At 34.2% G+C, this 72,089-nt stretch overlaps 3 protein-coding genes across 8 annotated transcripts; 2 read left to right on the top strand and 1 right to left on the bottom strand.

Annotated features, from left to right (window-relative positions):
* Positions 1–22,600: 22,600 nt before the first annotated feature.
* LOC145055635 (cellulose synthase A catalytic subunit 1 [UDP-forming]-like) lies at positions 22,601–25,770 on the top strand. 6 transcript variants are annotated; one of them, XR_013685262.1, is made up of 7 exons: positions 22,601–23,078; positions 23,182–23,322; positions 23,396–23,513; positions 23,617–23,688; positions 23,899–23,977; positions 24,180–24,236; positions 24,962–25,770. XR_013685262.1 is itself a non-coding variant. In XM_079004000.1 (6 exons), exons 1-5 carry the CDS (start codon positions 22,701–22,703, stop codon positions 23,955–23,957), a joined length of 768 nt encoding a protein of 255 aa, XP_078860126.1. In that variant the 5' UTR covers positions 22,603–22,700; the 3' UTR covers positions 23,958–23,977; positions 24,962–25,770. The 6 variants fall into 6 exon arrangements, 2 of the variants coding, with proteins under 2 accessions (XP_078860126.1, XP_078860127.1); XR_013685261.1 differs by lacking the exon at positions 24,180–24,236 and having other exon boundaries at positions 22,603–23,078; positions 24,962–25,519; positions 25,619–25,770; XR_013685264.1 differs by having other exon boundaries at positions 22,609–23,078; positions 23,589–23,688.
* Positions 24,086–25,690, top strand: LOC145051150 (putative cellulose synthase A catalytic subunit 1 [UDP-forming]). The gene is made up of 6 exons (XM_078999276.1): positions 24,086–24,100; positions 24,180–24,236; positions 24,395–24,402; positions 24,962–25,328; positions 25,385–25,519; positions 25,619–25,690. The coding sequence occupies exons 1-6, from the start codon at positions 24,086–24,088 to the stop codon at positions 25,688–25,690; spliced, it is 654 nt and encodes a 217-aa protein (XP_078855402.1).
* A 26,202-nt stretch (positions 25,771–51,972) lies between the features above and the next one.
* LOC145052199 (non-specific lipid transfer protein GPI-anchored 15-like) lies at positions 51,973–53,058 on the bottom strand. Its single transcript, XM_079000000.1, has 3 exons — positions 52,661–53,058; positions 52,394–52,507; positions 51,973–52,262 (listed from the first exon to the last, which is right to left on the bottom strand). The coding sequence occupies exons 1-3, from the start codon at positions 52,977–52,979 to the stop codon at positions 52,144–52,146; spliced, it is 552 nt and encodes a 183-aa protein (XP_078856126.1). The 5' UTR covers positions 52,980–53,058; the 3' UTR covers positions 51,973–52,143.
* Positions 53,059–72,089: the final 19,031 nt, after the last annotated feature.

Here is a 72,089-nt window from a genome sequence, read left to right as displayed (position 1 = left end):
ATCTTAGCACAATTGTATGTCTAAGAAGAGGAATCAAGGATTGAAGAAATGGTTAAAATCAAGAAGTCAATCATACTTCGTTCCAAAACAAGTCTTAGAGTTAAGATTGTGACATTGAGTGATAAGTATTAAGAAGGTTTATAACATTCATCAAATGTGGAGAGTTGTGATGTCTTGGATAAGACAAAGACCAACTAGGACCAATTTATGGAGTATTTTGATAAAAGCTACACTAACTCTTGAATATTTGTTTGTTAAGAAATGGTTATTAACAAGAGAATCTTATATGTCAAGGAGTCAGTGGGAGTCTTAATGATCTTGAAAGGTTTCGAGAACAAATCAAATAGACCTTATCGATCATCACTAGAACACGAGTTGAGGTTTACAACCTATCGTGTTGACATCATTTTGTTTCTATGCCGTTCCAATTGAGTTAATTATGCATATGAGTTCTATGAGTTCTCATTTGAATGCATAAAAGGCAAGGACCTTGATCAATGGAAAGTATATTGATAGGAAAAGGTGAGCTTCTTAACTACTTGGAAGACATGGTGGGCAGCTGTGCTACCATAAGGCAAGAAATCGAGATTAAGAAAGTTCGATCCATATGAGTTTGAATTTGTCATAAACTTTGGTTTTAACAAATTCACATGGATAGGAACACATACACCGTTTAAATCTAAGTGTAATAAGATTTCCTCCTTCATGAAAATGATTGTGAGGAAATGTTTTCACTAAGAAAGATTTTAGGAAGATAGTGATTGTAAAATTGCATTCTCGAATTCGATTATGGTTACGGTATCCCTTTCCATAATTTGAATTGTGAGGTTTGGCAATTGTTTACACACACATATGAACTATCTAAGGCAAAGATGTATAAGTTCAAGAAGCCTTGATAAAAGATTATCAAAGCACTAAGTATTAGAAACATGAACTTAAGAAATTCAATAAGCATTGTTTTTCTGAAAGTTAAGCTGTTTCTGAATACATGTCAAAGCTAGTGGGAGCATAAGTGTTATGTTTTATAGTAATCATCATGATAGTGGGAGCATAAAAGTTATGATTGTATGATTATTATGGAACGTATTGCAATTTGGCAATATTAATTATAGAAAACAAGAGTTATATCTTGCAAAGTCGTAAGGGTTATAAAGTTGTTTTGCTATAATTAAGGGAGAGAATATTATGCTTCATTTCAAATCTAAAGGCTTAGGTTGTGGAATGTTAATAAAATTTAGTCAAATGTACATAGTGTGTTCTTAAAATTTCGATTATGATTACGGCATTCCTCTTCACAATTCGAACTTTGAGAACATAGCAAATAAAACATTATGCATCGTGTCCCATACGCTTCGGGTATAGGATCGATTGCAAATGCTTTAATGTTTGACCATTCTAATTTTTTTTCAAATCTCTAGCGCATTTAGAGGGAAAAAGGACAAGAATCGGTTTGACTAAAATAATTAAACAACTATCAAAGGACAATCCAAAGTTTGACGAGGATTGGTCGCTTGTGAGTAGTTGGAAGCATGGTATTGGATGGACCATATCGACATTATTATGAATAGAAAAGATTCTATTAAGAATGACTTGTCATATGGAAATTATGGAAATGTTTCCATATTGGATGGACCATATCGACATCATTACGAATATATAAGATTCTATTAAGAATGAGTTGTCATATGAAAAATATGGAAACGTGTCCATATTGAGAATTGGATATTGAATATCTATGACTAGATTTGAAACTTTTATGCAAAAGGATGTTCAAAGAATGTACTTTGAGTGAGAGACATCACGTCTATGGAATTGTCTTGTAACAATCTCTGATAGAGGACTTTGTAATATCATTGGCAATAGTCTTTGTGACTTTGGTGCAGTGACATTACGAAAGGATCGTTGCATAGAATGTTAGAATCTAGCATATTCTATAAGTAGAAAGAATTTGATATTCTTTCACTTATGAAAAAGGATTTGGAGTTGTGAAATGAGAATGATTGGAAATGTGCTCAATTTGATCTATTTCACAAAGTAAGAACCATAGGTAAACATTGTGTGCATGCTAGGAGCATGGGACAAGTGTAATAATTCAAATAAGAAGTTGATTACCCGAAACGACAAATAATGAGTAATCGATATGGTGATAAATAAAAGGAGTTTTATTTATACTCAAAAGTTTGAGGCCATATGGGATTAGTATTATTCTTGTGTTTCACTTTGCATGTTTTGACTTCCAGAATAATTGAGTTTATTAAGAATAATCGAATTATTCGAACGGGCCACAGTCATTCATATGTTGGAAGTAGATATGAATGAAGACTGTCATGAATTGGTGTGTGGATTGTCTAAAAGAGTATTAGACATAAGCAAATGTTTGCTGCAACGTTCATGAGTGCTTATGAATATGAATTTGAGCATTGGATTAAACCCACGCTCACTTGGATCACTCCATGAATTGCATCACGAGTGATTGGTGAGATGATAACATCTTATATTCTTGAAACCGAGATGTGTGAGTTGTATCTTGCAAATCGGTTGCACATTGATAATATGTAAACGCACTAGTAACTTGGTGTTATAAAACATATTGTTGTGTGTGATTCGGTGAGTGAGTGCGAGCAAGCATTGTATCAAAGTTTATCCGTTCCTTTTATCCAAAGTAGGATAAAAGCGATATCTTTGGTCCCCTCGATGATTTAGTGATGACAAACGTAAATGCTCGGCCAGGCTAGGGCTAATTTGATTTGTTCAATTAGTCAGTCGTCATAAATCGGGAATCGAGATATAGTACAAAGAGAATGATTTGAAATCATATCTCATACGATATCTAGAATGGAGGAATATATGATCCCTTATCTAAAGGACACGCGTATCTGATATGATCATAGTTGACAGCGGCTTTGGAAAGCTACGATTTCAGATCGGGATCTAAAGTCATACGCATAATAGTTATTAGACTTATCCAAGTGGGAGACTGTTGGATTAGTGTCTAAGTCCATAACTATTTTGGTATGTACTTGACCCGATGGTGCATGGTCCTTTTGGGTTGCCTTCACCAAAGCAACTTGATAGGATGAATTATGGAGAGAAAGGATTAAATATGATTTATTAATATATTATGAGAATAATATATTAAAGGAGAAATCATATTGTTTAATTAATATTAGTCAATAATTAATTAGTAATTAGTTTTGTGACTAAAAGAGATTAATTAAACTTAGGGGACTTGAATTGTAATTATAAGATAATTGCAATTTGGGCCATGGATTGCCTTTTATTATAAGGTGGACGAATTCTATGGGGAAGCCCATAAGAAATCGTCCAAGGCCTTAAGGAAAGGGATCCATGGGTTACTTAGGACTTAAGCATCCAAATTAGGATTTCCTTATTAGATAACCCTAATTGCCTCACTATATATAGACCCCTTAAGGACTAAAAACGTGGACAACTAACCTTCTAGGGTTTCACACGTTTTTGGGCAGCCTCTAACCTCTCTCCTCTTCATCCTCTTGCTTATGGTGTTTGTGAGCCATTAGAGGAGTGACACTTGTGACTCTAGGCCTTCCAAAGTCAATTCAAGGAGGAATTGGGATTGTTATTACTACATAACAATCAAGGTAACATCTTAAACCTAATTATATGTTAATATCGATTTCCATATGCTAGAATTAGGGTTTATAGCCTTGGATAACTTGCATGTACAATAAAGAAACCTAGATCCAAGCATTAGGGTTTGTATGAGCACATAGGATGTTCTTAGGACTAAAACCCATCAGTCTCTCACTCAAAGTACATTCCTTTGAACATCCTTTTGCATAAAAGTTTCTAATCTAGACATAGATTTTCAATATTCAATTCCCAATATGGACACGTTTCCATATTTTCCATATGACAACTCATTCTTAATAGAATCTTATCTATTCATAATAATGTCGATATGGTCCATCCAATACTATACTTCCAACTACTCACAAGCGACCAATCCTCGGCGAACTTTGGATTGTCCTTTGATAGTTGTTTAATTATCTTAGTCAAAACCGATTCTTGTCCTTTTTCCTTCTAAATGCCCTAGACATTTGGAAAATTTTAGAATGGTCAAATATTATAGCATTTGCAATCGATCCTATACCCGAAGCGTATGGGTCACGATACATAATGTCTTACATAAAGATTTGATACTTTATCAATCTTCTGCCATAATATTTTATGTGCTACGTTCTCAAAATTCGAACTATGAAGAGGAATGTCGTAATCATAATCGAAATTTGAGAACACATTATGTATCCTTGACTAAATTTATTAACATTCCACAACCTAAGCCTTTAGATTTGAAATGAAGCATAATATTCTCTCCCTTAATTATAGCAAAACAACTATTCAACCCTTACAACTTTGCAAGGTATGACTCTTGTTTTCTATAATTAATATTGCTAACTTGCAATACTTGCCTTAATAACCATACAATCATAACATTTATGCTCCCACTATCAAGATGATTATTATAAACATAACACTTATGCTCCCACTAGCTTTGACATGTATTCAGAAACCAACTTAACTTCCAGAAAAACAATACTTATTGAATTTCTTAAGTTCATGTTTCTAATACCTAGTGTTTTGATAATCTCTTATCAAGGCTTCTTAAACTTATACACCTTTGTCTTAGATAGCTCATATGTGTGTCTAAACAATTCAGACTAATTGCCAAGTCTCACAATTTGAATCATGGAAAGGGATACCATAGCCATAATCGAATTCGAGAATACAATTTCACAATCACTATCTTCTTAAAATCTATCTTTGTGAATGCATTTCCTCACAATCATTTTCATGAAGGAGGGAATCTTATGACACTTAGATTTTAATGGTGTATGTTGTTCCTATCCATGTGAATTTGTCAAAACCAAAGTTTACGACAAATTCAAACTCATATGGACCGAACTTTCTTGTTCTTGATTTCTTACCTTATGGTAACACAGCTGCCCACCACGTCTTCCAAGTAGTTAAGCAGTACACCCTTTCCTATCAATGTACTTTTCATTGATCAAGGTCCTTGACTTTTATGCATTCAAATGAGAACTCATAAGGCTCACATGCATAATTAACTCAATTGGAACGGCACAGAAACAATATAGTGTCAAAACGATAGGTTGTAAACCTCAACTCGTGTGCTAGTGATGACCGATAAGGTCTATTTTGATTTGTTCTTGAAACCTTTCAAGACCATTAAGACTCCCACTGACTCCTTGACATATAATATTCTTTTGTCAATAAACATTTCTTGACAACCAAATATTCAAGAGTTAGTGTAGCTTTTATCAAGACAAAAAATTTCATAAATTGGTCCTAGTTGGTCTTTGTCTTATCCAAGACATCACAATTTTCCACATTTGATGAATGTTATAAACCTTCCTAATACTTGCCACTCAATATCACAATCTTAACTCTAAGACTTGTTTTGGAACGAAGTATGATCTACTTCTTGATTTAACCATTTCTTATATTCTTGAATCCTCTTCTTAGACATACAATTGTACTAAGACTCGCTTAGAGGATCAATTGAGATATGGTTCTTAATCATTAAGACATGTCATAAAGCATAAAGGTACTCTCCCATCTTCTTACAATTGAGAAACTTTTATCTTTCTGTCTACTTGATTCTTCTTATTCGTTCTGCTATCGATTTAAACTTTTTCAATCAATTCAGAATTACACTTAATCTTATAAGTATAATCATATTTACTAAACCTTTAGTAAATCATGACGAATATCTTGTTACTCTTATGGTGGACTTGATCAACACACAACTTTGTGTACTCGATCTCCTAGTCCTTCACTCGATACTTTGTCAATGAATTAGTCTAATTTCCAAATGTGAAATTCCTCATTCATCGTGCAACCAAGTAGCATGATTCCAAGTTTCTGTCCAATTGAAACTTGGGCGATGAGAAACCTTTCCTATTCGGTAAATTTCCGACATTTCCACAAATAACATAATTAAGAATCAAATCCATTATTGCTAATAATAGAAACATTTTAACACCAAATTTTCATACACGCCATTGCAAGGATAAATAAATAATATAAAATCAAAATTTATTTTATTGCGGAAAAATTTGTCCTTACAATGCAATTCTTTGAAAAACTATGCTAATACATCTTTCTTAGCAATCTTATTCTAACTCTAAGTAGTAGCTCAAGAATCTAATCTTCAAGTAATGTGATCGAAATCCATTCATTCACAGTTAGATTCTGCTCACTTCTTCCCTTAAGCTTCCTTTCTTTTCTTCGATCCTTCAAAACATCAATTGTAATCTTATCACATTATGTATTAAGAATCTAGAATAGAAGCTTAAAAGAGTTAGTCAATGGATTTTTTACCTAACGTAGTGCCATACGTTTTGACTCTCCCATCTCTTAGATCTCTTAAGTAAATAGGGCAGCTTCGTCTCCAATGCCCCTTCTCTTGGCAATAAAAGCAAGTTGACTCTTTTGGAACAGCACATGGAACTATTTCAGATATTGCCTTTCTCTTATGATCAAACTCTTCGATCATGGCATGTCTTTCGTTGCCATTGCCTATATCCATAGAGGTCTGGAAGGCAGATTCACCAATCAACTTTGCTTTTCCATTGCACCAAATCATTGTTGATTCAGCGGCAATAAGCATGTAGGTGAGATCTATAAGGTTCACGTCATGGTTCATCATATAGTACTCTCTTACGAACTCACTATACGAGTTAGGAAGTGACTGAAGAACCCAATCAACAGCTATCTCCTCACAGACAACGGATCCTGACATTCTTAACCTATCAATGTGTGACTTCATCCCTAGGACGTGTGCACACACCGACTTTCCTTCTTTATGTTTACTTGCCAAAAGGGCTTGAGTGAGCTTGAATTTTTCAAGTCTTCGAACTTGTGGGTTAGGGAGAATAATTGGAGGAGGTGGAGGAAGTGAAGCATGATCTCTTGTTCCTTGATCGAATCGTGGAATATCATCTTCATGTGGAATGCTTGTTCCACGGGATTTGGGAAGACCATAGTTGTCGTACTTTGACATCTATAAAATGGGAGAAAACGAATTCAAGTTAGTTGATTGATTGAGTCCTTATTAAATCACCCAAATGAGATACTAAGGCTAGGACCCAACACAATATGCTACAACTTAGAAAAGGGATGCCGTAATCTAGTTGCATAATATTTGAAGGTAAGTGAATGACGATTCACTAATTTCCACCATGAAAAACGAAAAAGAAATTTAAGTTTTAAATCTATGAAAACTCCTAGATCCTTTGAGATTCATTGAACATTTCAATGGCATGTTTAAATCTCGATATGCCCCTCTAGTTTGTGACTGGGATGCCGAGGATCACAAAGCGGGTGTGAATAACCATGCAAACTTACATGGTGCCCTCACATGTTACAGTCACCTATTCGATGTGCCGGTAAACCACACACGCTCCACCGAACTATGACAAACATTGAGTCACCCTTTGCTACCTTTGCTTAGAACCATTTAGTGTGCCGGTAAACCACACACGCTCCACTAACGTCCTTGCAAGGGCACAAAGTGTAATTTCATGGAATTGCATCATTTCACTTTTGCCTAAGTAACTAAGATTGGGAATTTGTAAAACATTTAGTTACTTTTGTACTTTATTATACTTATAATGGAAGGTTTCGTCCTATCCTACCCGTTCGGCTAACGACCCTCCACTAGTCAAGAGTGTAGTGGGTAAGAGTGGATACCCATTCAATCGTCATTTTATAGGCAATTTCCTTAAACACCTCTTATAGACCAGCTTCGTGAATGAGGCCTACTAACGGTAAGACTGACTTTTACTCATACATATATATAATGTTAGACTTTTAATGTTATATATAGTATAGGGTGTATTTTACACTTTTGAAATACTAGGTTGTCAAATTTAACAATTATACTTTTAATTCAATTAAATTGTAAACCAAAACTTTTATGGATTTATTAAACTTCTTTTAATTATACTCCTTAATTAATTAATAAAACCATAAGGGTGTGATTTGAACTTTTCAAAATAATACTAGGGTTTTAGAATTTAACATTCCTAATTAAACTTTTAATCAACTTTTAAATTCCAAAACTTGAGGGCAAGTTTTGAAACATTTCAAAACATTAGGTTTAGAATTTAAATATACATCAAAATTAAACTTTTAATCAAAATTAAACTTTTAATCAAAATTTAAATTCCAAAACTTGAGGGCAAGTTTTGAAACTTTTCAAAACATTAGGGTTTCAAATATTTAAATTTCAAAACTAAACTTTTGAGTTTAAATTTAAACTATAAAACCTAAAGGGGAAAATTGAAACTTTTCATAACACAAGGATCAAATAACAAATAATCTAAATTAACATTTAATCACATAATTATCCATATTTGATTTATTTAATGATTTCTTGCAAAACAATTTACCAATTTAATCAAAATAATTAATCAATTATCACATAAGGAAATAAATATTTTATTAATTGATAAATATCTTCAATTAGATCAAGAATATACTCATATATATCATAAAATCGGATTTATATTGATCTAATATGATAAAGGCAAGTATCTCAAAGATAAACAACAAGAAATCCCGAAAATAGCTCCATCTGACGCTCGAACTCGCCGGGTAGCCCCATGGACTCGTCGAGTAGGGGGCAACTCGCCGAGTCCACAGTGGGACTCGCCGAGTCCATCATGCAGAACCACAAAAATCGAATTTTTTCAACATACAAGGCATCAATACAATAGAAACCAATCTAGGCTCTGATACCACTGATGGGTTTTGGTCATAAGAACATCCTATGTGCTCATACAAACCCTAATGCTTGGATCTAGGTTTCTCTATTGTACATGCAATTTATCCAAGACTATAAACCCTAATTCTAGCATACAAGTAATCATATTAACATAAGAATGGGTTTAAGATATTACCTTGATTGTTATGTAGCAATAACAATCATAATTCTCCTTGTAATGACTTTAGAAAGCTTAGAGTCACAAATGTCACTCCTCTAATGGTTCACAAACACCAAGAACAAGAGGATGAAGAGGAGAGAGGATGGAGGCTGCCCAAAACGTGTACTAACCATAGAAAAGAAGTTCCCCACGTTTTTGAGCCTTAAGGGTTCTATATATAGTGAGGCTGTTAGGGTTATCTAACAAGGAAACCCTAATTTGGATGCTTCAACCCTAAGCAACCCATGGACTCCTTTCCTTAAAAGCCTTGGACGATTTCTAATGGGTTTCCCCATAGAATTCGTCCAACCTTAATATAAGACAATCCATAGCCCAAATTGCAATTATCTTATAATTACAATTCCAGTCCCTTAAGTTTAATTAATCTCTTTTAGTCACAAACTTAATTCTTATTAATTCTTGAGTAATATTAATTAAACAATATGATTTCTCCTTTAATATATTATTCTCATAATATATTAATAAATCATATTTAATCCTTTCTCTCCATAATTCATCCTATCAAGTTGATTTGGTGAAGGCAACCCAAAAGGACCATGCACCATCGGGTCAAGTACATACCAAAATAGTTATGGACTTAGACACTAATCCAACAGTATTAACTTGTAACAATAGCAGTTTTAGTGAGTATAATAGTAGTAGAGGCAACGAGCAGTAGTTTTAACTATACCTATTATAGTTAACTAGAGTGTATGATTTCATGCCTTTGAATAGCAAAGGTAGTGTATAAGATGAAGAATTTCATATCTAACACAAATATATATGATATATAACTAAGAAATCAACGACAGTCGGACGGACAACAGGTACCCTAAGACCACATCAAACAAGAACAGGAAATAAGGCGAGCTATCGGTCCTAAGTCCTTCAAGTCTTACTTATATAAATATATTAGTGTAGATATATTTTAAAAGAAAAGTAATTTAAACAAAATTTTGAAAATAGTTTAACAACAAATTAATCTTAAAAATGCATTTGATAATCAACTAAAACAACTTTATTGGTAAGCAGCTAAAAGTGTAGAAAAATCACTTTTTGATGATAATTTGTGAATCACATATGATTTAATAATAAAAACTTGTAGAATTATACTTGTATCCCCCCCCCCTAAAACATGTAAAAACATTTAAAAAGGTTCATTAAGGGGTATGAACTCACCTGAAATGAGTAGATCGAGTGGATGTGTCGGATGAGCGTTTGGTGTCAAGTAAAGACTTGTACACCCTTTATGACCCTAGTAACATATGAAGACATATGTTTACAAGTAATTAGTGATTTAGACTCTAATTATACACATATAGACATCCTAATGTGATTAAAGGTCTTATGGTTGAGTGCTAGAAGGCTAATGGGTTGCAAGGAAAGAGTATAAGACCTCACCATGGAGTTTACTCTTCTAAAACTCACCTTAAGTGAGTTTACGGTTGGGAGACCACATCCCCCATGAGTTTACGGCCGTAAACTCATGGGAGGAGTGTAAGTGAGTGATTTCAAGCCTTTTGTGGTTCTAGAAGTGGTTCTAAGGTAATATATAAGGCTATAGGGGTGTTTAAGGTCAAAGGAGGGTACTCCCTTGGAGTTTACGGTCCAAGGACCACTCCTTGGGAGTTTACGGCTGTAAACCCCATGGTTTACAGTAGTAAACTCTTGTGCACTCTCCAATCTTCGATTTTGAGCTCCTTGGCTCATTCCTAACAAGTTCTAGTGAGGGTGTAAGGCTTTTTAGGGGTTTAAAGGGTCATTTGGCATGGTTTAAGGGAGTTTATGGTCTAAGCATATGCTTGGGCCATAAACTCTAGTTTACCCTTCAAATATTGATGTTTAGGTGTTCCAAGTCCGAAATAGTAAGTCCCTAAGCCATATCTTAAGCCTAAATGTGGTTTGGAAGTGTTTTGGGCTTGATTTGCAAGCTTAGAGGGTGTTTATGGTCTAAGCATGTGATTGGACCGTAAACCCTCTTTCAATCCCTAAAAGTTGTTGATTTGAGGTTCAAACACTTCTAGGTTAAGTCCAAAACTAGTTTCTAAGCTTAAAGGGGAGAAACTTGGCACTTTTGGCATCATTTTAGGGATTTACGGCCTATGGAGGTTCTTAGGCCGTAAACTCCTCTTTTTCAGCCTTCTTGCATGATTTTTGAGTTAAAACACAAATCAAAGGTGTCTAGAACAAGTTAGGGTAAGAGTACTTACGTTTTGGAGGCGGAAACTTGCGGTTTTTGGATGAAATCGGACTTGAGGAGAGTGAGTAGAGAGAGAAAGTGGGTCTAGTGTGGTAAAAGGTTTCTAAGGAGTGTCCACCCTCCTATATATAAGGCTTGGGTGCTGTACCCGGTATACGACTATCCGATACTTATGTTTAACGAGGTTTCGACTTTTTACCCGATTAAATGGTCGTAATTAAAAATAAACTTTTTCCAATAAAATGGAAAGATAAATTACGTGTTTTTATTTATTTTATTACAACGATAATAATATAAAATACAAATAAATAAAAAAATTATTTATTTTTCGACCCCAATTTAACAGAACTTTTATAAGATAGAAGATTCTATTAACGGTAACGGGTTATAATGACAGAATAAATTTTGGGTTGTCACAATACGTGAAGAGAGTGTCTCATAACCTTGTACTAACCGGTTTACGTATAGTGTAATGAAATCCTTTTTTCTTGTAATTGTATGTATTACCCTTTTCATAGTGTAGATAATGTGAAAATGATTATTTCTATGTCTCCAACATGGTAAAATAGTGTGAATGTTCCATAAACTATACCTATTATAGTTTATATAAATGTTTCGTTGAGATAGTGAATCCGTTGTATGTTATTATCAATTTACCAAGATAATAAAATGAAGTGAAATAATTATATATGTATGTTTATATAATTATACCCCTTTTTGCACCACATATAATTATATATGTATGTTTATATATATATATATATATATATATATATATATATATACACACACACACACACACATATATATATATATATATATATATATATATATATATATATATATATATATAGTGAAAATATCAATGTAACGGTTTGTATTTTAACATAATTTTTCTTTTGTTTTACTTATATACCCCCCCCCCCCCCCCCATAAAAACATGAAAAAATCGTAAAATATGTAAGGGTATGAACTCACCTCGGGTGTGTTCTTGGCTAGATAACGAGATGATAGGGACGATCTTTGAGCTAAAACACGTGAATATAGTCGTATTCTAATTTGTTTTAAACACATAATACATGTGCAAATTAGATAAACTAACAATTAAAGTGTTAAATAATACTAGTTTGTGTAAGGATACTTACAATATTTCTAGGAATTAGCTTTGTGGAATTGGATTCCTGGGGATGTTTGAATGTGTTCTAGACAGTGCTTGAAGATATGAAGATGTTCTGGGCAATTCGTATGAGGATATGAAGATATCCTTATGAATTTTGAGAGCAAAAGTGAAGAGAATTGAAGATTGAAATGGAAATTATGAGGACGATTTCGGTTGAGCATATATATATATATATATATATATATATATATATATATATATATATATATATATAAGTAAAAGTGATGGGACGTTTGCATTGAAATGTGTAATTTATCATCTAGGAAAAAGTGATACCGGTTAAAATGAGAGAAATTTGCCTATCTTTATCGAAATCTCATGATTTCGGTCTAAAGCTCCAACCAAGAAATAAGGTGATTTCGGCCTAAAGGGGTTCTCAGTCCAAAGGGTTTTCGGTCTAGGTGGGACCTCGGCCTCGCACCATTTCGGTCCAAGAAGAGATTTCGGCCTACTTTGAGTCACAAATGGAGATTTCGGTTTTGGTGATTTTTGATTCCAAAACCGAAAACCTCAAAAGCAATATTAATATTTTTATTTAATTTAACTATTTGACTCTTGTTAGCACAATTGTCTTTTGTTTGAATTTCTTTGACTTTTATTGACCCAAAATAACCGGTTGTTACATTATCCCCCCGTTACAGGGAATTTCGTCCCGAAGTTATTTCTAAAGTGGGTATTCATGAACTAGTGAAAAGATGCGAGTATCTTTGTTTCATCTGATCTTCTCGTTCCTAAGTGAATTCAGTTCCTCGCTTGGCGTTCCAGCGGACCTTCACTATTAGTATACGACTTTGTTTCGTTTTCTTGATTTCCCTGTCCATGATTTCCAAAGGTTCCTCAACAAAGTGTAGATTCTCGTTTTATCTCGATTTCATCGAGTGGGATTACAAGAGTCTCGTCGGACAAACACTTCTTTAGATTAGACACATGGAAAGTGGGGTGTATGTTGTTATTAAGTTCCTGTGGTAGTTGAAGTTTGTAAGCCACCGGGCCGATTCTAGCAAGAATCTCGAATGGTCCGATGTACCTTGGATTTAGTTTTCCACGTTTTCCAAAACGTATCATTCCCTTCCTAGGTGAGACCTTTAATAGGATGTGGTCGCTAACCCAGAGCTCCAAGGGCTTTCTTCATTTATCCGCGTAACTCTTTTGTCGGTCCCTAGATGCTTTCAGCCGTTCCCAGATCTGAACAATCTTCTTCGTAGTTTCTCGTATGATCTCGGGGCCGGTGAGAGTGCTGTCAGGAACTTGTCTCTTTGCTAGTTGTGTGTCACCCACTTTAGCCCAACACAGAGGGGATCTGCACTTGCGGCCATAGAGGGCTTCAAACGGAGCAACTTTGATGCTAGTTTGATCATTGTTATTGTAAGAGAATTAGATGAGTGGTAAATGGGTATCCCAAGATTTACCAAAGTCTATCACACAAGCTCTCAACATGTCTTCCAGCGTACGAATGGTTCTATCGCTTTTCCCGTCAGTATGGGGAGGGTACGTTGTACTCATGTCGATTTTGGTTCCCAAGGACTTCTGTAATGATTGCCAAAACCGTGAGGAAATCGTGACATGGGGAGAGTCATTGAAGGAGGAGGAGGAAGAGTTGGAGAAGCATGATGTCCAGTTCCACCATTTCATGAAGAAGAGAAAACATTTTCACCTTGATCTGAAAGTGGAAGATCATCTTCTGGAGGAAGAGGAAAACTATTTCCAAAAGAATGAGGAAGACAATTATCGTCTCAACTTGAAATCTATAAAAGAAGAAAAGAGAATTCAAGTTACTTGATTTTAATCCTTAATTATTAACCCATAAATTCAAATTAAGGCTAGGATCCATAATTTTTTTTTCGAACTTTAAAGAGGGATGTCGTAATCAAATTCAAATATATTTTAGGTAGGTAAGGCTTATACTAGTTTTAATTTTATGAAACTCGTAGATCATTTGAGATTCATTGAATCTAATCAATAACATGTTTAATCTTAGATTATGCTCTCACTTTTTGTGACTAGGATGTCAATGATCACAAACGAGATGTGAATATCCATGCAAATTAGCTTGACACTCTCGATGTCATTTATCATCTCGTTTTAATGTGATGATTAGCCACATGCATTCCATTAATAAATGATAGTTTTCGAGACACCCATTACCACTATTTATTATTCCCCCAATAATGTGTCGGTTAACCATACATGCTCCACTAACGACTTATAAAGTGTAATGTGCAATTTCATGGATTAGCATACAGATTCACATTTTCCTAAAGTAACTAAGAGTGAGATTTTAAAAAATAGTTTAGTTACTTTTTAATCGCATTATACTTATTAATGAGAATAAATTGTCCTATCAAACCCGTTTGGCTAACGACCCTCCATTAATCAAGAAAGCGGTGGGTGAGAGTGGACACCCATTCGATTACCATTTTATATGCAGTTTTCTTATACCCCCTTATAAACTAGCTTCGTGAATGAGGCGTACTAGCGGTTTGACTGACTATTCTTATACATATATTTTATATATTAACCTTTCAATTATATATACATAGTATAAGGTGAATTTTAAAACATTTTAAAATTGCAAGGGTTTAATTCTTTAATAGATTAAACTTTCAATTTAATTAAATTTAAACCATATTATGGATTTATTAATTATCTTTTAATTAATCATTTAATTAAATTAATAATAACATCCATAAGGATAATTTTAATCATATAATTATCTCCTAACATTTAAGATTTTATTTAATTATCTAATATGACAAAAAATCAAATTATGGCAGATTTTATAAAAGATAATTACTAAATAACAACCATATAAATCAAATTAGGTAAGAAAATATGAAAATACAGAATTACTGTGCTCACGATATGAGCATTAAGTCTCTCCTCGTAAGATTAGTTTGATAGAAAACAAAATTCTGAATTACACTGTGCTCATGTCGTGAGCATTAAAACTTATGTTGTGAGTTCAGTCTGTTAGCAAACAAATTCCAGATTTTATCAGTACTCACGTCGTGAGCAGCTATAATCACGTCGTGCGATCGTTTTTTTTTCCAGAAAAATCGATTTTTGTTCATGTTCAAGCAATATACATTCAATTGTTAGACAACCATACACTCTGATACCAATGATGGGTTTTACATGTATTAACGCGGATAAATCCATAACAGTTAAGGGTACAAGCAACCTAAAGATCTATGTCATAACTCTATTGAAGTAATATTCTATTAAACAACAAAACTATAAACCCTATGCTAATTTTCAAATATAACAAAAAAAAAGTAGGGTTTACATACCTTTTAGTTATTATAGTAAATAACTAATCCAAAACCTTCTTGAAAACTCTTGGAAGCAAGCACCACAAGTGTCGTGTCTCTAATGATTCACACCCAAACCCTAGCAACCAAGGAGCTTGAAGAGAAAGAGGAGAATAGTAGAAATTTCGAACTAACCTTCTAAAGAATGTCATAGCCGAAATTCATGTCCCAAGGATCATAGGAAACCCTAGATAAACCTAAAAGGAATAAAATAATATTATTTCTTTTTGGTAATTATCTAGCTTCCTAATTATCATCCAAGGAAAATTCTAGATCTTCTAGATCCTCCATAAACTGTCCAAGGTAATAAGAAGGTTCTAGAATGCCTCTTGCTCAACTATTGAACACTAACCCCTGTACTTTTAATTAAATTCATTAATCCCAAAATTAATTCTAATTAATTTTTGATTAATTATTAATCAAATATTACTATTTTTAATTAACATATTATTCTCATAATATATTAAAAAATCATTTATTTGGATTCTAATTAATGTATTAACCATATAATAAATTAATAAATCAGTCTCTCTCTCTCACTAAAAGTTATCCTATTCAATTGCTAGGTTTGAGGGCAACCCAAAAGAAATGTGCTACTATCAACTCACGTTTATACCAATTATATTTATGGGCTTAGACACCCAATCCAACTCTAACATCTTACAAAATCCAATGGGTTGGCCTTGGCGCCTTTGACCCATAAGTACAAAGAGAAGACTCACCTATCAAACGATAAACAACTGTTACCGATCTCACTGCCGAGAAAACAGATGTTATACACCACCTATACAGCTACACACGGTAAACTCTTAGCTCTCCTTTTAAAATAAGGAGTTTGACCAAAAGTCAACTCAAGCCAAAAGTCAATGGTCAATAGTCAAATTTGACTTCAGTTGACTTGCCATGTCATTAACATCCTTGACCATGTCGTCACCTACAAACGACAAAACAGATGCCAAATCCCCAGCCGCCATGTCGTGGCAACCTAGGGCCACACTATGGGAACTGGGTTCAAACAACTTAATAGGTTAAATTGTTTCCTTCTATTCCAAGAGCTCTAAAGCTCAGATCTAGTCCTTTTTATGGTCTAGGTGGATAAACTTTCCAACTTTATCTCTTAAGACCATCCAAAAGATCAATATCTTAAACCATAGGTCCAAAAAAGCAAAAGATGACATGAACTTAATCATTAAGCACTTAATCTCAAAAATTACAAATCCATCAACTCCAAAAGAGTTTCCAACACCAAAACTAACCTAAAGTTGGTGCTTTGTATACATGCATGTCCAATGCATGTCTTGAGCTCATATTAGGTCAAAAATGAGGATTATGATGAAAATCCCATGCATGGTTCAACCAATCTACCATACTTCTAATCTAAATCATTAATCACTCCAAACAACCCAAAGATTTATAAAGTTGCAACCTTTATGGGATCTCACCATCCCAGCTAACTAGAATAAGAAGAAATTGGGACAAAACTCAAGATCTAGCAGCCTAGCAACATAAAATTTGAGTCTTGGACACTTACAAAGGTCCAGAAATGTGCTAGGAAGAGGAATGGGAACTTGCTTGATGATCCTTGTCTTACTCCTTTTTTCTTCCTTCAAAATCTCCCAACAACACCAAAGTAAGCTTTAATAATGGATGAAAAGGAATAAGGTTTGTTCAGAGCTAAGTAGGTTAGTGGAGGTTGAGGATAAGCAAACACTAGCCTCCTCACTCCTTTAAATAAGGTGAAAAACCTAGAAAAATAAGGGGTATAAGACATCAGCGACGGCCACATCGTGACTTATCCTGCAACGCAGTGGTGGGTCAAAAGAAACTCGCGACCAAAAATGCCTCGTCGCATCGTGGCGACTCTCACAAAGCCAAACTATGATAAAATAAAATGTACCTCTAGATTCGAATGTTACCAAGACGTTATAGATTCATTTCTAAAACTCTTGAGGTGTGTTTACCGAGACTATAAGTTTATATCTTACTTTTACACTTGATGTTCATTTTATATTAAAATTATTTTTTGTTGGGTTATGAGAGTCCTTTAGACAACGAAAGAGACAATGAAAACAATAAATAATCATAATTATTGAAGGACCTATGCTCACGAGATCTAGGCAACTAGTACATAAACAAAATTAAGATGAACAGAAAACTTACGCTTAAATTCTTGGACTTCTTTGATTTTGCTAGTTGATCGGGCTTGGAGGATCCTACGTAGAGTCATTCTCTTATGATAGTTGTAACATCCTAAAATTTAAGATAAGGTTCTTAAATTAATTAATTAATTACATAAAGGATGATTTACATAATTAAGTCATTTAAATGATAATTATATTATTCGTTGATATAAAGCTTAGAAAGTTAAAGGTTACAATGTTAACATTTCAGAGTTAAGGGACCAAAAGTGCTAATTTGGCAGAGTATGTTTGACCAAGGGTTGACTCAACTAATGTAAGTGGTTACAAAAGTTATGTAATAGATAGAGAAGGACTTAGGATGTCTGTTCTCAAAGAAAAGTCACACATATTGGAAGAATGGACTATTTTTGACAAAAATGTGAAATTAGAGGAAATAAATGTGAAAAAGAGGGAATAAGATGAACAATTCCCTCATTTCTCTTCTAGTTACGTATTGAGCATGCTATGGAGCCTCAAATGGTGATTTCTTATCCTTTCCATCTAAGTTTCGATCCAAGTGAAGAATGAAACAATCAAACAAAAGAGAGAAGGAATCAAGGCTTGGAAGGTAAAAATCTTCTCATCTTTTAGCTTAGAATACGAATTTATGAAGTGGGTCTAACCCCAATGTCGAAATTAGCTTCTTAAAATGATTAGGTTTTGATTTACTAACATCCCTTGAGTACTTTTGATGATCCCAATCTCAATCCAATCATCCCATTGATGGATTTGAGGATTTGGGTGAAAACCCTCATGAACCCTAGAAAACCTAAATCGGGGTAATTACTATTCATGATGAAATTGGATTAGATTCTATGACCTAGATGATATTTGATAGCAACAAACCCAATTAGAATGCTCAAATTCATCCATGATGGTAGAATCAAGTATAAGCATGAATTTGTATTGATTTGAGGGGAATTGAGATGAAAACAATGAAATCCTTTGTATGTAAGCCGTTGATAGGTATATGATACTCATAAGCATGAGTTGATACTAATAATATAATTTTAATAAGAGAAAATGAAGGCTTGAGTGATTCATGGTTGAATTTATGGAATAATTGGTCACAAGGGCATTTTGGGAAATCTAAGGATAACCAATGATGATTGACATCTAATAGGTGAAAGACATTCATGTATATAAATTGACACTTTATGAAACGTGCCAAACATTAAGACCAATTTTTTTTATTTTTATATTAATAAAACCATTATCCATAACGATATCATAAAGCCATAGTAATATCAGAGTATATCAAATAATATCCAAGTACAATCGGAGTCATATAAGATGCGAAACAACGTGGTGTGTGCACTACAATCATCGCAAGCTCTTCCGCTTCGAATCAGAAGTACCTGAAACATAGGTGTGTAAACGAGTCGGACCGAGCCCGAGCCTGAACAAACTCAAGATCGACTCGTTTAATTTGAGGAAGCTCGAGCTCGAGCTCGATTCGAACCTTAAAATGAAGCTCGAGCTCGGCTCATGAACAATTTAGTGGGCTCACGGGCCTAATCAAGCCTAAACGAGCCTCTTTCTCTCTCTCTCTCTCTCTCTATATATATATATATATATATATATATATATATGTGTGTGTGTGTGTGTGTGTGTATGTGTGTGTGAGAGTGAGTGAGTGTATGTATGTATGTATGTATGTATGTGTGTGTGTGTATATATATATATATATATATATATATATATATATATATATATATATAGGCTCGTTTAAGCTCGTTTAGGCTCGCGAGCCCATTAATTGAAGTTCGGCTCGAGCTCGTTTAATAAACGAGCCTCATATTTAGGCTCGAGCTCGGCTCAGGCTCGTTTAATTCGATCTCGAGTCGATCCCGAGTAGCTCACGAGTAGCTCGGCTCACTTACACCCTACTAAAACATAAACTGAAAACCGTAAGCACAAAGCTTAGTGAGTTCCCCAAAATATCACATACTATACATATCAAACATATAATGGCCCCCACCCGACATTGAGCCCCGCTCGGAACAGATCTATCAGTCATCAGGCCCCGCCTGGCATCATGCCTCGCCCAGTATACATACAAACACATAAACACATGCAAGAATCACAAAGATAAATAACATACAATATAATCATCAGGCCCCACTCGGTATATACATAAAGACATAACACATGAAAGGCTCACGCAAACAACTGGCATCCTAATCATAACAAACCATGGCCCGACATTGGTGCCTTCGACCCGCTAACACAATGAGGAATCTCACCTCATGCTGTTAAATCTCTCAGATAAAATATCGGTCTGCTAATCCGGAAAATCCTCGCGCTGGCATTATCAAATAATAGCCAATTAATAGGTGGATCTCAACCCATAATCAAGAATCTAATTACTTTTCCAACTTCCAGGGTGAAAGACCATTTTACCCTTTTCTTACTTGACCCAAAACCAAGGCCCAACCCTTTTGCCCAAAAGGCCTAAATTCCTAAATGGCATCCCAAGGCCCAATATGGCCCAACTTCCTAATTAGGCCGAAAAACCATCATGGACATAATTCCAAGAAACCCCATAGTCTATCCATGACCCAAAATGAGAAGTCCAAAGGCCCAACAAGGCCCAAACCCTAAAAGTCCAAAATATGGCCCAAACCCGTCAAAGTCAACCGATGGTCAAACTGCTGACTTACGCGTAGCATACTCCTTCATGCCAAACTCTCTTATCTGATCCTAAATTCTGACTTAACACATAAAGTTGGCAACTTTACTCTCATACATGTATTAATAAGACCGAAAACTCAAAGAGAACCATAACAAAGAACCTAACACATGCATGGACCAAAATAACTCATAAATGTTGCATTTTTATGAACAAGAGACCTCAAATGTGCAAAGATCTAACATCCATGGCTTTTGGAGTAGACCATAATCTCAACTATGGCTTAAAAGACCCAAAAATCCACAAATAACACCCTATGTTGGATCTAGCATAAAGAACCATCAAGATGAGAGCTTTTTACCTCAAATGACTTGTCTTACGTATCTCTTTTTAATGTCATGTATTCCAGGTTGCAATTAAGGAGAAAACTGATAGATTGAAGTTAGAAGATTAAGTGATAGATAATAGAGTGAAACTTGTTAAGTTCCTTATTTAATGTTATTGATATAATTTGTATTTGCTTGTTATGGTTGTATGATCCTTAATGATAACACCCAAGGTTTTAACTAAAATTGTTTTTGTGGGACCGGTTTTTTGTTAAACGGGAGTTAATACCCAAATGTTCTTAGTCTCGTCACAAATTTCGGAAAATATGACCGATCTCTGAAATTCCTAATCGATCCTTTATCTTTTATAACAATTTTTAATTTGTGAAATAAGCTTTATTTGGATAGTGTTTTACTCATTTTTTGTGTCTTATTAAATAATTAAAACGTGTTTTATATCTACAGAATAGTGAATCAATCCTATTTTAAATAAAGATCATAAATACGGAAAATATATAAATAAAAAGCAATTTAATAAATAAAAATTGAGATGTTTAAAAGTTAAAACGCATGTAAATAAAACTGGGCTTGAAGTTGAGCTAACAGATTATATAACCTAACCAAAACCTTGGGCGTAGCATAACAAGGATAAAGGATTTACTCACTCCTTGGGCCTAACCTAACTTGCAAGGACGTCGGTTCAGTGATATGTTTTTATTTCTTTTTCTACTATGAGACCCGTATGTTATAAAGGTTAGATAAAACAAAAAATTAAATATAAAAGTTTAAACAAAAATTTATTTAAATTTAAAATTTTAGATTTGAAATTTAAAATTAAAAATTTGAATTTAAAAGGAAACATATTAAATATTATATGAGTAGTAATATTATAATTTATTGGTTATTTTGAATTAAGGTAATTATTAATTGAGGTGTAAATATGATGTGTTAATTAAGAAAAGATAAAAAATAAGAAAATGAAAAATGAAAAAAACATTTAATCAAAAATACCAAAAAATGACATGTGTCCAAGTTAATGAGAGAATGACATGTGACAAAATTATTTTCATTTATTAGGTAGGATTTTTTTTTTTTTTTTTTTTTTTTTTTTTTTTTTTTAAACTTAATCTATCCTAATAAATGAAGGGTTTTTTCTTTCCACTTGTCAAACTCTCATTCAATTTGCCACATGTAATTTTATAGTAATTTTAAATTAATTTTTATTCCACTTGTCATTTTATGATTTTTCTATTTTATTAAATATCAAATATTATTTAAATCTAATAATAAATGCATATCAATTTCATTAATGGACTTTCCTTCTAATTTCAAAATTACTAAATTAAAGTTTCATTAATTTCCTTTATTTATTTATTTAAATTATTTGTTTAAATTTAAAAGAGAAAAAAACACTTTAATTTTTATAATTCAATATTTTTCTCACTTTTCTTATAAATTCAAACTTCTCAAATATTTTAAATTTTATATTAATTTTTTTAAATAAACCCATGTGATACATGGGTCTCACACCTAGTTATACTATATATATTAAAATTCTCCACCCTGAGCTACAGTAAAGTGGCTAAGGGATGACAAGAATGGTCCTTTAAGTATTGAAATTTGCATAATTGATCCTTTGTTTATGTCTATATTGTCAATTCTGTTTGTTTTCTGTGTTCTCTTTACAATGGGTCCTTTTATGTAATTATATTGGACCTCCTGATAAATGGGAGGTCAATGATGGATACGTGTCAAGTTTCACCTCTAATTTCGTCTTCATCATCAAAACACGTTTCAATTTTTTGTTTCACCGTTTTTCGGCCCAATGAAATCCTTCCAAAGCATCGACTCCACCACTTCTCTACCAACTTATACTCTAGGATGTTTAACAATCGACCCCCGTTTCTTCTTCCTCAAATATCATCATTGGTTTCATCGACTTCTCCAGCCCTAGAACACTTTATCGTTCCCTTCTCTTTACCGCTTCCTATTCCACCGCTACGTTTACCAATACTTTTTTATCCACCGCTCTGCATGTATACAAAATCGCCTTTGCTTGTCCGAAGCTACGGAATCGCTTGCCACCGTGGAACCGTCGAAGCTCCAGACCCCCTTCCGCCTGTCCACGCCCTTCCGTCGGTCTTCACAACCTTCGTTTTGCTAAAAATTGTCGGTTGTTCTTCGACTTCGTGTATACTCGACTATGTAAAATCGACCGGTGGTCGCATCCTTTCTCTAAAATCGAACCACGACGCCCAGGTAAGTGGTAATTTATTGTTATCCTGCCCTAATTTTTCATACTCTATCCAATTTTCTGCCATAATTCGTCATTTGTGATTTGCTAACGAAATAAAGCAATAAGGAGTCATCGTCTCACTACATGAACGAGTTTGATTGTGCTCAAGGGAGACGACAATGGCATGGAGAAGATCCGGGTCTTTGTTCATCTTCTAGAAGAAATGAATCACAACAACCAGTTCCCCTTCTCACTAATGGAAAACAAGTAAGAAAATTACTTATTTACCCTTTTGTTCTAAGCATTGCCTTCTTAACTAAACGCGGAGTGTTATTTTCAGTTTCAGGTACTTGGTGAAATCCCAATTACCACACCCGACAATCTATCTGTAAGAAGTAAATCGGGTCCATTAGACCCTGGTGACAAGCATGTCGGCTATTTGGATACAAGACAACCAGGTTAGGTTTGTTTCTTTCTTTTTAAAAGAATTATTAATGTAGTAATTATGCTAATGACGTATTTATAATAAATAGTTCCTGTAACAATTGTTGACCATCAAAGGATTTTACTTCATATGGGCTTGGGAATGTGGACCGGAAGGAAAGGGTAGAAGGGAGCACATACAAGATGGAGGTAAAATTAGACATGTCTGCTTTGGTGATTGGGAGTGCCTCAAGTAAAATTAGGCCTAAGTTTATGTTAACCAATTATCCTTATCCTTAATATATCTGCATCGTTACTTCATTACATATGTGGATCATAATAGTATGGTATTTTTTATGCAAATGAATTGTTGCACCTATGCGAGCATTAAGAAGATCCATGTGCTCTTTTGATTCACAGGAGAATATTACATTGCACCTATCCATTCTAAAGGCACCCATAAATATGTCAACAGGTGATCCTCGACAGGTCAACTAGGGTAAGTTTTTAAAACTTAGTATATGATATTCTAGATATTTATTGTTGCTCTTTATGGAAGAAAACATATTCCACGTTTGATGATATCTAATTTATGAAATTCAGATATATGGGTGATGCATATGTAAGATTTTTTTTAGTTTTATGTATGCATAGTTTTTATCTTTAATGAATATTGATAAACAATTTACTGAAATTTGAAGCTAAAATTCCTCAAGGTCAATCTTGAAAATCCTAGAAATTGCCACATTTACTATTGCGTAAGTCGTCTCTATCCACACCCATTTTTCCAATGTATCTTAAGCATACAATCTTTATTATTAATTTTTTTTACTATTTTAACAAGCATAATTCAATCTATTTAGCATATTTTGATCTTTATATAAGCATAACTTGTATTTGTGAGTGAATTATTTAGGCAATACGGTATGAATGGCTACCAAAATGACTAGAAGAAGTGAAGCTGCTCAAAAGTTTTGGCGATTAAAATACTGAAAAAAAAAATTAGTTATATGAATCAATCACATAGGTTATACCTCCAAGTCGCCATATTAAAAAAACGAAAACAAATTAATTAGACAGAAAAATGAGATTTTTTAGTAAATTGCTTCGGATTATATGATGAAAATACTCTTGATTATGTAATCAGACTAAAAAAAAGATTATGTGGGTTTGGTTAATATTCCAAGGAAGATGACTTTATAAAACGTTATCTTCATGAGTTGTGTTGCTTTTACAAATACCAACTAAAGCTCAATGAAGTGCCAGTTATATAAATCACATTGCACGGGTAACTTTTAGTTAAACCATTAATTTATCTCACAAAGGATAATTGGAGGTATAACCTTTTAGTGGATCCACTATACTCACAAAAACATTTCTTAGTCTAACTGCAACAAAAATAGCGATGTAATTTCATTTGTAGCCATCATCGTGGGCAATTAGGTAATTTTAGTTTCAACAATGAAAGTTTGTCCTTTTGTAGGTTTGATAGTGAAGGACAGCCTTCGCAATTGGCACCTATAGATGTTTTTGTCAGTATATTGGATCCACTAAAAGAGCCTCCTCTCATCACTGCAAACACAATGTTGGCGATTCTTTCTATGGAGTATCATGTTGACAAATTCTCCTGCTATGTATCTGATGATGGTTCTGCTATGCTTAAATTTGAGTCTCTTTCTGAGACAACAAGGTTTGCAAAAAAGTGGGTCCCATTCTGCAAGAAACATAGCATCGAGCCTAGAGCCCCTGAGTTTTATTTTGATCAAAAGATTGATTACTTGAAGGACAAGATTCAGCCTTATTTGGTCAAAGAACGTAGAGCAATGAAGGGGAGTTTTACAACTTTTATGGTTTTATGTTTTATTCCAAGGTGTTTCCAAATACCTAAAATACCCTTTTATGGCAGAGAGAATACGAAAAATTTAAAGTTGGAATCAATGTACTTGTAGCAAAAGCCCAAAAGATGACAGAAGAAGGTTGGTCTATGCAGGATGGAACTCCTTGGCATGGAAATAACCCCCTTGATCTTCTGACTAAAGAGGTTTGGAGCTTCAAAATAGTCTTTTTTAAAGGAGCCTTGCACTCAACTAAATTTTTTTTTGATGGTGGCTGATCAAAAGTATTATATTTCATCATGTAGAACCAAGTACATTTGTGCGAGACATTTCTGAAAGATTTCATATCTGCACAAATGATCAAGGGATTAAATTAAATATTAGTAGAGTGTTACTGTTTCATTTCTAATGATATGAACATTCAACTTAAAGTATAAACAACATCATGATTTTGCTAGATCCTCCTTGAACACTTTAGAGGCTCTTGATTTATGGCAGAAAGATTGTATACTTTGATGTGGAGCTAGAAAAGCTGATCATTGATCATTAATGGACTGAAGGTTAAATGCCTTTTATGTTTAATTAAAATTTTTTAAAAGTATGACGTCCTGATAAGATAAGAATGTGAAAGTAGGTTGTCATAGTCCATCATTATGCCTCTATACCAACATTCATTGTATGAACAAAAATATAAAATATCCATATAGATTCTTTACTTTTGAGATTCTGTCCAGGACCAACACCGTATCTTTTTCAACACATCCCTACTTTGGTTTGTCCACCCGTCCCCCACCCATGCGGAGCATGGGTTCCTTATTAGTTTTAATTTATAAAATGTATTAATTGATAGCATTTTTATTTATTATTTTTAGAATTCAAAAAATAACAAATTACCATTTACTTGATAACCATTTTTACATTAAAATTATATATTATCATATTAAAAAAATTAAAAAATTTTAAATCTTTTAAAAGTTGAATGATTAAAAACTTATAAACTAACATAAGTTTAAAGTAAATTCAAATAATAAAATTAAATCCAAATATTAATAGATTTTCACATTTATATTTTCTCAAATAATTTTGATTTAACAATTTTCATTCTTTATAATTTTAAAGCTAAAGGTATTTTATAAGTTATTATCTGGGTCATTTATTATATTTTAAATTTTCATTTTTGGTACCTTATATAAATTCTTTTTATAGTTTTCGGTTTTATTAACTTCTTTAAGATACACTTTCAAGTTTTATTTTTGTCTGTTTCCTTCAAACATAATTTTAGGACCAAAACTTTATTTTATTACTTTTGTAGTTCGCTTGATATGATATAATCATCACTGTTATATATATATATATATATATATATATATATATATATATATATATATATATATATATATATATATATATATATATAACAGTGATGATTATATCATATCAAGCGAACTACAAAAGTAATAAAATGAAGTTTTGGTCCTAAAATACAAAAGTAATAAAATGAAGTTTTGGTCCTAAAATTATGTTTGAAGGAAACAGACAAAAATAAAACTTGAAAGTGTATATATATATATATATATATATATATATATATATATATATATATATATAACAGTGATGATTATATCATATCAAGCGAACTACAAAAGTAATAAAATGAAGTTTTGGTCCTAAAATACAAAAGTAATAAAATGAAGTTTTGGTCCTAAAATTATGTTTGAAGGAAACAGACAAAAATAAAACTTGAAAGTGTATATATATATATATATATATATATATATATATATATATATATATATATATATATAACAGTGATGATTATATCATATCAAGCGAACTACATAAAATGAAGTTTTGGTCCTAAAATTATGTTTGAAGGAAACAGACAAAAATAAAACTTGAAAGTGTATATATATATATATATATATATATATATATATATATATATATATATATATATATATATATATATATATAATAGTGATGATTATATCATATCAAGCGAACTACAAAAGTAATAAAATGAAGTTTTGGTCCTAAAATTATGTTTGAAGGAAACAGACAAAAATAAAACTTGAAAGTGTATATATATATATATATATATATATATATATATATATATATATATATATATATATATATATATAACAGTGATGATTATATCATATCAAGCGAACTACAAAAGTAATAAAATGAAGTTTTGGTCCTAAAATTATGTTTGAAGGAAACAGACAAAAATAAAACTTGAAAGTGTATATATATATATATATATATATATATATATATATATATATATATATATATATATATATATATATATATATATAGGTGTAACCTCACGCATTGCGTAAGAATGCATTTAAGTGGTTAAAATAATTATGGGGAAAAATATAAATATGTTGAAATTTACGTTTTTAGTCATGTTTTGGGTATTAAACAAATTATCAAATAACATAAAATTTCATCGACTTATATTTTGATACTATCTAATATAGTCCGTACCTTATAAACTTTACTTTTACTTTTATAATATCCAATATATATTATAAGTTTCTGTATAACATTAATATAATCTACTTTTCTTATGTCTAAAAATATTTTTTGGATAAAATAAGAAATAAGTTGCTTTGAATGAACTATTAATAAATAATATTGAATTAATAAACTTTGTATTACATTATTTATATTACTCCAAAATATCCAAAGTTTCATATATGAATTTTCAAATATTAAACATGGAAATTGAGAATGCAGTCATACAAAATATATCGTTATACATAAATGTCATCAAGATTTTCAAAATAAGTTGATTAGTAAATATGATATTTAATTTTAATTACATATTTTGCAAGGCGTACGTTTAACTTTATATTGGTGCGTCGGGAATCCTCTTCCTTAAATTGTACCTAAAAAATTAAGGTTAATATGAATATAAAATAGATATTACTAAGCATTAATATAAATAATTAAAAATGATATGTGGATCTCCTACCACCGGTTAAAGACAACATACCTCTTTAGTGGTATTGATTCCTATGTGAAATTGAAGTAGTCATTCTATGTACACCTGATTTTCTAATTACATAAACAAATATGAGCAACCAAACATAAAAATGTTATCTTTATGTAGGAAAAATATTTTAGTTAAGTAACAAATTAAATAATATAAGTTTAAGAGTTAGGAGTTTCAAAACATTAATATTTTTATTAATCAGTCAATTAAGTAACACATGTTGAAATTTTTACAATCATTATTAAAAAACATTTGAGATATTAGATTTTAACTGAATTTTGGTTGAAGTGTTTTAACCTCTATTATATATATATATATATATATATATATATATATATATATATATATATATATATAGAGAGAGAGAGAGAGAGAGAGAGAGAGGGAGAGAGAGAGGGTGATAGAGAGAGATGGAAAATATACCGTATGTATGAGTTTTAATTAATCATTTTTTTGAAACGGTGCAATTACAAAACAAAAAAACATATTTAAAATATTTAATTAAGTATTTTCGACATCATCCTATATAACATATATATGATCAATATGTTAACGATTAAACCATAATATACAACTGTAATACAATAATCCAAAAACGAAGAAAATATAAAAACGAGTTATATAACAAACTTACAAATTAAAAACTCTAATATAATAGCATATCTCCAAAAAAGGTCATAAGACCACAAAACCCAACACAAAAACCTTTAAGTTTGTTTTCTTTCTGAAATTTGTATATGATTTGTATGCATGTCTTCCCAAAAGATTGACATTTTTATAGTAAATTTTTCACTAAATGCTAATTAAACATAATATAAGTTATAAAACTTTTGAGTGTTAAATCATAATTAAAAAAACTTTTGAGTTGCATTAGTTAAAAAATGGGGTTTCAAATGCATGAGATTCAAGAGATAATGCTAGCTTTATAAGTATGTATGATGTTGACATTTTTAAATCACATTCCCTATACGAATTGCAAAAAAGTTACCACCAAACATTAAAATTACGTTTTTGTATCTTACATCATTTTTTTATAGTATTCGTTTATATTAATTTTCTTAAGATATCCGTTGTATTCTACTAAGAAACTCCATCGCATTCGGCGCAAGGAAACAAAACGTATCAAATGCAAATGGTATGAACGCGTATTGATTTTCCATGCATGGTTTCTCATGTTTGGTGACCTTACATGTATCAATTTTTAATGTAGTATGTCCCGCCGTGAAAACCCCGACCCTCAAGCTTACGAGAGGGGATACCCCTGTAAGGTCCACACATGCGTGTTTTCCTCAAACCCATCCAAATATCAGAACGTCAGTTGTTTCTGTCGGGTCGGTTAAGAAATTCACACGAGCCTCTTTCTTGATGGAGACCCTGGTACGCTTACATATGTTGACCAAAACATCCCTAACCATATCATGTCTGTATTTGAACCATGTGAGTTCTTTGCAATGAACCGCATGCTCCCCGAAAGAGTCTAAACATACCTTACGACACACCAGACAAATCTCATCGGCTTGATATGATGTAATCGTCGTTGTGTTTTATGTGGATTGTTAACATTTATAAATCATGTTCTATATACGAAATACAAATAAGTTATCACATGCATCAAAGTTACTTTTAGGTCCCTTACAAAATTTATTTTTATAGCTGTTGTTTTTATTTCTTGCAAACAAGTTATCCACCGCAACATGCGGCGTGACTTAAATACTAGTTTATTATAAATTTGATTCAAAATAGAAATTTTGTTAACAATTAGATACATGTTTTTTGTTACAAGATCCTCCAATTTTTTCTCATAAATTTCCCTTTTTACATACACTTTAATAATTTGTTTACAATTTTTTTTAACTTTTAAAATATTTTACACTTACATACAAACTTTTTACAACTTTTTTTGTAAATTTTAATATATATATATATATATATATATATATATATATATATATATATATATATATATATATATATATATATATATTCTTCAAGTAACGTTAGATTAGAAAAAAAAGTAAAAGCGAAAAAAAACATCATTATTTCTATAATAAAAAGGTTAAAATATATAAAAGACCAAGTATCAACATATGAGTAATAGGCTTTTAACTCTTTTTTAAGGTCATGTTTACCTCAATTAGAACCTACAAGTATTTGACTGGGAGACTCACGGTCTTACAACCTAACATTTTATAAATACCACACATCTTTGACTTATGTAAATTTACCTTCAAACCTATTGACACATAAACATTGAATGATATATACAACGTTTTCAATGTTATTTTTATTCATTCATCTATAAAATTTACGTCGTCGACATAGAATATATATGATATGACTGTCGCACAATTAGGAATTTTGATGCTTTTAAAAATTATTGATTTGTTGCAAGTTGCTTTTATTGTCACGTTTAACCCCTCCATGACTATAGTTGATAAAAAAAATCTTTATATTAAGAGGTTGTTAAGTAACCTCCAAATAAGCTATTTAGAGAACATATATGAATTGATTGAAATTCACTCGACTTGGTAAGACTCTAAACGAACTAGAAACTTTTGAACTACTTCTAAACAATTAAACAACATTACTTATCTGAACCATTAAAAAGTTAGAACCATTTAATTTGCGATTTACCAAATAATCTTTAAATTGTTTTGTTATTCATGAATCACTTAACCTTTCTTTTATTAACAACCCCCCCCCCCCCCCCCCCCCCACCCCCCACCACACACACACACACATCCCCGCGCACGTGCGCGCACACAAACACACACACACATACATATATATATATATATATATATATATATATATATATGAAAAATTAACTTAAATGTTAAATATTACCAAATTAAATGTTTCACAATAATCAATAGGATAAATTTGAAGCTACCAAAAGAGAAACAATTTTGAAAAACAATGGCAGATTTATAGCGTTCCCATCGGATTTTGTTGGCATCGTCTTAGATCCATTTCCTGCAGAATCCATACATATTTCTATTATTTCAATAAATAATTCTCATTAGTTGTGGAATCCATGTACTATATGAGTTTATTTAAAAAAAAATTAAATATGATAATTTAAATATTTAGGAGTTTGAATTAATAAGAAAAATAAGAAAAAAAATATTGAATTATTGGAATAAAGTGTTCATATCTCTTTTAAACTTAAACAGACAAACAAAGGAAATAATTAGGATTTAATTTAAGAATTTCAAAATTATAAGGAAAGTTGCATTAATGAAATTGAATCCATTTATTATTAGATTTATTACATTTAAATACAATTTAGAAATTAATAAAATGGGAAAAAAAATATAAAATGGCATGTGCAAAAAATATTATTTAAAACAACCGACAAAAATGACATCTGAATAAGAGTATGACATGTTGAATAAAAGTATGCCATGTGACCAAAAATGATTTTTATTTATTAGAATAAATTTGTAAAATATTCTAACACTATCTGAATTACTTATTTACAACTATTTATCCAAACATTATTTGAATAACTTGTTTACAACTAATTATCTAGTTACAATTATTCCGTATCACATAATTATTTTCAAAACCTAAATCCATAATACATATCTGAAACAGTAAAAACTTGAAATGAGACTGGAGTAAAACATTGTTCACGATTTATAGAGACAAATTGATACAATTCGAGATATTTAGATATGGGATGAAATTAAAATGAGGCAAGTTATCTTTGTTAACATGAGTTTAAGTTTATGGATCTTGTATTAAAGTCATTTATTCCGTATTTATTAAGATCTGTCTAATCAATATTCAATTCAAAGTGAAAATGAGGAGATCAGATTTGGTATTTGTGATAATTAATAATCCAACCGTTATATATGTGTGGGTATGATGAATTTTAAAATTTAAGGTGTGGTAATCTTGACGAATGACACTTCAGGTTTTATACACATAACAAAAAGAAAGATACTGCATTCGTATTATTGTATGACATTAGTCTTAGGAGAGCCGAAATTTTAGTACATAATTGCTATTTATATTATTACTGTCCACAAAGTAGATAAGGATAACGAATTAGAAGTGACAACAATTTAAGACAATTTATTGGTATAAGATTTAAATCCATTTTAGCTTCAACATATTGATCAGCCCGAATTCAAATCTATTTTAGCTCGAGGGGTGTGGTCCTTTTTATTTTTTACCCAACACACTTCCTATATTATTTTTAAACTACTTATTTCGTTTACAACAAGACGTGAACCCTCAACGATTGGTGAGAGACACATTTTCACAATCACCTAATACCACTGGCTACAAACCTTTTGTTTTTTAACCCAATGATTGATACTGCTAGGCTACAAACCTTTTGTTTTTTAACCCAATGATTGATATTGCTAGGCTACAAACCATTTGTTTTTTAACCCAATTATTTGTCGCGTTTAAGATTGCCCTGTACATGTATGTATTTTATATTATTTAACTAGTATGTTTGTGTGTGTTTTCAATTGATAATTTTGAGATACTGCAACATTTGTTACATATCTTATATTAATGTATGAAATAAAGTTAATTTCTTGTCAATGTATGCATTATGTATCGATGAATTATAAATAAAATCAAAAGTTTTAAATTTCCCTTTTAAAAATTCATGGATCGAAATAACTTTTACAATAGCTTTTTATTTGCTTAAATACAATTTTCAAACTAACAACAAAAGAGCAAATTTACCTTTTTTTTTTTTTTTTTTTTTTTTTTTTTTTTTTTGTAATGTAACGATGTTACGTTTCATAACAACCATATTTTACAACCTTATTCTTTTTCTATCGTCATTTTTAAGCGCCTTCCAAGCAAATGAGACTATTCGATTAATGAGGGTGTTTGACTTATCTTATAAGAGACAAAAGTCATTTTAGGAAAAGTTACAAAAAGTTAGGTTTTATTGACTTTTCCAAAAAGTTGATTTTTCTTATATCCAAAATCCAAAAGTAGTTTTTAAAAATATTTTTACCAAACATCTTTTACCTTTTACTTTTTCCTAAAAGGACTTTTGGCCTCTCAAAATATAAACCAAACACCCCCTAAATATTATGCATATTATGTACTTGTAGATTATTCTTATGTTTTTTTATAGTGGGTATCCGAATGTAAAACGATTTTTTAGCTACATATCATGGTGAGCGGTATCATTGTTTTGAGAAGCAACATTTTAGTGGAGTTGAATGAAAGATATACATTCATCTGTATGTAATGTTACAGAACCGACATTTGGCGTTCTTAAAATCGATTTCATATTTTGAAAGATATACTAAATTATCCATTAAGACGCCATGTTGATTTTGCATGCATGTTGTGTATTGCACAATTGTAGCCAGATTGAAGATATGACAAACACTTTATTCACTATATATGGTGATGAAGATTTTTCAAGACCTGAAAGACGGTTTGAAATTTGGAAAGACCAATTTTTTTATTGAAATTTTCTTATTGATCTTTCAAATTTCTAACATTAGGCATGTTAATTTGTTTCACTGAACTATGTTTTCTTATGTAAGTTGTATAAATTTGGACTTTTTATTAGTCATGAATTCGAGTCTCTTCACATATCTTCTCATGATTTTTTCTAACATGGCTATTGTTTATTACATGTTGATGAAGTTAATTTTGGTTTGAAATTTGGCTAGCATGTTCGAAATCTATAAAGACTTTCGATAATAAATTGGTTTTGTAAAAATAAACAAATCAACAAGAGATGGTTTCTCAAAGAAGATGACGACGCCAAAGTGATTAAGGGATATGAGATGAAAGAACAAGGGGAAAGGAAAGTGGGTACAAAGGGGATAGGATAATAGTAATTAAGGGATAGGAGATGAAATAACAAGGAGAAAGGAGAGTGGGTACAAAGGGGGTAGGATAATTGAGACTTAATAAAGGAAATGATTTTTTTTTAAACGACAAATATACTAAACTACACCTAAATTATTCCACTTATGTTCACTGCGGGATTTGAACCCTCAATCTTAAGAAGGAAGGACAATACCGGATACCGCTGGACAACAGACTATTTAAGTTGTATTCAAGTTCCAAACAAATCCAAACTATTATATAAAAAAGAAAAAAATCAGAGACTTAGGATTTATGTGTTTTAATATTATATTACAAATTACAAGGTCTTTTAAATGATTATACTTTTGGCCTAAGTTTTAAACATTTTTTCAACCTAGAAATGTTGAAAAACTATAAGTAAAAAGTTTAAAAAGTGTGAAACATTATAAAAACCGTAAATCAAAATGTTTAAAAATCTAAGTTGTAAAAATCTTTTGCTACTATTTAAACCCTTTTTAAAACTTTTAAAAGGAAAAAAAAAATCATTTTTAAATATTTATACATAGGCTTTAAACTTTTTAAACAATATTCTTATATTTTTCAACCATATCTTTATGTTGTAAAAAGAATTTTAAAATGACTTAAAAACATTTTAAAAAAGTTTGTCAAAAAGTTTTAAAATATTTGTCAAAAATTTCAAATATGTTGTAAAAAGTGAAAAAAAATACGAGAAAAGTTTTTAAAGTTGTGTAAAAATGTTTAAAATTTTATGAAAAAAGGTTTATATAGATTGTAAAAAAGTTGTAAAAAATAAATTATTTTTGGAACAAATTTGTAAAATGAAAAAAATCCAGACATAATTTATAACAAATTTTAAAACTTAGGCCAAAAGTTTAAATATATAAATGATCCTTTTAACTTGCATGTCAAAACACGTAAATCCTAATTTTGTTACCTTTTTTCACAATAAAGTGAACTTGTTGGCAACTTGAAAATAATTTGAGTAGTTTATTTAATAAAACCAATAATGACCTTAAAAGAAATAACTAATGAAATAAGTAAACAGATAATAAAAAATACAACACATATAATTAAGATAATATAGTTATTTTAAATCAGTTTGGAACTAAATATGAGATAAAATAACTATAGTTATAGTCTGAGTTGAAAAAATCAGGAGAGATCTAAATCATTTAATGCCTAGAATACCCCAAACTACAAGGACCAATCATATAACTTACTATTTTAAAATGTAAAATAAAAACTCAATCAGTTTTAATCAAACAAGCTTTTAAAAGATTCTACTTAAAGCTGAAAATAAAAACTCTAATACCTTTTTTAAAATTCTTTTTAAGAAAATATATAGTATTATTTTTTAAGGGAGAATTTCGTATATACTCTTATTAAACGTTAAAATATTATATTTTACCCAACGTAATATCTAAATATCACATTTGCCTTTCTTAATCTTTTAAAATATCATATTTATCCAAAAATATTTTTTTAATATTGATTTTTTTTAATATTTTAAGATCATTAAATTTGAAAAAATAAAAACTAAATAGACCATATTACCCCTAACTTTTAAATCAGTACATGAACTTCATCTTTCTATATACATGTTGTGAACTTCTCGCATCCTAATGTCAATTGCTAATTTGCTAGTCTGTTTCCTTTTTATTTTTTATTTTTGCTTCTTTCAAAATGAAAAGGGGACTAAACTATAAATTTTATTTTACTGTTGATTTTGTATTTTTGTAAAAGTGAAAAAAATTAAATAGCTATCATCGATTGTGCTTCCAATTGCAGTTTTTGTTATATGTAGTTTGGTGTTGCAACAATGGATATAAAAATTGAGTGTATTCTAATATATTTTGTGTATTTCTGGGCGGACGCAAGATTTTATAGTAGGGGTTGCACATGAAAGTTAGAGGTTGCACGGTAATAAAAAAAATAAAAATTTCGAAAAATTTTCCACTACGGCCGGAAAAGTTAGGGGTTGCCGGTGCCATCGTGGACCACCCCTAGGTCCACCCCTGATTTCACTGTGACACGAAGCTGTTTGGCAAACTTCAAGTTGGTTGCTGAAGAAGTTTATATGATTTGAAAGCTAAGGGTAATATGGTATATTTAGTTATTGATTTAATTTTAATGATTTTAAAATATTAAAAAAAAATAGATTTTGGCAAATATGATATTTTAAAAGAATAAGAAGATAAATGTAATATTTAGATATTAAATTGGGTAAATATGATAACGTTTAATTAGATGTATATATGAGATTCTCCTATTTTTTAACAACGAAAGTCCTTCTAAGGATTCAAAACATTGATGCCAAAATGCACTAATGAAACCAAGTGCCTTTTTAGAACACGAGCTTAATCTTTATTTTTTGTTATTTATAATTTCGATTTATAATAGTTTTCGGGTAAACTAGCTTCTTCTTTTTCTTTCTCCTTTTTTTAGGTTATTTATTATTTATTATTATTATTATTATTGAGTGTGATCGTACAATTGTTATCTATTCAAGTCTAGATGGCTAACTTGATTATTTTCCGTAATCTATATATAATACTTACTTTACGAAGACATTATATATAATTTATAATTATATCTATGTTTAGTATTTCATTAATATAATACTTAATGGAAGGTAAAAAAGACACGGTCACCAAATAGTCTCTTTCACCTAAAGGTGTAGGTGATGTAAATTTTTGGGGATAATAACTTAGGAGGATAATAATGTTTTCTGTTTGTTCATTTTAGGTTTTTAACGTATTTTTTGTGCATATTACACCATTAAGGTTATTATAACCGTTTACAAATAGTCATTTTAACAGAAGAACCAGTAAAATGGATTATTTCTAAACAATTATAACAACCTTAATGGTGTAATACACACAAAAAATACGTTAGGGGCCTAATATGGACAATCGTGATACGTTATTACCCTCCTAAGTCATTATCTCCGTATGAAACTATAAACCCCTATTGTAAATTTTTACTTTTTAAATAAGAAACTTATAAGTTTTGGGGTTAGTAGTTTGGATGCTTTTAACCTCGGCCTTATTTATAAATGGAAGTGGCGTTTTGTTAATAACAAGGGAGCTCTTTGGGTTTAAATTGTCAAATTTTGTCATGGGGAAGGTGGTGGTTTTTCGGACTATTCGAGAATAGGAACTGGAGGGGGTGTTTGACAAAAGATTGTAGGATCCATTAATCATCTCCATGAGAATGGTTGTATTCCTTTTAATTTCATGTATAGAGTGGTGGGGGATGGGACTCAAACGAGGTTCTAGAAGGATGTTTGGTGCTTAGATATTTCTCTTAGGGAGCGGTTCGGGAGGCTCTTTGTTTTGGCCTTTAATCAAGTTGCTCGAGTAAGTGAATAATGAGATTCGGGGCGATGAAATTTTCATTGGTGTCAGGGGATTATAGGAGGGGCTGAATCAACCCAATTTGGTTATCTTGTGGAGATATTAAATCCTATTCGCATAGGGGAAAATGTCGGATAAGTGGTCTTGGGAGCTTGAATCGTCGGGTATCTTTACTGTTAAATCAGCACGAAATTTGGTTAATGATATGACGCTTCCTATGGGTAGTATGCCTACTAGGTGGAACCATTTTGTCCCTATCCATGATGTGGTTACAAAATCCAATCCGACCTTAATTTGTTCTTCTCTTTAGCTCCTTGCTAGAGGTTTTGTTTTGCTAAAGGTTAACTAGATGATATGGTTACAAAATCCAATCCAATCCAAACTTTTCTACTTTTTATTCTTTTTAATTTCAACAACTTTATATGAAATACACATATAAAAATAAATAATAAAAATCTTAAAAATATATATTCAAAATAATAAATACTAAAAATCTTAGGAGGGTAATAACGTTTCCTGTTTGTCCATTTTAGGTCCCTACGTATTTTTTGTGCGTATTACACCATTAAGGTTATTCTAACCGTTTACAAATAATCCTTTTAACAGGAAGAAACCGGTAAAAGAGATTATTTCTAAACGGTTATAGCAACCTTAATGGTGTAATACACACAAAAAATACGTTAGGGACCTAATATGGACAAACATGAATCGTTATTACCCTACTAAGTCATTATCCCAAATTTTTGGCACGAAACTTTTACCATCCCGGCGGGCACCTGTCACATGCACTAGGATGAAAGTGGGTCTAAAATTGGATTGGTTTACCGGACCCAAAAAACCAGGAACAAGAAATAGACGAATTATAAGAATCGAGAACCAAACTGGCAGGTAACTGGTTCTGGTTCTGTTCCGGCTATTAAACCTGGTATAGGGGGTATGGAACCAATTGGAACCAAAAATTGATAATTGGAACCAGATTTATGTATTAGACCCGAAAATAACCGAAAACCCAAAAATGGAACCGGAAACCCGAAATTTTAAAGAAAAAAATATATGTTGTGACCCCGAATACTTGTAAATAACAAGAAAGAAGACCATTGCTCGACAAGTTATAAAATCTTCACTCATGGGGTTAGTACATCTCGTGCAAAAGAACGATCTATCAAAAAAATGTTATAGAAAAAAAGATTTGATATATCATTTTTGGAGGGTTGTAAGTAACTCAATACATATCCAAATAAGGTGTTTCTGGAGTCTATAACTATTGTTAAACATTGAACTACGATTTTTAAGAAAATCAACCCGAACGAACTTATAACAAAGTAGACATGACAGTTTAAAGCTAACTAAAAGTTCAGCAACAATGATTCCCGAAACCCAAAAGCCATGGCCAAACTATCAAAATCAGTTTCAATCACATCATTATCAACACCAATAATTCCAACCCCAACAAACCTATAACCATTTTTCAGGTTCTCAAGAATACAACCAAATATCCAGTTCTTACTAACTAGAGCCAAATTCACTTTAAATTCCTAACACTTCGCATTTTCATGAGTTTGTAAACGAAAATCTAGCGACTAAACCAACCATCATCTCAAAATCTAAATGATGAGTTTGAAGAGGAAATCGCAACCAATAATAGAAAACAACACAATCGATGAGAAATTTACGCCACGATTGAAACGATGACCATGAATTGAAATAGAGGAATTAGTGTTAGCCAAAGCATTTATCAACACTTTCGATGGACTATGAAAAAGCCAACCATCAACGATCTTATGCATTTTGGGAGTCGGTGGTGGAGGATATCAAGCTGCGAATATGTTGTAGTGATCTTAATATACACCAACTCAACTCCAAATGGAAGGATTTGCAGACAAAAGTTAACAAGTTCAATTGCATCTACAGCAACAAATGCAACATGCATGTAGCACCTGATTCCTGGTACGTGGAAATTTGTATAAGTGTTTGCATTCTTAGCCTTGTGCTCGGCGAGTTGTAGGCCCGACTCGCCGAGTAGAGTCGGGACCCGGGACACGTTTTAAGTGGGCGACTCGGCGAGTCCATATTAAGGACTCGGCGAGTCACCGCTGTTGGATGAAACCCTAAGTTTCAGGGGTTTGCACCCTATTTAAACCCTCATTCCGCCCCAATCTTGCCCCCATTCACCCTCATAGCCCTATATCTCGTTCAAGCTTTGTTTCCTTGTGAGTTTGAAGCATTTGGTGTGTCCTCTTGAATTTTTGGAGTGGGAAGAAGAGTAGATCAAGAAGAAGAGGAGGAGGTCGGGCATCTTTGAGCTATCTCAGTGTGTTTCCTAAGGTATAACTCGTTTTCCCCCATGTTTTCATTGTTATTGTCCCTTATAGCTCCATTAAAGTCCTCTTTGAACCATTTCCAAGCTTGTGTATGTTTCAGGGTTTGTAATAAGCTGATTGACCTTTAGATCTAGGCATGGTTGAGCTCCAGGAGCTCAGATCTACTGTCTTTTTGGAACCATATTGCATGAAAGCCCTAGATCTACCCCTTTTGGTGCATTTTGGACCTTAAAACCCTCATGGTTGTCTATTTACACGTAAAGTTGGAAACTTTACGTGTTAATCAAGCCCCATGATCATTGATCTATGTATGGCATGAGCTGGATTCAAGCAGAATCGACCATATAGTAATTGCATGGTAACGACTCGACGAGTCGTTCATCTGACTCGGCGACTCGGTTCGCGAGTCTCCGAGTTTGTCCCTTTTTCATTGTGTCGAGTGGAGTAGTGAGTCCTGAGTGGACTCGGTGAGTTGGAAGCCGAACCCACCCATGAAGGAACTCGGCGAGTCAAGGCCCTAACTCGGCGAGTTTAAGGCAATCTTCTTAGATCAAGAACAGACTCGACGAGTTGTTCATACAACTCGGCGAGTCACAGCATAAAGTGTTCATCGGATGAAGATGAACTTGGTGAGTTGTTCATACAACTCGGCGAGTAGGATGAAGCTTGGACATCAGTTTAGAAGGAGAACTCGTCGAGTCAACGCCTAACTCGACGAGTAGAGACGGGATACAGGTCAATTGATTGAATAGGAACTCGGCGAGTTGGGTCAACTGAAAGTTGACTCTGACCTTGGCTTATGACTTGGTCAGGGGTAAAATGGTCATTTTACCCCAAGGGACAGTTAGCAGTGATTGATTGAGTGTTTTGTGGGAATTATAGCCGGAGGATTTCCGGAGCAGCAGCAGCAGCAGGCAGTTAATTCCCATACAGATCAGCAGCTACGTCAAGGTGAGTTACCTTCCAGTAGCGGTGGGTCTTCGGCCACAATGCCGGCCCACCAGTAGGAGTTGTATGTAGATGATTGTCTCTGTGATATTCATCTAGGGATTACTACTACCTGTGTTATGTTTATGTACTAGTGACAGTAAGGGGAGATAATCCCCAAGATATCCGGTCGGTAGGGCCGAAGGGGTAGTTATACCCAACCATGCTAGATAGATTATGATATTGTGATACATGTTATGTGGTAGTAGTAGAGGGGAGAAATAGTTCCCCAGTATCCGGTCGAGAGGACCGAAGGGGAGGCCAGCACCCAGATATGCTAGGCAGTATCCGGTCGAGAGGACCGAAGGGGAGGCCAACACCTAGATATGCTAGGCAGTATCCGGTCGAGAGGACTGAAAGGGGAGGCCAGCACCCAGGTACGCTAGGCAGTATCCGGTCGAGAGGACCGAAGGGGTAGGTCGGGCACCCAGATATGTCTGACAATATATGTATGCTATGTGATTATATGGTATGTGGTACAGTGGGGGAACTCACTAAGCTTCGTGCTTACGGTTTTCAGTTTTGGTTTCAGGTATCTCTTCAACTAAGGGAAAGGAGTCGGCGCGGTAGCAGCATGTCACGCACACTCTTGTTTTCTGCACTAGGGATTTTCTGGGATGTACTCTGAAATATACTATGTTATTACCGGTTTTCAAACATGGAGTATTATTATGAAGGCTTTGTAATGATGTTTTTATGAATTAACCTAATTTAAAAATGAAATTTTTTGCTGGTATTTTTGGGATGTTACAAGTTGGTATCAGAACCCTGGTTTGAGGGATTCGGACGCACCTTCGGGGGTGTCTGAACTCAAATCGAGGGATTAAAAGATTTTGAAAAAGAAAATGTTTTCCAAAAGGATAAGTAAAGTGTTTTAAGATGGAACAAAGTGTGTGATGTGCGCGACCGGCCGAGCTCAAGTAAGTATTCCCCAAAGTACCCATACAAGGTTATATTGTGTTTATCAGTTTCAGTAGAACAACATGCTAGAATAGGACTAAGGATCTAAGAGTGATGCCTTATGTGCCTGCTTTATGTGCTCCAGTGTATGAAAATTGCATGCTAGAATTGAGTAGACAGCAGTAGGATAGCCTGTTAGGTTATGCCTGATAGTATGAGTTTAGCTCTGTATGCTAGATCAATTTCTCTCTATGAGAGCGGATTTGTTTGAGAGTGTTCCCTTAGTTCGAATGCTGCTTGCTTTGTGCCTTGTGGGACTCTGATTTTTGGGAGTTAGCCATTAGGTGAATACGTCACGTCACATGTGATCAGGGTTGAATAATCTTAGAGTGTTGGAATTGGCCCTATTGCGCATCTCTCGTTTGAGTCTAACCGTTGTAGAGATGAGCCTATTACTCGAAGGATTATCCGAGCCTCACCACATGTGATGGTATTCAGGTAATGGTTAATTGGCACTACTAAGAGGCCTTCAACAGCTGAGGACCTGGTAGGGTGGAGCCTGAGATTTCCCTAGGGCAAGCCTAGGATGAGTATAGCATTGATCAGCCGTAGTGGAAGGGATCTGGTGGAGTCGAGGCAGTCCTTGAAGAAGGTACGGATAGATGTGGAAGGTAGTATGGGCCTGTACTACTGAAAGCAGAGGATCCGTACCCGAACCAAGGGAGGCCAAGATAAGACCAGGGAACTTGAATTAGTTGTGATCCCTCAAGAGGTATCAGTATCACTAACGATTGTTATTGCAGAATGGTGGTACTACGATCGAGGCTGATAGATGGCGGTTCAGGAGAGGGGTCAGGTTCGGGATCAGGTTCCGAGCCAGTAGATGAGGGACTACGCGAGTTCATCGCGTCAGAGATCACCAGGGGCATCCTTGAGTCGACCCCCATTATCTTCGGGTCGATCAAGGAAGGGATCATCGAGTTGATGGAAGATCGCCTCCGGGCGTTCAGGAGCGACATGGCATCTAGCCAGTCGGGATCTCGCACACTGTCCTTTAAGGACTTTCGGGGCAGTGGTGCGCCGGATTTTCATGGGGCGAAAGACCCCATTGCCGCCAGACGATGGATTGCAGACATCGAGTCTGCACAGATGACTAGCTTCTACCCCGAGGGGTCGAAGGTGAGGTATGCAGCAGGGTGTTTACGAGACCGAGCTCGAGACTGGTGGGAGTCAGTGGGTGACTCGTTGGGAGCCTCAACGATCGAGGCTATGACTTGGTCGGATTTTGTGACCAGATTCAGGGTAGAGTTTGCACCGGCTGTCGAGCTTCAGCAGCTGGCCAGGGAGTTTTTGGACATGAGGCAGACGACGGAGACTGTGGCGGAGATCACCGCCAAGTTCCGGGAGAGGGCGTTGTTGGTGCCCCAATATGCGGGTGATGAGGACATGAGGAGGAACCGCTACCATGACATGCTCCGAGCTGATATTCGGGAGCACGTTTGTTTTTCAGTTTGCCCCACCTTGGACTCTATGATTGCCAGGGCGAGGGAGAGGGAGATAGATTTGGAGCACATCCGGGAACGGAAGGCAGAGGAGGGACAGTCAGGAGGGGCTTCGGGGAAGAAGCCCAAGGGATCAGATTTGGGGCCAAAGGGCCAACAGGGACGAGGCCGCTGCAGGAAATGCGGCAAGTCGCACGAGGGGGCGTGCAGGTTGGGATCATCAGGCTGCTATAAGTGTGGCAAGTCTGGGCACTATAGCAGGGATTGCACTGCTCCGGCAGCAGTTATTCAGACGTCTGAGTTTCTGTGTTTCCACTGCAACGAGAGGGGCCACAAGAAGGCCAATTACCCCAAGTTGACAGTTACAGCGCCAATGAAGGCGCCAGCTCCAACGACCCTGCGGATCACAGATGGCCGGCAGGGCAAGGCAGAGGCTCCAGTGGTGAGGAGTCGGGCATTTCAGCTGACCGTCGAGGAGGCACGCGCAACACCCGATGTGGTGACGGGTATGATTCTTTCCCTCTCATTTATTTATATGATGTTATGATATTGATATGTGCTCGGTATATGTATATATGTGTTAGGATCGTTCCATGTGAACGGTATCCCAGTTCAGGTGTTGTTCGACTCGGGTGCTACCCGATCATTTGTTTCCCTTGCGCTTAGCAAGAAGTTTCCTGAGTCTTCGGGCATGTTGGATTGCCCTTTGGAGGTGGAGATTGCCGATGATCGATCGGTGCGGGCGTCATCAGTATTCAGAGATTGTGTTCTAAGGTTATTCGAGGAGCGCTATTTGGTGGATCTGGTTCCCATTCCGTTGCGAGGGAACAAGGTGATTATAGGCATGGATTGGTTGAGCCCTAATGGGGCGGTGATAGATTGCGCACAACAGCTAGTGCGAGTCAGGACCCCAGGTGGGGGAGAGTTAGTGATTCATGGCGAGAGGCCGCAGTGTGGACCTGCAGTATGTTCAGCAGCGAGGCTAGACGCTACCTTCAGCAGGGATGCGCAGGATATGTCGCATACGTGATGGATACCCGGGAGGCGGGTAAGGCGATAGTGAGCGAGGTTCCGGTGGTGCGAGATTTTGCAGATGTCTTCCCAGAGGAGCTTCTTGGGATACCTCCGGAGCGATAGGTGGAGTTCAGGATTGACCTCATTCCTGGTGCGGCTCCGATAGCCAAGGCACCATATCGGTTGGCTCCTCCTGAGATGCAGGAGTTGTCTATGCAGCTGCAGGAGCTGCTAGACAAGGGATTCATTAGACCAAGTAGTTCACCCTGGGGAGCCCCGATTCTGTTTGTGAAGAAGAAGGACGGGTCGCATCGGATGTGTATAGATTATCGGGAGCTGAACAAGGTAACGGTAAAGAACCGTTACCCACTCCCGAGGATTGATGATCTCTTTGATCAGTTGCAGGGAGCATCTTGGTTCTCCAAGATCGATTTGCGTTCAGGCTATCATCAGATGAGGGTTAGAGAGGAGGACATACAGAAGACCGCGTTTCGGACGCTTTATGGCCATTATGAGTTCGTGGTGATGCCGTTTGGGCTCACCAATGCTCCTGCCACGTTCATGGACCTCATGAACCGCGTGTGCAGGCCGATGCTGGATCGGTCTGTGATAGTTTTCATTAACGACATCTTGGTTTATTCCAAGACACAGGAGGAGCACGAGGAGCATCTGAGAGAGGTTTTGGAGACCCTGAGGAGGGAGAGCTTGTACGCCAAGTTCTCCAAATGTGAGTTTTAGTTGCGCGAGGTGTAGTTCCTTGGACACCTCGTCAACTAGAATGGGATTTCAGTAGACCCGGCCAAGGTGGAGGCCGTGATGAGGTGGGAGGTTCCGAAGTCTCCATCCGAGATTCGGAGTTTCCTAGGATTGGCAGGATACTATTGGAGATTCATTCGGGATTTCTCCAAGATAGCCGTACCCCTGACACGATTGACTAGGAAAGCCGTGGTCTTTCGATGGGGGCCTGAGCAGTAGGCAGCGTTTGAGACTCTGAGGCAGAGATTGTGCGAGGCGCCAATCTTAGCCCTGCCCGAGGGCGTGGAGGATTTTGTGGTATATTGTGATGCGTCGATCTCAGGCCTAGGTGCAGTATTGATGCAGAGGGGGCATGTCATTGTTTATGCCTCGAGACAGCTGAAGCCTCACGAGGCGAACAACCCGACGCATGATTTGGAATTGGGGGCGGTGGTTTTCGCTCTCAAGATTTGGCGGCATTACCTCTACGGGGTTCGGTGTACCATTCACACGGACCACAAGAGCTTGAGGTACCTCATGGATCAACCGAATCTGAACATGAGGCAGCGTCGGTGGTTGGACGTGGTGAAGGATTATGATTGTGAGATCCTTTACCACCCAGGAAAGGCCAATGTGGTAGCCGATGCGCTTAGCCGCAAGGCGGCGCCGATCAGAGATATTTGCATGAGGATGACTGTGGTGACTCCCCTGTTGGAGCAGATTCGGGAGGCTCAACAGGAGGCTATGAAGGAGGAGCATTGGAAGAGTGAGCGAATAGTGGGTCAAGTCACCTCCTTCGATTATGATAGCCTGGGGTTATTGACACTACACCGTAGGGTGTGGGTGCCGTATCATGGAGGCGTGCGCCAGATCGTGATGGAGGAGGCGCACAAATCCCGATTCTCTATTCATCCAGGGGCGACGAAGATGTATCGGGATCTTCGCCTAGATTATTGGTGGCCCTGCATGAAGCGGGATGTGGCGTGGTATGTCAAGCGGTGCTTGACCTGCAGGAAGGTCAAGGCCGAACATCAGAGACCGCATGGTTAGATGCAGCCGTTGGATATTCCGCTCTGGAAATGGGAAGATATCACGATGGATTTTATCACGAAGCTTCCCAGGACTGCGCGTGGAGTAGATTCGATTTGGGTCATCGTGGATCGATTGACCAAGAACGCCCACTTTATTCCGATCCAGGAGAGCATCTCGGCCGAAAAGTTGGTTGATATCTACATCAAGGTGATAGTAGCGCGACACGGGGTGCCAGTGTTGGTGATATCAGATCGTGATGTGCGGTTCACTTCCAGGTTTTGGAATAGGTTTCATGAGGAGTTGGGCACTCGTTTGCATTTTAGCACCGCTTTCCACCCGCAGACGGATGGTCAGAGCGAGCGGACCATCCAGATTTTGGAGGATATGTTGCGGGCATGCGTGCTAGATTTCGGTGGTAGCTGAGATACCTATCTTCCCTTGGCTGAGTTCTCATACAACAACAGCTACCACACGAGTATTGACCGTCCTCCATTCGAGTTGTTGTACGGTCGGAGGTGAAGGACCCCGATATGTTGGGGTGAAGTTGGCCAGAGAGTCATGGGGAGCACCGAGGTGGTGCTCAAGACAACCGAGAGGATCCAGCAGGTTCGGAGCAGGCTTCAGACTGCTCAGAGTCGGCAGAAAAGTTACGCCGACAAGCGTCGATCCAACTTGGAGTTTCAGGTCGGGGATATGGTTCTCCTGAAGGTGTCGCCTTGGAAAGGCGTCATTCGATTCAGGAAGCGGGGCAAGTTGGTCCCGAGATTCATTGGACTGTTCAGGGTTGTAGCCCGGATGGGCAAGGTAGCATATAGGCTGGATCTGCCAGTCGAGCTCAGCCAGATCCACAACACCTTCCATGTCTCTCAGCTGTGGAAGTGTCTCGTGGATGATTCAGCGGTGGTGCCATTACAGGATATTCAGGTTGATGACAGCCTGAATTACATTGAGCGCCCAGTCGCGATCCTCGACCGGAAGTCGAAGGATCTGAGAAACAAAAAGGTGGAATTAGTGAAGGTGCAATGGCAGCACCGAAAGGGTTTAGAGTGGACTTGGGAGCTGGTGGAAGAAATGATGGAGCATTACCCCGAGCTGTTTCGGGATCGAGCAGCAGACTTCGAGGACGAAGTCTAAAATAAGTGGGGGAGATTTGTAGCACCTGATTCCTGGTACGTGGAAATTTGTATAAGTGTTTGCATTCTTAGCCTTGTGCTCGACGAGTTGTAGGCCTGAATCGCTGAGTAGAGTCGGGACCCGGGACACGTTTTAAGTTGGCGACTCGGCGAGTCACCGCTGTTGGATGAAACCCTAAGTTTCAGGAGTTTGCACCCTATTTAAACCCTCATTCCGCCCCAATCTCGCCCCCATTCACCCTCAGAGCCCTATATCTCGTTCAAGCTTTGTTTCCTTGTGAGTTTGAAGCTTTTGGTGTGTCCTCTTGAAGTTTTGGAGTGGGAAGAAGAGTAGATCAAGAAGAAGAGGAGGAGGTCGAGCATCTTTGAGCTATCTCAGTGTGTTTCCTAAGGTATAACTCGTTTTCCCCCTTGTTTTCATGGTTATTGTCCCTTATAGCTCCATTAAAGTCCTCATTGAACCATTTCCAAGCTTGTGTATGTTTAAGGGTTTGTAATAAGCTGATTGACCTTTAGATCTAGGCATGGTTGAGCTCCAGGAGCTCAAATCTACTGTGTTTTTGGAACCATATTGCATGAAAGCCTTAGATCTACCCCTTTTGGTGCATTTTGGACCTTAAAACCCTCATGGTTGTCTATTTACACGTAAAGTTGGAAACTTTACGTGTTAATCAAGCCCCAGGATCACGGATCTATGTATGGCATGAACTGGATTTAAGCAGAATCGACCATATAGTAATTGCATGGTAACGACTCGGTGAGTCGTTCATCTGACTCGGCGAGTCGGTTCGCGAGTCTCCGAGTTTGTCCCCTTTGCGTTGTATCGAGTGGAGTAGTGAGTCCTGAGTGGATTCGGTGAGTTGGAAGCCGAACCCACCCATGAAGGAACTCGGCGAGTCAATGCCCTGACTCAGCGAGTTCAAGGCAATCTTCTTAGATCAAGAACAGACTCGACGAGTTGTTCATACAACTCGGCGAGTCACAGCATAAAGTGTTCATCGGATGAAGATGAACTCGGTGAGTTGTTCATACAACTCAGCGAGTAGGATGAAGCTTGGACATCAGTTTAGAAGGAGAACTCGTCGAGTCAACGCCTAACTCGACGAGTAGAGACGGGATACAGGTCAATCGATTGAATAGGGACTCGGCGAGTTGGAGAACCAACTCGGCGAGTCGGGTCAACTGAAAGTTGACTCTGACCTTGGCTTATGACTTGGTCAAGGGTAAAATGGTCATTTTACCCCAAGGGACAGTTAGCAGTGATTGATTGAGTGTTTTGTGGGAATTATAGCCGGAGGATTTCCGGAGCAGCAGCAGCAGCAGACAGTTAATTCCCATATAGATCAGCAGCTACGTCGAGGTGAGTTACCTTCCAGTTGCAGTGGGTCTACGGCCACAATGCCGGCCCACCAGTAGGAGTTGTATGTAGATGATTGTCTCTGTGATATTCATCTAGGGATTACTACTACCTGTGTTATGTTTATGTGCTAGTGACAGTAGGGGGAGATATTCCCCAAGATATCCGGTCGGTAGGGCCGCAGGGGTAGTCATACCCAGCCATGCTAGATAGATTATGATATTGTGATACATGTTATGTGGTAGTAGTAGAGGGGAGAAATAGTTCCCCAGTATCCGGTCGAGAGGACTGAAGGGGAGGCCAACACTCGGATATGCTAGGCAGTATCCGGTCGAGAGGACCGAAAGGGGAGGCCAGCACCCATGTAGCTAGGCAGTATCCGGTCGAGAGGACCGAAAGGGTAGGTCATGCACCCAGATATGTCTGACAATATATGTATGCTATGTGATTATATGGTATGTGGTACAGTGGGGGAACTCACTAAGCTTCGTGCTTACGGTTTTTACTTTTGGTTTCAGGTATCTCTTCAGCTAAGGGAAAGGAGCCGACGCGGTAGCAGCATGTCACGGACACTCTTGTTTTCCACACTAGGGATTTTCTGGGATGTACTCTGAAATATACTATGTTATTACCGGTTTTCAAACATGGAGTATTATTATGAAGACTTTGTAATGTTGTTTTTACGAATTAACCTAATTTAAAAAGGAAATTTTTTGCCGATATTTTTGGGATGTTACAATGCATGCAAGCGGGAGGTCAAACGTTGATTTGTTAAAGACGACACATAGTGAGTACCATAAACTCTTTGCCAAAGCTTTTCTACATGTTGCTACATGGGATATTCTGAAACTCCATGTTAAATTGCTTATTATTGGCAAGCACTAATAGACACATCCTTACAACCGGTTAATATCAGAAACCTCATGGATGAAGTCGATCAGGTGACATTCTGACAAAAATAACCAAAAAAGTAGAGGAGACGACAAAGCGATATCAAAGAGATAAACTACACATTTTAGAAGAGGAGTCGGAAAAGAAAGTCGCAGTCTTGGAGGAAGAGTTATGAATGATGAAAGAGAAACGTTTTGATAAATATTTACAGTTTTTCTTGAAGCCACATGACATTTAACTTGAGTGCAACGAAATCCTCACTCACAATTAGGGGCAAACTCATATATAAGAGGCTTAAAAATATTTTATAGGTTTTAATTATCGTATTTAGGATTTTAATTTTCGCATTTAGGATTTTAACTTTCATATTTAGGATTTTAATTCTCGTACTATGGATTTTAATTTTTTTTTTTTTACATTTGTATGTTTTTTAATGATTTTTTTTTAGAATTAGTTTTATTTATTTATTTTATAGTTTATTAGATGTTTTTAAATATATTTTAATAAAAATTGAGAAAGTTAGGAAAGTCCAGAAAAACCAGTTACTTATATAATGAGTTGGGAATGATAGAAAAAAAATAAGAGTGACAGAAAAATTGATTTGACATTTATGTAGCAAAAGGGTTGAAAGAAAATATATTCTCTACTTGACGGTTTGTATAAATTTAAACAAAAATTCCAATCACCTAAAATATTGAAGTCACACAAGCAAACTAAAAACAATTTATGCAAGCTCCAAATCAAAATTGAATATATCTATTTATATCTATATATGTCATGTGAATAAGATATGTTGGATTGCTAGAACTTGTTAGAAAAATTCAAATTAAAATAAAAGACTTTGTTTAAGAGTAGGGATTTAAAGTTTTTATTTCAAACAAAAAGTTAATTTCAAAACCATTCCAAGTAGTTTTGGAGAACTTTTAGCTTTTTAATTTTTATGCCTTATGTCATTTTATATTTTTCAAAAACTTACAATTATTTTTTTAAATATTTCTAAAAAGTTAATTCTAAAACCATTTCAAGTAGTTTTAGAGAACTTTTAGCTTTTAAATTTTTATGCCTTATGTAATTTTATATTTTTCAAAACTTACAACTATTTTTTTTTAAATATTTCTAAAAAGTTAATTCCAAAACCACTTCAAGTAGTTTTAGAGAACTTTTAGCTTTTAATTTTTATGCTTTACCTCATTTTATATTTTTCAAAAACTTATAATTATTATCTTTTAAAAATATTTGTATACAAATAAAAACTAAAACTTTGTTTTTAGCTAGTAGTATATTTTCCTAAAGACTCTTTTACTTGTGGGTCCATTACGAACACATTCAAAGAATCAATATTTTATTAAAGGAGGTTAGGGAAAAATATTTTAATAGTGCAATGCGATTTTTTAGGAATATGGAAATGGAAGCCCCTCCAACCAATCGTATGCCCAACATATGGACTCTAAATCATAATGATCTTTGAGCAATGTGATGATGTTAAGCTTGAACTTTAAATTTCACTTACATGGGTTCTCACTTTGTTACCCATAAGTCCAAATATAAAGAAACTAAAATGTAAAAAAAAAAATAACATACCATCACAACGGCTAACCGGAGGTGTATGGACATCACAAGCTTTAGGTAGTCCCAAAGCGAGAGTTTCATTAATATTTAAACTTGCGGATGAGTGACCACCACTGACCAATACACAAAGACACCGTGGCTCTGACCTGACCACATTGGCTAGTTGCGAGCAACAAGGATGTGATGGGCTCGATGAGTTCCCACTCACATAGTTGAGGCATGGGCTCAAGCTCACTATTGCACTTCTGCACTTCGATGACTCAACCGTGGCTCCATCACATAGCACCACCATGAACATAACCATAATCACAACAAGACCAACTACATTAGCTCTATTTGAAGCCATTTTTGGAGATTTCAGGATGTTAGTGTGGTGGAATGTTTTATCTCTTTATATTTTGATGGAATGTCAAAATGATGATGAATTTATAGGCATTTTGGTGGCCTAATTTCTCCTAATGGGGGAGTTTGTTTTTAGATGTCTTTTATGGAATATGACAACCTTTTTTTTTGTTTTACTGTTACGTTTTAAACCTTGTTTTCATTTTCCTTTAAAACTATATATATATTTTTACCTTACGAAAAGCTATTATATTTTTTACTCCATGAAAAGACCGCAAGATCTTTTGCTTGAACCATAATATTGATAAAAAAAAAAATCCAAAGTAACTGGTCCATTTTCATTCAAATTAATCATTTTGATGTTAAATTAATTAGCAGATTCATACATACGTACATGTGGTATCGGGTGGTATTGTATAACGTTATAAACCATTTATGTATTGCTACAACAAACCCCGGTTTATGTGGTTCATGTAATGAACACTAGTTTTTTGGTTTGTTTTCCAAGTATAAGATTATAAAAATGATTATGTTAAATTAATAGTTATTTTCGTTTGTTTAATTTTAAAAAACCGTGTACTTAGGGTAATTTAGTAAAAGCAGAATATAACCATCATCCTTAAGTGTGACAATAGAAAAGTACTTATTATTTTATGGAATCATCTCTTACTGTAACCGACCAAGTTTATAAAATGTCTTTTTTTGATTTATTAAAGAAAACAAATACTACAATCACACAATCTCTTCTCATAAAAATAACAAATTGCTCGCTACTAATACACACAATCACCTACCAAGATAAAGAAGAAATAAAACTTCTTTAGCACTTGGAAGAACAAAGAATGTAAAATTAATTTAGAAACGTGAAGCTGAAGAAGCCCATGTCACCACAAACAGAACAAACACCAAGAGATGAACTGGTGTTCGTGATTCACTTCCATTTGGTGTCAATCCATCTGTCTTTGACCCTGATCCTACATCCATCAATTCATTTGCTAATTAGCATAGAGAGATAAACTTTAATCACAAATGATCAGTTAATTTAGATGATACTTTATTAATAGTCGGTCAAAAAAATATTGATAAAGGGTAAAAAAGTAAATACCCGATGGAGAATCCGACTCGGTCGGGCTTTCTGGCAATATATCTGGTTCGTTTGTAGATCCTTCAGGGGAAGTAGCCGGGCTAGGTGTAGAAGTTGTACCCGGCCCGTTTGCGGCTAAATAAACAAAATAAACCAAATCAAAATTTGTTGGAATTTTGAAAAGCCCAATAAAAAATATACCAAAAAAAATAAATAAACAAAAACATGCATGGACATTTCATTTTGAAGTGTTAAATTTCCAAACAATCAAAATTACAAAAGTATTACCGTTACACTGGCTGACTGGGGGAGTCTGGACATTACAAGCACCAGGAAGCGTTAGAGCCAGTGTTCGGTTGATACTGATACCGAGTGTGATCCCGTTCCCATTTAGCACTGCGCAAAGGCATTGCGGTTGAGCTTGAACGAGGTTTCCGAGTTGGGAGCAACAGGAAGACGATGGGGTGGATGTATTTCCAGTAATGAAGTTAAGACATGGTGACATACCCATGAGGGCATTGGTGCACCCTGATTGAGCCATGGTTCCACGGCAGATTGAGACAATAAGGACCATGGCTAGAGTCACACTAACCACTTTACAAGCCATTTTGTTTTACTTTCTTTTTCTTGATTCCTGATAAAGAGAAAGTATTTGTTGGGATTTCTTGGTGCAGAAAAAGTTAGAAATCTTTAGGATTATAAATAGTGTGACATATATGAAAAAGGACAAGCTTTAATTTATTGGTATATATAGTTGACCAACTATGGAAATAATTATTCTTTTAAATTAGATACTATATCTAAATAGTAAATTAAATTGGGTTTTATTTTATACATAAAATGTTAAACAATTTCCTTTTTAATTAGATACTACTAAAATTGTTTTATTAAAAACGTGAGTTGAGTTAAAAGTCATATTTAATTTACGCTCAAGTGTTCATTGTTTTATTCAATAAAATTAGACTAATTATTTTTAATAGTAATTGACGCAATTGTGTCGTACATAATAACTTTTATAAAAAAAATGGGGAGAAAAAGAGATCAATCTAGCATGTATTGTCCTGTTATAAAGTTTTATTCGGTTTAATAAACAACCATCTCGATCAATTTTCCATACGTGTAGATCAATCTTTAAATGTATTTCTTAATCCTTTAAACGTTTTTTTTTTTAAAAAAAAAGTTGTTTCTCAACTAAAAAATGACACAATTCGTTATTTTACTTATGGTACTTTGACAAGCAATATGGTCGAAGTTTAACCTAATCTAACTCCAATTCGTTAGCTTAGGTTGGTCACAAACCAACCAATATTCACCTAGCAAAGCCAAAGTAGTTGAAACCCTTATAAATAATCACCAAAAACGGACAACCAAAAAAATTCTTAATATATATTTGGTAACCTAACCTAAAAATTTCCAAAAACACCCTTCATAATCATTGTCATTCTCATGGACAATTGCTAAACGGGCTGTGCACCTCTACACAAAAAGGCAAAAAAAAACCCACCTTTTCAGTTATAAAAAACAATTGCTTATGTGGTTAAACCGGCTCGACAATTTGTGAATTAACGGGCCCTTTTCCAACAAATGATGAAATTCATATTAAAAAAAATGAGACTTAAAAGTGTTTTTGTTTCTGGTGGGGAAGTACGAACCTAAATCTAGGGTTTCTTCATGTTCTTCGATGAACCTTCAAACTACTGTTTAAACATTTATGTTCATGTTTGCTTCCAAGTTGAAGGGGATGGTTGTGGTTGTGGCGGTGATGGTGATGGTGATGGTGATGGTGGTGGTTGTCATAGATGGAGATGGTGGTAGTGGTTTATTAGCTTTGGTCCATGAGGTTTATTAGTTTCATATTTTCCACCAATAAATTAATTTGAGAGAAAATATACTTTTTCAAATTCCATGTGGATACCACGTCAACGCCATGTGTACGAAGATGGTCAGCCTACGTGACATGCCACACAGGACGGTAAAATGTTGAACCTTTATAGTGTCTCAATGGCAAAATGGTGAAAAGTTTGAAGCTTAAGAACTTTATTAGCACGATTAAAACTTCAGTGGCCAAATGGTGACAATTTTGAGACTTTGACGCTAATTTTGAGACTTTCATCGTCAAAAAGTCAAAATTACTTTATTCCCTTTTAAAAGTTCATTTCTCAATTTTGTTTACTTCTTTTATAAATTATTTTCACAAGCCAAAATGTATTTTTATTTATTAGTTGTGTATCCGTGCAATACATTGATGGATAAATTGTCATTGTAAACTAAAAGTTAAATGAATGCATTGGATCCGGTTGAAAATATTTACACTATTAGTGGTAATTGGATCCGACCAATTACAATCAACCAATATATAGTATAAAACAGAAAACTACGAACACATACACTTCCAATTAAAAGTTGAGCAAGAATACATACTTCAAACTTCAAACTTCGTAGTTAAACCAAATACGATATACGTTTTGGTAGTGGTGAAATGTCCAAGATGTTGATGTTAAGTTGGAAAAGTGAAAAACTTTCCACGTAAAATTGAAATACATAATATTACATTGGCATTGGCTTTGACTATTCAGATGATATAACTTACCTTTTATTTTATTTTATTTTATTATTTTTTTTATTTTTTAATCCTAACTCTAGTGATATTACATTTGATTTGTAAATAAAAATAAAATAAAAAGTTTTTGATAAAAAAAAATAAAAAAAAGTAACATGGAGGTGTAATTTGTAAAATTTCAGTTAGATATTATTTTGTAATTGTAACGTCCTCGTTTTAGGGCTAGAAATTTTAGGTTTTTTTGATAAAATTAAATATTTTCTTTAATTTAAAATAAATAAATTGAAATGACACAAATAAATAAATGAAAGTAAATGGTTTTGATTAACAACCATAATAAACCTTATTGCTAATTATATTAAATAAGAAGCCCCCTTAGGAACAACGATCTGTTCCTATCAAACCAAAATGCAAATAATTTGCAAAAACGCGAAAACAAGGAAAATCTATGAGATTGTGTCACCTCAACTTTATATTTTGGATAAGAATTCATCCAAACTTTGAACTACATGATAGTAATCGATGATACATAACAAAATGTTTCATATTAGCAAATAATGTTTTTTTTAACATTTTTATTATGAAAACTTGAATTTAAAAGTGGTTAAGGATGTGGAAAAAAAACAATTATTAAAACCACTTTTAAATCTATATTACCATAACACCCACCAATATAAACTTATTATCTTTAACATATTGCTAATAAATTTAATTTCTAAAGTATATGTGTTTGATTTTTATAAGATAAAATATGTTTTCGCGTTTTCGTAAAATATTTATGTTTTCGCATGAACCTACTATTATATATATATATATATATATATATATATATATATATATATTGTTAATCTATTCCTCTATGTTGCTCCTCCAATGCCTACAACAACCTATAGTAATAAGCTTACTGTCACCAACTCAACACCCACAGATCCAAATACCTCCCTCGGATACCGTAACCCACGTTTTCCTTTTCCACTCTTATGTCTCTGCTTTTATGTTGTGATCAGAAGGGAGGAGACGACAGAGGTGATGCATATATTACGAAGAGAAGAAAGTAAATTAATCACCATGCTTGCCTTACCAGCTTCTTCTATCTTCCACTTTCTTGAAATTGTATAAATTATCAATCTGTTTATATGTGATTTGATGCTTGGTCTCGTCCAAAATTTAATTTTGGTTTTTTTATATACATAATCAGTTGAAAACGAAACGCAATCCTTTATTTAAACCTTAGAAAAGAATCTTTGGTCGTCATTGGTGTTTAGTTCCATCAAATTCTCATTCAAAAATCAGAAAATTTCTTAGCCCTATTGATGTTGCTGTACAAATATGTCGAAATAGAAGAGAGATCGAGTAGGTAAATCATACTGACTTTGCTACAACATCTTTTAGTTTTAGTGTTTATTCTGAACCAACTTCATCTCAATTTCTTTTGTTTTTTGGTTATTTTAACGAATTTATATCATCTTGTAGTTTGAACAGGAGGAGGATTGACATTAATTTCTTGGATTAACATCGTTGGGGATATTAAATAGCCAAATGGTTTTTCGGTCTTTTATACCTTCAGTAATAATGGTTGGGTTGTGTAGGTTAATTTATTAGATTCTGATACAAATATCTTTCTGGTTGGATGAAATGTGCATCATTAAATTACCATGGTTAATGTGTATATGTGTTTATGCGACTGTCACATGGTTATATGATTGATTCTTTATAACTATGGTTCCATTTTTAACAAATTGAAGCTTTTTTTTTTTGGATAAAAAGACAGAAGAAGAGCGAGACCAATTCCATGAACGCATACAGTAAATTCGCCAAAAATCAAGTTCTAGTGCAAGAACTTGATTGAAGATAGTTGTATCCTCTATTCAGACGTCCATATACTATTGCACTAATAGGGACGAATTTATGTTTTAGGACATTGCTTTGCAAGCCTCTATCTTGTTTTTAATCTGGAAATTTCATGTTTATGTTTATTGATAGTGTTTCAATTTGATTTCTATAATATATATTCATATTTATACTGTTGGTTTACACAAGTTATAGCAATCTAAAACAAAAATTTCGTATTTATATTTCGAATTTACAAAAATTTACTTTCGAAATGGATCAAACTCTGTTGAAAAATCATGTTGAGAAACCCAAAAAATTCAAGGGGGCAGATTTTAAACGTTGGCAACAAAAGATGTTGTTCAATTTGATAATATTGCATGTGGATAAAGTGTTGATTGAAGATCCTCCAACCAATCCACTAGCGGGCATTGGAACACATGTTTCTGAATGCTCTTGATGACTCCCTCTATGATATTTACTCTACTTTCATATCTAGTAGAGCAATATAGGAATCATTGGAGATGAAATACAAAACTGGATATGCTTGTTCCAAGAAGTTTGTTGTTGGAAACTTTTTGCACTACAAAATGTTTGATGCGAAATCTGTTGTGAAACAAGTAGAGGAAATTCAAATCCTTGCCCACGAACTTGATGTTGAAGGTATGGGTTTACACTCTAATTTCCTAGTTGGTTCTATAATTGAAAAATTACCACCTTCATGGAAATATTTCAAACTTTATTTGAAACATCTAACTGAGGAAATGAGTTTTGAGCAATTGGTTCTTAAACTTCGTGTTTAAAAAGATCACTAGAAAAATGAAAAGGCTAATGCAGTTTCTTTGGAGGCTAGTGCTAACTTTGTTGCAGGAAATACTTCTAACAACTAGGCGAATGTCCGCGCGTTGCGCAGAAACACCTATATAGTTGAAATCTTTACAAATATATGTTTTCTTAAATATAACAATAACGTTGTTTTTAAATTTGATATAATAATTCGTATACGAATTTGATATAATATATTTATTATTTTGAATTATATTATAATATATAAATCTATTAAAACTACATAATTTCTATCGTTTGAATAATCTCTACCCGCAGGCTACTCATAGATGAAAATAAAAATAATATATGGTTTAATATTATTTGTTATTGTTAATTAATTTTTTAAAATTTATTTGTTTAATGTTTTAATTTCTATCATTGTAATTATTTAAAACATCAAAAATTGTTTTTTGTTTTTAAAGGTAACAATATAATCGTTTATATAAAGTTAGTTTTAACTATTGTTATTGTAAGTTATTTTAAGCTATTTATTTGAAAATTTAAATGATTATAAAAATATCTTTAGGAAATATTTTAGTTAAATTGATATTACAATTTAGTTTTTGTATTTAGCACTACAATTTATCACTTTTAACTATTCATAAAATATTATTTGGGTTTTTTAAGTGAAACTGAAATTTGTATTAAAATTGATCATGTAATGTTATATTTAAATTAACAATTTAAGTATTTTATTCAAACTGTTCAAAAGTTGTAACTTTAAACTGATAATGGTTTACATATAACAACATATTAAATCTAATAAATTAAGTATAATATGTTAAAAATTAAAGATATATAACTTTATAAGTAGAAGAAAAGATATTATTTTAATATTAAAATTTATTTTATTTATGATTACACTTTAGGTTTCATATTTAATTATTTATTTAACTTTATTAACCAAATTATAATCATTATTAGAAAGACACTATAATTTGTCACTTTTAACTATTTACCAAATATTCTTTGCGTTGTTTAAGTTGAACTAAAATTTATATTTAAGTTGACCATGTAATGTTATATTTAAATTAACAATTTAAGTATTTTATACAAACTAGGGATGAAAGTGGGTCCAAACCCGGACCGGATGGACCCGGACCCGAAAAACCCGGACCCATTTAACGATATTTTTTAGAACCGGAAACCGGACCGGTATATAGGAACCGGGTCCGGTTCGGTTTCGGGTAAAGTGGGTCTAGAACCGAAAAACCCGGAAATAGGAAAGTGGGTAAGGTAGAATCGGGTCAAATGAGTTTAGAACCGGAAAACCCGAATTTTTTTTTGTTACCTCAATCGCATAATCTTTCAACCGTTATAAAAAAAATTAACAAACAAAAAATTACATTTAGGTTATTAGGTTATTAGGTTATTGACGACATTGATTTATTTAAAAAAAATAACTAGGTATAACAAAGTTGGTTTAAAGAAATTATATTTAGGCACTACAATAGTCCAATATGAACTAATATCACAGTGACTATTGAAAATATGAAAGTAAGTTGTATACATTTTACGAATTTAGTCCCTCAACTTTTGAGTTAATATGGTTCTTTTGTGAGTTTTAGGGTGTGAGATGCAAACGAGTGGCAATGAGCATTTCTTCTGTTGGACTTTATGTTCCAGGAGGCACTACAGTTTTACCCTCAACAACTCTCATGCTTTCCATTGTAAGAAATACTATAATAGTTATCTCCATTATTAATTTATTATGTTTAAAGAAAATCGCTGTAATTTGACTTTTAGCTTTTATTATGTCTGCCAGCCAGATCATCTTAACTTGATGATGATTTAGAAATCAACGGTGAGTCTACATTAACTTCTGAAGCATACATCTTAAGAAAAAAAAAGCAAATCGACTGAGGCTTAGAAAACATCTTAACAGTTAACACTTTAACACTACAACTTACTTGTGTAGCTTCATTGTTATTTACCCAATTGTCCACCATTGGTCTTTAATTGATTGTAGGAGATTGATTTGAAGTTCAATTGGGAATGATTGTAGGAGATTGATTTGATGATCGTCGACCTGAATTAAGGCTTAGTATTGGCATAAATCGACTGAGGCTTGGGCTTCAATATCGACGCAAATCGAGTGAGGAACTGAGGATTGTGTAGGCGACGACAACATATTCCTCTCTGTGATCGATGGTTTTTTTTTTTTTTTTTTTAATCTTTTCTCCAATCGACGAACATTGAGGGCATGGGGAAAAGAGACTAATCGTATTCCGGTTCCCATATTTCCTATACCCTATACCGATTCCACATCTAAACCGGTTCTAATACCCACTAAACCCAGTTCCGGTTTTTTAAACAAACCCGGTTAAAAAACCCGGATTAACCGGACCCGTTAGACCCATACCCGGAACCCGGATAAGAGTAATTTTGAAACCCAATACCCGGACCGTTTAAGCAATTTCCGGGTATACCGGTTCCGGTTCCGGTCCGGTTCTGGGTCCGGTCTGGTTTTCTAGTTCTAAATCTCATCCCTATTACAAACTGTTCAAAAGTCGTAGCTTTAAAATGATAATGATTTACATACAACAACATTTTAAAATTAATAAATAAAGTATAATATGTTAAAATTTAAAGACATAACTTTATAAATAAAAGTAAAGATATTATTTTAATATTGAAATTTAGTTTATATATGATTACACTTTATGTTTGATATTTATTTAACATTATTAACCAACTTATAATCATTATTAGAAAGAAATTAAAAAGTCATGGGAGTTTCAAATGAATGTGGTGTCTTGGGAGTTTCAAATGCATGAGGTTCAAGGAAAAATGCTAGCTTTATAAGATACTAGGCGAATGTCAGCGCGTTGCGCAGAAACACATATATAGTTGAAATCTTTACAAATATATGTTTTTTTTAAATATAACAATAACGTTGTTGTTAAATTTGATATAGTAATTCGTATACTAAATTGATAATATATTGATTATTTTGAATTATATGATAATATATGCATCTATTATAACTGCATAATCTCAACCGTTTGAATGATTTCTACCTGCGAGTTACTCATGAATAAAATTAAATATATTATATGGTTTAATGTTATTTATGGTTGTTGTTATTGTTAATTAATTTTTTAAAATTTATTTGTTTAACATTTTAATTTATATCATTATAATTATTTAAAATATCAAACATTGTTTTTTAATTTTAAAGGTAATAGTATAATCTTTTATATAGAGTTATATTTAACTATTGTTATTGTAAATTATTTTAAGTTACGTATTTGAAAACTTTTAACGATTATACAAATATTTTTAAGAAATATTTTAGTTGAATTGAGATTATAATCCAGTTTTTGCATTTAGCATTACAATTTATCACTTTTAACTATTCACAAAATATTCATTGGGGTTTTTAAGTGGAGCTGAAATTTATATTTAAGTTGATATTGTAATGTTATATTTAAACTAACAATTTAAGTATTTTGTCCAAACTGTTCAAAAGCTGTAGCTTTAAATTGATAATGGTTACATACAACATCTTAATCTAATAAATTAAGTATAATTTGTTAAAAGTTAAAGACATAACTTTATAAGTAGAAGTAAATATGTTATTTTAATATTGAAATTTAGTTTATTTATGATTACACTTGAGGTTTGATATTTATTTAACCTTATTAACTAATGTATAATCATTATTAGAAAGATACTATAATTTATCACTTTTTACTATTTACAAAATATTATTTGGGTTATTTAAGTTAAACCAAAATTTATATTTAAGTTGATCCTATAATGTTATATTTCGACAAAACTGCAAATTTGGTCCCTGTGTTTTGCAAAAAACTGTGGATAAGGTCCAAAAAGTTTTCGACTTGCATGAACGGTCCAAAATCAAGATTTTTTTTTGTAGTTTTAGTCCTAATATTAAGAAATTTCGGTGGTTTTGGTCCTTGGAAAAATTGAAAGGACGATTTTACCCTTTTAATTTCTTTTTGCATTTTTTAATATTTTCTTTAATAACATATTAAATAAAAATAAACAAATAAAAAAATTGGGGCCACCTACTCTCTCTCTCTCTCATTGCTTCAATCCAACATATCTGTTGCAAAATTTCATCCTTTCAAAACTCCAACATCGGTAATCCAAACCATCCCTTTCAACTAAACTACAATCTTCACAAAATAAAAAATCAATTTGATTAAATCTCCATTACAGAATCATCAAAATCAGTACACGTTTTAACATCTCGATCCTTCATCTTCGTTCATAAGTTTCGATAATTCATCTTCTTCAAAGAAACAATTCGATCATTCATCTTCATTTCATCATCTAACCCATTTCGAAAATCAAAATAAAAACATCAAGAACACTTGAAAATATCAAACCCTAAACCATCAATTAACCCAATGATCGCTTCTGAAAAGCCTAAAGCCCTCATCTTCGATCTTGAAATCAAACCATAAACCCTCTTTGGAAACCCTAAAGCCCCTTCACCAGACCTGACAAACTGAAAAAAGAATTACTCCAAGCTGTACACGACTACCAAGTTCTTATGGTGATCAGAGAAATGGGATTCGGGAAGACAACTCAGGCAATTCAGTAGCTAGTAGAAGCAGGGGCGATTCAGTTGCTAGTAGCAGCAGGTTACACCATCAAGGGTAAAATCGGGTGCACATAACCCCATCGAGTTTCCATGATTGTCGTCAAAAGAGTTGCAGAAGAATCTAGGTGTCGATTGGGTGAAGAAGTCGGATACACGATATTAAGCTAGTGTCGGTGGAGGCTTGGCCAGAGGCGGAAGATGGCTTGGTCTCGTATAATTAAGTTAATGGTGTGTGTGTGTGTATGAGAGATAGATAGATAGATAGATAGATAGATAGCTAGATAGATAGAGAGAGAGAGAGATATGGTAGAGATAGAAGGGGGATATTGGTGGAATGATTGGGTGGGTGGAGTAGGATTTTATTTTTATTTTTTTCTAAATATTTAAATGTTGAAATTAATAAATAAAATAGAAAAAACAAATGAAAAGGGTAAAAGAGTCGTTTCATGTTGTTCAGGGACCAAATCCACAAAATGCTTGTGATTTTGGACCAGTGGTGCAAGTTCGAAACTTTTTGGACTCCATCCACAATTTTTTGCTAACCACAGGGACCAAATTTGCAGTTTAGTCTTAAATTTATAATGTAAGTATTTTATACAAATAGTTCAAAAGTTGTAGCTTTAAAATGATAATGGTTTACACCCAACAATATATTAAAACTAATAAATTAAGTATAATATGTTAAAAGTTAAAAAACATAACTTTATAAGTAGAAGTAAATATATTCTTTTAATATTGAAAATTAGTTTGTATATGATTACACTTTATGTATGATATTTATTTAATCTTATTAACCAACTTATAACCATTATTAGGAAGAAATTGAAAAGTCTTGGGAGTTTCAAATGAATGTGGTGAAAGGAAAAATGCATGAGAGTTTCAAATGAATGTGGTGAAAGGAAAAATGTTAGCTTTATAAGATATATAGATATAGATATAGATATAGATATAGATTCTAAGAATTAGAAATTTAAAGGCAAAGGCAAAGCAAATACTTCAAAGAATGATGACAAGTTCAATCCAAACAAGAAAAAATTCAAGAAAACACCTGCAACTTGTTGGGTTTATGGAAGAACTAGTCATAAGGCTAAGGATTGTCGCTTCAAAAGGGTGGAAACAATGATGGAAATGGTGGAAATTCTAGAAGTTTTGGTGGCAAATATGGTAATCTAGGAAATTCTAACCAATCAAATGTTGTTTAATCTGCAGAACTCTTTGTTGGAATAATTGAAGCAAATCTGGTTTCAAATGGTGAATGGTGTTGATTGATGGGTAGATACTGGTGCTACAAGATACATATGCAACTCAAAAAGCATGTTTACTACTTAACAACAAGTTGAAGATGGAGAACCAATGTTCATGGGAAATGCTACTACTGCTAAGGTTGAAGGACAAGGGAAAGTGAATCTGAAACTCACATATGGAAAAGATTTGGTGCTTGCCAATGTGTTGCATGTTCCTACTGTGATAAAGAATCTAATTTCGGGTCATATGTTAAGTAACAAATGGTTCAAAATGGTCTTTGATTCTAATAAATTTGTACGTACTAAGGGTCCTACTTATGTTGGCAAAGGTTAACTCAGTGAGGGACTCTTTAAGTTAAGTGTTGTACCAAACAATGATGCTTTTATCAATAAGAATAACGCAAGCACTAGCACTGCTCCTTCTATGTACATGCTTGACTCAACTTCCCTTTGGCATTCAAGATTAGGCCATGTTAATTTCCGATCATTACAAAGAATCATAAACCTTGAATTATTACCTATAAGTTCATTAAACAAGCACACAAAATGTGAGATTTGCACAAAAGCAAAATTCACTAGTCATCCATATAAGTCTGTTGCGAAATCAAATGTTATACTTGGTTTAATTCATACTGATTTATGTGACTTTAAATTGACCCCAACACGTGGAGGAATGAATTATTATATTTCTTTTATTGATGATTGCAACAGATTTTGTTATGTTTATTTGATGCATACAAAAGATGAAGCCTTAAACAAGTTTAAAATTTACAAGGCTGAAGTTGAAAATCAACTTAATGAAAAGATCAAAATTATAAGATCTAATAGAGGGGGTGAGTATGAATCAAACGAATTTTCAAAATTTTGTTCTACTCATGGAATAGTGCATCAAACTACAGCTCCTTATTCGCCTCACCAAAATGGAGTGGCTGAAAGGAAGAATTGAACGTTAAAAAATATGATAAATTCGATGTTGATTACTTCTGGAGCAACACAAAGTTTATGGGGTGAAGCTTGTCTTGCTGCAAATAACATCTTGAATAAAATTCCTCATAAGAAATTTCTTCAATCTCCTTATGAATTGTAGAAAAGAAAATTGCCATCATACAAAATGATGAAAGTGTGAGGGTGTCTTGCCAAAGTTCAAGTTCCTTTACCCAAAAGAACTAAACTTGGACCAAAAATTGTTGACTGTATTTTTCTTGGTTCTGCCAGAAATAGTGCAACATATAGATTTTTGGTATATACGTCACATGTTGATGATATTCATCATAATTCTATAATAGAATCTGCAGAAGCAGAATTCTATGAGACCATTTTTCCTTATAAAGATGTTCATTCAAGGAAAAGATCGTTTGATGATATACAAAATCATAATGAATTGAACACCAATGTAAAACCATTTGATGTGGGTACTTCTAAGGTTCACGCTTCAATTCAAGAACCTAAAAGAAGTAAACGTGGAAAAATTATCAAAGACTTTGGACCTGATTTCATGACCTGTTTCACTGACAGATAATGAGCCTCAAACATATAAGGCAACTTTTGAATCTTCTGTGGCTCCTTATTGGAAAGAAGCTATCAAGAGTGAAGTTGGAAATTGGTTGATTTGCCTCCTGGACATAAACCAATAGGCCAAAAATGGATTTTTAAACGCAAAATCCGAACTGATGGTACTATTGAGAAATATAAAGCTCGTATAGTAGCCAGTGGTTTCGTAAAAAATAAGGACAAGATTTCTTTGATACCTATTCACCAGTAACACAAATTACATCTATCAGGACTTTGTTATCCATTGCTTCAATTTACAATTTGGCTATACATTAAATGGATGTAAAGAATGGATTTTTGAATGGTGGATTGGATGAAGAAATTTATATGCAGCAACCTGAAGGGTTTATTATGAAGGTCAAGAACACAAAGTGTGTAAATTAACCAAGTCTTTATACGAACTTAAACAGGCACCAAAGTAGTGGCATGAGAAGTTTGATCAGACATTATTGTCGAACAGTTTTTCACATTAATGAATGTGACAAATGTGTTTACATCAAACAGTATAATAATGTATGTGTTATCATCTATCTTTATGTCGATGATATGCTTATTATGGGAAGTAATTTGGATGTTATCAATAAAACTAAACATATGCTAAGCTCCTCATTTGATATGAAAGATATGGGAGTAGCAAATGTGATATTAGGAATTCGAATTCAAAGGAATTCAGTAGGATATGTTCTTACCCAATCACACTATGTTGAGAAAATACTAATACGTTTTGGTCATATGATGATAAGTCTGTCATTACTCCTTTTGATCCATGAAATAAACTGAAGAAAAATCAAGGAGATAGTGTTTCTCAACTGGAGTACACTCAAGTTCTTGGTAGCTTGATGTACTTGATGAATTGTACACAACCTAATTTGGCATATATTATAAGTTGTCTTAGTCGGTATTCCGGTAATCCATGGCGTGATCACTGGTTTGCTCTAGTAAGGATGCTTCGCTACCTCAAACATACCATGCATTATGGTTTGCATTATACAAAATATCCTCCTGTCTTGGAAGGATTTTGTGATGCAAATTGGATTTCAACTAACTCTGATGGTAAATCTATAAGTGGATATGTGTTCACTTTTGGAGGTGCTGCAGTATCTTGGAAATCTTGCAAACAAACTGTAAAGACAAGGTCTACTATGGAAGCTGAATTTGTAGCCTTATATAAAGCCGTTGAAGAAGCAGAATGGCTTCAAGGATTTTTACAAGGTAGTCCTTGGGTGACGAAACCTGTCATTGCAATTTGTCTTCATTGTGATAATATAACACTTATTACAAGAGCCAAGAATCAAATATATAATGTCAAATCAAGACATATCAGACGGCGTCATAAATCCATTCGTGACTTGCTAAAAGATGGAGTTATTTCCATTGATTATGTAAAGTCAAAAGAAAATATTGTCGATCCTTTGACAAAGGGCCTAAACCGAGAGCAAGTTTTGTTTACATCGAGGGGAATGGGCTTAAAGCCAACACAATGAGTTATCACTTGGCGGCAACCTAACTAGCAACATTGGAGATCCCATGGTCTAGGTTCAATAGGCAAACTAGTTGAGGAAAACTCAAGTTAGTACACACATGTCTCTATACTCATTACTATGATGATTTATGTGTGTTTCAATAGATGTTTTTAGGGTTGATTTTATTCTTAATGATGCTCATAGCTTACTAGTGGAAGCTTGTGGAATTTTCCAGATTAGCATTGTAGCACCTGGTTCCTGGTACGTAAATATTATTTGTGTATTTTCCATTTTTAGCCTTGGACTCGACGAGCCATAGGTCCGACTCGTCGAGTAGAGACGGGACCCCGGGACACGTTTAAGTTGGTGACTCGGCGAGTCCATATTTCGGACTCGGTGAGTCACCGCTGTTGGATGAAACCCTAAGTTTCAGGGGTTTGCACCCTATTTAAACAACATATCCGCCCCAAGCCAGCCCCCATTCACCCCCCAGAGCTTCCAACCCTCGTTCTAAGCTATTCATAGAGAGTTTGAAGCAATTGTTGTGTGTTCTTGAAGGTTTTGAGGCAAAAGGGAAGTAGATCAAGAGGAAGGGAAGGAATCCAAGCATCTTTGTGCTCTCTCAGTAGTTCCTTTGAGGTATAACCCGTTTTCCCCCTGTTTCTATGCTTATTACTTCATTTAAGTCATTCTTGAGCCAATCCCCAAGCTTGTATGTGCAAATTATTTCGTAATAAGCTGATTGGCCCTTAGATCTAGGCATGATTGAGCTCAAGGAGCTCAGATCTGTTGCCTTTATGGACCCTCATTGCATGAAGACCCTAGATCTACCCTTTTGGGTGCATTTTGAACCCTAAAACCCTTATTGGTGAATATATACATGTAAAGTTGGAAACTTTACGTGTGATTCATGCTCTAGGAACCCAGATCTGTGAATGGCATGGACTGGAATCGAGCAAATCCGTGTAGTTAGTGGTTGCATGGCAACGACTCGGCGAGTCGTTCATCTAACTCGGCGAGTCGGTTCGCGAGTCTCCGAGTTTGTCCCCTTTTCGTAGTGTCGAGTGAGCAGTGAGTCACGGGGTGTGACTCAGTGAGTCGGAAGTTGAACTCATCTATGGAGGAACTCGGCGAGTCAATGCCCTAACTCGGCGAGTTCAAGGCAATCTCCTTAGATCAAGAACAGACTCGGCGAGTTGTTCATACAACTCGGCGAGTCGCAGCATAAGTGTTCATCGGATGAAGATGAACTCGACGAGTTGTTCATACAACTCGGCGAGTAGGATGAAGGACTTGAATATCAGTTTAGAAGGAGAACTCGTCGAGTCGTCGCCTAACTCGACGAGTAGAAACGGGATTCAGGACAATCATTTGGGTAGGGACTCGGCGAGTTGGAAAGCCAACTCGGCGAGTCGGGTGAACTGAAAGTTGAATCTGACTTTGAGTTAGGGCATGATCAGGGGTAAAATGGTCATTTTACCCAAAGGACAGTTAGCAACGTTTGATTGAGTATGTTGTGGGAATTGCAGCCGGAGGATTTCCGGAGCAGCAGCAGCAGCAGTAGACAGTCAGTTCCCGATCAGATCAGCAGCTACTTCGAGGTGAGTTACCTTCCAGTAGCGGTGGGTCTACGGCCACAATGCCGGCCCACCAGTCGGAGTTGTATGTAGATGATTGTCTCTGTAATATTCATCTAGGGATTACTACTACCTGTGTTATGTTTATGTGCTAGTATGATATGATGCTATGTGCTAGTGACAGTAGGGGGAGATAGTCCCCGAGGTATCCGGTCGTTAGGGCCGAAGGGGTAGTCATACCCAGCCATGTTAGATAGATTCTAATATTGTGATACATGTTATGTGGTAGTAGTGGAGGGGAGGAATAGTTCCCCAGTATCCGGTCGAGAGGACCGAAGGGGAGGCCAGCACCCAGATATGCTAGGCAGTATCTGGTCGAGAGGACCGAAGGGGAGGCCAGCACCCAGATATGCTAGGCAATATCCGGCCGAGAGGGCCGAAGGGGTAGGTCGGGCACCCAGATATGCCTGACAATATATGTATGTTATGAGATTATATGGTATGTGGTACAGTGGGGGAACTCACTAAGCTTCGTGCTTACGGTTTTCAGTTTTGGTTTCAGGTACCTCCTCAGCTAGGGGAAAGGAGTCGGCGCGGTAGCAGCATGTCACACACACGCACTCTCTTGTTTCCGCAGTTACGAGTTTATTCTGGGATTGATACTCTGATATTTGATTGATCGAATGTTGTGGTTTTCAATTTGGTTTTCAATGTGAAATGGTTTAATCAAACAATGTTTTAACTATTAATGCTTTCATGTAATGTTTTATAACGAAATTTTTGGACGTGAAAATTGGGTCGTTACAAGCATCACCTATATGAGATTGATGTGCAGTTGCAACTATGAAGATAATTATGGCTACGTCTTCTAAGGATCTCATGAAGTAGGATTTGTTCAAGATCGAAATGAACACAACCGTAAGAATTGAAATATGTTTAGATATGATATGTGTGATATGTATTGTTTAGATTACTATTTCATGTGGTAGTTCAAGACTTTAGTCACTATCCACGAAGAAATTTCGATATGTACTTAATATGAAAAGCTCAAGTTCAAAAGACACTTTTTCTTATGCATCTTATATCTTGTTTCTATGGAATTGTATTGCTTATTTTCTATTCAAATGTGGGGGATTGTCTTCGGTTTGAAGATTGTTGGTGTTTATATAATTTTGTCAAAGTTTCTTATCCCATATAGAAAGGAACATCAAACCTTGGGATTTTAAAAAAGGCTTGCTCTCTTAGTTCTACTACAATGGACTAAGAACTTAAGGTGGGATAGTGTTAAGAACTTAAGGTGGGCTAGTGTGGGGTTGAGGGCTTTGAATTACTAGTGGACTACTAGTAATTTAAGTATATATTAAATGGTCAAAAGATGGCCTTGGGCCTTGGGGTCTTATGAGATCAATCCGAAATTAGTTTTTTTTATTTATGGTTTTATTCAGATGAGATTAGTTTTGAGAAGTTATCAAAACAAAATTTTGACAGTTTCATGTTGATCCTATTTAAAGGAGTCAAATCTGATTTGTCGGGTTGGTTTAAAAAACGAAAACATTTCCCTCTCTAAATAATTCCATGAACGCATATAGTAAATTCGCCAAAAATCAAGTTCTAGTGCAAGAACTTGATTGAAGATAGTTGTATCCTCTATTCAGATGTCCAGATATTATTGCACTAATAGGGACAAATTTATGTTTTAGGACATTGCTTTGCACATCTATCTTTTTTTTTAATCTGTAAGTTTCATGTTTATGTTTATTGATAGTGTTTCAATTTGTTTTTTGTAATATATATTCATATTTATATGGTTGGGTTACATAAGTTATAAAAATAAGGGTGTTTTGGTCAATAAATGTAAGCCATCCCTTTCTGCTACTTTAAACTCAAATAATGATTTTGACTTTTATATCTTTAAGAATACATATGCGGTTTCAGATATATAATGATGATTATGAATTTTTTATAGGAGTTTTCCCATTAATGTATTGTGAGGGTAATCATTAACCATGCTAATCTTGAAACTTTGAAAGGTTCCAATGCTATGACATTGTTTTAGCCTTTTAGGACAATTGAACTATAGATAAGATCATATCCAATCTTGATGCTCCAAAATTTTGGCATAAAAGTAACTGTAATTCGATATTTATAGGAGTTTGTATTGAAAGGAGACCAAAATTTTTTGTGGGAAAAATTTATGAAGGTCTAAGTGATTTAGGTGATTTCAAGAATTCATCAAAAGGGCAAAAACCACTCCAATTTGAGGTTTCTTTCTCACATGAGTACTGAGGTCAACTTGAGCTAGGGTTTGGTCAACCTGCTATGGTATGTATTTTATAAACATGCTTTTTTTTGTCTGAATAATTTTGGTGCTTAATTTTTTTTTTTTGCTTTTGATGATTTATGATAGATTTGTGCCAAGTGTAGTTATGGGGATCAATATTATGGCATGATATATGGTTGTTGACCTCAAATCACGTTTGGTTTGTTTGATGAATGGGCGATTGATGGTAATTTTCTTCATATATGTTTCTTGCTTATTTAACTTTGAATTTTTACTCCGTTTGCTAGCTGGTAACTTCTATTAATTTCGATAACGATTCTGTTTAGTTTGAAGATTGATTGATTAACGATACTTCTATTGAGATAATAAATTACATAGAAGAAAAAATAAAGCAGCATCAACTTCATATGTGATAAAACTAATTTAAAATTTCTTATTGTTATCTTCTTTGATTCATTTTGTCAGTTTCCAATACATTTTGAGAATTTGAGATTTGTCAGATACAAGATCCAAAAGTTTGGTCTTTAATCGATGTATTATGTGTATGTCTGTTAGTGTGAGGGAGAGAGGTACATCTTAGTTATGATTTTTGGGCTAATTGTAAGAACTTCCTTTTTGTTGCATTGAATAGGTAGTCTTCTACCTTTAAAAGTTCCTTGCATTTTGCACTTTTGAAAGTCGGGTCTTTGTTTTTACAAGGTATCTCTACTGGATTTTGGGGTAGTTTAATTCACGAATGGGTATTGCGGTTGAATAGACTGGTGTATGCAGCCATGTTCAGGCAATTGTTAAGCAGTTATGAAATCAAATACTTCACTTTTTAAAAAAATAGAGGTTTTACAAATATATAAATGAAAGGTTAATCAATAATGAGTACTTACAACATGATTTCTTAGCTTAGATAGTAGCAAAACAGTCCTATAGAACACCATTGTTAAGCATTAGACACTACATCATAATGTGCATATATGATTTTGTCGAAAGGGAGCAAAATATACATTTATATAGAAAATCGTTAACAGGTTAGAGAAGAGAAAACATGAGACAGTGAAGAACATACCTTGCATTTGTGAAAGGTCGAGAAATAGGAAGAGGCAGAATATACACATTTATAGAAGAGCTTGGAGTAAACCTCCTGAATGATGCTTTTGAATTACTATTTGTTTTCCTCCAAGAATGGTAAACCTTCTATGTAATTGGCATGTCTGTTTTATTTACACGTCTGTCACCAAACATGAAATTAGGAACCTTTTGTGATACATGGAATCTTAGAATTTGGATGTACTGTTACTATTCATAGTGATCACTATCTTTTTAAGATCACTACATGTTTTTGAAGTGGCATTGTTGTCTTTGAATTTGGTTGTAGTGTTACAAATGGTGGGAAGTTTATCAATAATGAATTCGATGATGTTTATCTTGTGACAACACTAGTTCTAATTCCATTGGAAGCTTTTACTCTTCAGGTGATGTTTTATTTATCCAATCATAGTTTATATTTGGCAAATGTAATGTACCAAAGTAGCAATGGATATCATCCATACAAAAATGGTATGTTTTTTTTTCAACTATTAATTACATCATTTCTTTTTTCCTTAAAGAGTACAAACACCTACTTGTGTGACATCCCCAAAATCTCGGCCAGAAAAGACCGATTTCATTTATGCTTTTTAAACATTTTCAGAGTAAATCCTTTTAATTTTAAAAGAGATGCGGAATTTGTTCCCAAAAACAAAACATGATAAAATAGATATTTATCAAAACATTTCATATAGAAATATGATTTCATTTCATAATCAAAAGTCGGGAT

Source organism: Lactuca serriola, chromosome 5 (genome assembly GCF_051521515.1).
Source record: "Lactuca serriola cultivar US96UC23 chromosome 5, Lser_US96UC23_V15, whole genome shotgun sequence".
In the NCBI taxonomy this organism is placed as follows: domain Eukaryota; kingdom Viridiplantae; phylum Streptophyta; class Magnoliopsida; order Asterales; family Asteraceae; genus Lactuca; species Lactuca serriola.
The sequence above is the reverse complement of the archived record's forward strand: the minus strand, read 5'-3'. Positions and strand labels throughout refer to the sequence as shown.

Coding starts and splice junctions, on each gene's coding strand:
- LOC145055635 (XM_079004000.1), top strand. CDS start 22,701: ATGTTTAACAATCGACCCCCGTTTCTTCTTCCTCAAATATCATCATTG. Junction 23,079..23,181: donor AATCGAACCACGACGCCCAG/GTAAGTGGTAAT, acceptor TAAAGCAATAAG/GAGTCATCGTCTCACTACAT. Junction 23,514..23,616: donor TTTGGATACAAGACAACCAG/GTTAGGTTTGTT, acceptor TGACCATCAAAG/GATTTTACTTCATATGGGCT.
- LOC145052199 (XM_079000000.1), bottom strand. CDS start 52,979: ATGGCTTGTAAAGTGGTTAGTGTGACTCTAGCCATGGTCCTTATTGTC. Junction 52,508..52,660: donor CCCAGTCAGCCAGTGTAACG/GTAATACTTTTG, acceptor TTGTTTATTTAG/CCGCAAACGGGCCGGGTACA. Junction 52,263..52,393: donor CGAGTCGGATTCTCCATCGG/GTATTTACTTTT, acceptor TGATGGATGTAG/GATCAGGGTCAAAGACAGAT.
- LOC145051150 (XM_078999276.1), top strand. Junction 25,329..25,384: donor GGAGTTTTACAACTTTTATG/GTTTTATGTTTT, acceptor CTTTTATGGCAG/AGAGAATACGAAAAATTTAA. Junction 25,520..25,618: donor TTGATCTTCTGACTAAAGAG/GTTTGGAGCTTC, acceptor TTCATCATGTAG/AACCAAGTACATTTGTGCGA.